Source organism: Neophocaena asiaeorientalis, unplaced genomic scaffold, assembly GCF_003031525.2.
Source record: "Neophocaena asiaeorientalis asiaeorientalis breed wild unplaced genomic scaffold, Neophocaena_asiaeorientalis_V1.1 scaffold943, whole genome shotgun sequence".
NCBI lineage: Eukaryota > Metazoa > Chordata > Mammalia > Artiodactyla > Phocoenidae > Neophocaena > Neophocaena asiaeorientalis.
The window spans coordinates 819237-891325 of record NW_020173401.1 but is presented as its reverse complement, the minus strand read 5'-3'; the positions used below and the strand labels follow the sequence as shown (position 1 = coordinate 891325).

Genomic DNA, 72089 nt, shown 5'->3' with positions numbered 1-72089 from the left:
TCATCTCTCGTCCCCTTTGGGTTCCAAACTTTCTCTCCCGTTCCTGAAAATAAAATTCCCTTATCTTCATTATGCAAATAAGATTCTCTACCTTGATGAATGAATGGAAGAATTAGAAGCAATGTACATATAATGTCTAAGACAATCCTTGTCTCCTGGATGTTTGATAGAGAATGTATTATACTGCTAAGAGTGAATCTTCTGAAGTCACTGGCAGTACAAAATGCCAAATACCTCCTCACCTCACCCCGGCCCCAACTTAACACTGTTCAAGAAATATGTGCTTTATAGAGCAGCCTTGGTTTGCTTAAGGAACAAGACCTGAGTAAATATTATTGTGATAAAATATAAAATTTGGGATTAACAGTTACACACTACTATATATAAAACAGAAAAACCATGAGGACCTACTGTATAGCAAGGGAACTATACTCAATATCTTGTAATAACCTATAATGAAAAAGAATCTGAAAAAGTCTATGTGTGTGTGTGTGTGTGTGTGTGTGTGTGTGTGTGTGTATATATATATAACTGAATTAGTTTGAGTACAACTGAATCATTATAAATCAACTAAGCTTCAAAAAACCTTTTTTTAATTTAAGCAACTTTTAAAAATAGAAAAAAAGATTAAATTACATTAGAGTGGTTTAAATTAATGGTCCACTTCTCCTAAATAACATCCAGCCTTTCACATATTACATGTACTCTAAGAGAGATTCCTAGAATCAAAATTTGGGTCAAACGGGGTGCACATTTTAAATTTTGAAAGACTATGCTAAATTTCCAAGCAAAAGTTATAGTCTCACCAAAACCAGATGAAAGGACTAGTTTGCCCACACCCCCCAGCAGCATTTTCATAATCAACATTTTATTTTTTGCCAATCTGTTTAGTAAAATGTGATATCTCATTGTTAATTAATTAATTTATTTTTTATAAATGTATGTATTTATTTATGGCTGCGTTAGGCCTTCGTTGCTGCTTGCGGACTTTCTTTAGTTGCAGCGAGCAGGGGCTACTCTTCGTTGTGGTGCGCAGGCTTCTCATTGTGGCGGCTTCTCTCGTCGTAGAGCACGGGCTCTAGGCACACGGGCTTCTAGTAGTTGTGACGTGGGCTCAGAAGTTGTGGCTTGCAGGCTCTAGAGCACAGGCTCAGTAGTTGTGGCGCATGGGCTTAGTTGCTCTGCAGCATGTGGGATCTTCCCGGACCAGGGCTTGAATCTGTGTCCCCTGCATTGGCAGGTGGATTCTTAACCACTGCACCACCAAGTAAGTCCTGTTATTTTAAAATACATTACTTTAATTATGACTGCATTAAAATTATTTTTTTTAATTTATCCTTTATTTACTTTACTTTCTGTGAAGTATCTTTTCACATCTTTTCCCCATTTTGTTTTCCTGGATGAATTTTTTTTCCTTATTAATGTCAAGGAATATGTATGATTATAAATACAAAGCTATAATTAACCTTCTGTAAGGCATATGTGTTGAAAACTCCTTTCCCATTTGTCTATTGACTTTATGTTTATTGCTTTATATTTGAAAAACAATGTGGTCATCTTTCACTTTCTCACTCTGTTATGCCTTCACACATTTTCTTTTATTATTTTCATGCTTTCATAAAACATTGTTTATAAAATTTTATGTTGGAACAAGAAGTAAGGTAAACTGGCTTTAATTGTTATTTGGTTTTTATACCTCAGTTTGTTAATTAATCCATTTCCTTTCATTTGATTTGAATTGCAAATCTCATTTTATGTTCATATTTACTTGAGTCTATTTCTGTGCTTTCTTTTTTGCTTTAATGAGTGTATTCCTGAAATATTAACACATTCTTTTAACTGCAACTTGATAATACATTTTATTACCTGGTAGGATATACCTTGCTTCTTGACATTCTTATTATATTTTCGTATTTAACTTACAATTAGTTTTAATCGTTAAAACCAAATTTATTATTTTAGACACTAAATTGTCTAGGTATTGTCTAGCTCCAAAAATCAGGCCTTTTATACCATTTATTCAAACATTCTTTATCTGTCTTAAGAGAATCTTAAACTAGACTTCACATAAATCCTAAATGCTTTTTGTTAATTATTTATATCTTTGTAACCGGCCAACATATTGAATTCCCCTCTTAGATCTAACTGCCTTTTAGTTGCTTCTCTGGGGTATTTGCATTAATGATCATAATAATTTGAAAATATAGATAATTTGTGCGTTTTTCTTTTCAACTTATGTACTGTGGTTAATTAATTCAGTAAATATATACTGAATTGGAGACAAACTGTGACCTTCATGGAGCTTAAATTCTAGCAAGGGCTTGCATTTTTCTCTTACACAATTGCATTGGAGACTACTCCTAGACCCTTTTTAGTATCAATGGTGATAAAATGCTTACTTGTCATGTTCTGTATTTAACAAGAATGGTTCCATGCTTCCATTCTGTGATCATTAAGTGTGATGCTGACTCTCCTCACCTTGGCATACGTGGTTTTCATGTTAAAATAGTAACTATTATTTTTAAATTAAGAGTTTTCATCAGTAATAGATGTTGAATGTAACCAAACACCTTTTCTACATCTATGGAGATAACTGCATTTTTTTCCTCCTTAACCCTTAAAATAATGTAGTATCTTAATAGATTTCTCAAAATTGAATGGTTAGTGGTCTCCTGAAAAGAAAATACAATCTCTGTTTATGGGTAATTTAACTAGCCATATGTTGTTTAAATCCTTTGTATCTTAAATTGACTGAAATAGCTGAGTTTTGTTAATCATGCTAGCAATTCTTAAGAAGGAATTCAAATACTGTACAATAGAAAGCTCTGCATATTCTAGGTCCAATTTTTACAATACAATCTTATCCAGAATTGCACTAATTCTCACCCCAAATAACAATGTAAATATCACTTTTTACTCACATATATTGTGTATGATCTATTTTCCATTTTTTTCTCCTTTAAAGCAAAGTCTTAGTTGATTTTTCTTTGAAAGTACCTACTAAATAGCCTGCTATAAAAGAAAAGGAAAGAAAGACCTTATTATCTCCTCCACCTCCTCCACCTCTTCTCCCCCTTCTAATTATTAGAAATATGGTATTTTACATTGACAAGGTTTATAGCCTATACATTCTTGTCTGTTAAATAAAATGAGTTATTTATGCTTTGCCTATATTTTGATTTGCAAAATAAAAACAATTATATAATTCATAATATAATGACTATGTCCATGTATATTCCATTTGTAGAACAATGAAATCGTGTAGGTGAAATCATGTAGAAAAAAATGAAGCCTTATACTCTATACATTTTTGTTTTTAATTGTTTTGGCTATGTTGGGTCTTCATTGTGGTGCACGGGCTTCTCACTGTCGTGGCTCCTCTTGTTGCGGAGCATGGGCTCTAGGTGCACAGGCTTCAGTAGTTGTGGCACGTGGGCTCAGTAGTTGTGGCTCATGGGCTCTAGAGCGCAGGCTTAGTAGTTGCGGCACACGGGCTTAGTTGCTCGGTGGCATGTGGGATCTTCCTGGGTCAGGGCTCGAACTCATGTCCCTTGCATTGGCAGGCAGATTCTTAACCACTGCGCCAGCAGGGAAGCCCCCTTATACATTTTTGAAGTTAATCCACATGAATCATACTTGCAATTTAGTGTGTTAGACTACATTTTATTTTTTTCTAGCTTTCCTATTCTGTATCCTGCTCAACTGTCATTGTTTATTTTAGTTCATGTCACTCCCTATGTTAAATTTCTTTTAATTTTGCTGAAGTGACATCTTGATCAATATGTTGATAAAATACACTTTGATAATGAAAGCTCTAATGTCATTTTTTTTGGTAAAGCATCTTTATTTTGTCCTCACATCTGACTGGGGACAGAATTCTAGGTTTATATGCGATTTCCCCACAGAATTTGGAGACTTTTTTTTCTGTATCCACTGTTGTTGAGAAAAATGGATGGTAGTCTGTAATATTCTTTCCTTTGTAAATAACGTTCTATTGAGCTTCGGGAGCTCTTGGAATTTTCCCTTTGTTTCTGAGGTTATGGAATTTCAATGTGTTTACATGCGGACAATACTTCATCAATCCTGCTTTCCATTCAAGATGTCACCTCAGTGAAATAATTGCTTCTTCATTTCGGAACACTTTTCTTCTAATTCATTTTACTATTTCTTCTTTTCATTTGTTTCTGGTATTCCCCTGTTTACAATTTGTACTAGATGGTTGATGCATTATTTAGATATTTTTGCCAAATCTCTAAATTCCTCTCTCAAGTTATCTACCTCCTAGTGGCAGATACAAGGCCATGTAGTCACTAAACCATTTCATTTCCCATCACCACACAGTAAAACATCATTTCCCAGCTTCCCTTTGATGCAGTTAGGGTTTACACAACTAGTTCTGGCCAACAGGAAGTTGATGAAGTTATGCATGTTCCTTTGGGTACACCTGGATGTGAGTGTCCAGTGGTCTATCTCATGTTCTCTCTTTCCTTCATTTGAAGGCTGACTGATGTCAATGCAACTTAGAAGCCAAAACCGATGGTGAGCCAAAGATGCGACAAATTTGGCTTTCTGAGGCCCTAGTTAGAGAAGGGTTTCCTGGAAGCGTTGACTTACTTTTATTAAGGAGCTGAGTTTTAGGCAAAGTTCTTCTATATAGCAGCTCATGTGAATTACTCTGACAAGGACCCCTTGCTTTTTTTCATTTGGGTTCTGGGAATATGACTGAATTTACCTTCCAGATAAATAATTTAAATGTTAGCTCTAAAAATGCATTTATTCCACCCATGTGTTAAATATCTTAAATGATCTGGGCAATTATAATGATAATTTTTAAGATATTTTTCTTGTTTTCTGTTTGCTACTTTCCATTGTACTCTGTTCTTATTTTTATTTATGCAGTAACTCCTAGAGTCTATCAAATTAAGATTTTTCTCCTTGGATTATTCTCTTGTTTTTGTAGAATTGCTTGTTCTATTTATTTACCCTGGTACTTCTCTCTCATCACTTATCTTTTCTTTTGAAGTTTTCATCATATGCCTTTTCTATTATTTGAATTATTAACTATGAAAATACCCTACTTCTATAAAACAGAGTGAAATAAAAATTAATTTACGTTAGTTTAAAATAATTTAGGAAAAACAATCCCCAAATGTTAGGCATAAACTCCTCTATGTCAGATTTCTCTTGCTCTTTACATTTGTTGACTTCTGTTTTTTCACATTAGTTGAAATATCTTTGACTTTACATTTGTTGACTCAGCTTTGAGTATTTCTGGGACTCTACTCATAAATCTTCTAGTCTCATAGGCTATAATCTAATGTCATTTTTCTTTAAAATTGATCTCATCCACTCTCTACCTTCCAGTTATCTGCACTCCCTCCTGTCTTATATTTGTTTTAGTTTTACACTTGAAATAAACTTTTGCCGTTACAATGCAGTTTGGGGAAAACAAGAAGACAGATGTTTGTGCTGCTGGTCAAGGATTAGGGTAAAGCAAGTGAGGCAGCATTGTGGAGGGCAGGGTTGGAGCATATCTTGACAATCTTAAAATTGTGATACTTTGTTTATTATGGATTTTTGCATTGTTTTTGGTAATCTAAAATGCACTACAGTATTGCATGAAGATATTGGTTATCTTGATTACTGAGATTTTGCTACCCTTTAACATTTTACACCTGATATGAATGCCTTATTTGCCTCAGCCTAGTCCTGGCCCTGATAAGCTATTGTAAATCAAAAACTAGGAGATACTTCAATGGAGAAGGAGATACTGCAGAATGGATATTTAGGTGCGGTGTAAAAAAAATCTGTTTGGCAGCTTTAATGTAACCCTCTTTTTGCCTGTGGAATATGTAGCCTGGAGAAAAGAGGTCACCTTTATATTCCTATGAATGTAATTTCTATAAACAGTAATAAGCAAATCAGACAAAATTTACATTTATGACTATAACGTGAAAGATGCATACCAGCCACATCTGAGATTATGAGCCAGCATAGTCCTTGAGCCTGGGTATTATTCCCTGCTTGCCATACAAAATCTACTTATTCTTCTTTCCTTTTTTCTTTCTTTCCAGTTTTGTTGAGATGTAAATGACACATAATACACACGATACATTTAAGGTGCATGGCATAATGTCTTGACATAAGTATGTCTTGCAAAATGATTGCAATAAGTTTATTTAGCACCCATCACCTCATATAGTTACATTTCTTTTTCTTGTGATGAAAACTTTTAGAATTTACTCTCTTAGTAATTTTCAATTACCTGCTCTATCGTTCCTATGTCCCCAGTCTTTTCTATGACCTGGGAGTCTGACCCAATACTTACTTCCTTGTTGTCTGATTTCAGGTTGTGTCCAGTCAGTGGGAGGTACAAGCAGACGATCAGAACAAGGAAGAGGAAATGTTTTGGGCATCCACTCCCCTGGATCTCTTCCTTCCAGGTCATGGATTGGCCGCGGGTGTATTTCCTTCCTATTGGTCACATGTTGTACCAGGAGCCTTGCCTTGCAGCTTTCTGTGTTGTAGCAAATCCCTCTCCCTACTGGTCCCATCAGACCTAGGTTTGACAACTGCTCTCCTCTGTTGTTCATCCCAAGATGCTCCACCATTAGCTGACCTTAGTGACTCATCTTGAGTGTGCCAGGAAAATAATTGATGGTGTCATGGGTCCAAAATGCTCATTAGTTATTTGAATCAAGTTTTTGGAAAATGGAATTCAAAGTCTGTGGAACTAGATTTAGAAGAAGGTTCATCATGTAGTTCAGCGTGATATGTGATGGTCAGTTCTTCCACATTCCGTGATGAAACTTAATAGCCATAATATTTCTTTCAAAGTTCAATTTCACTTTTGTCCATCTCCTACTGAATGAGGACACATGGTATGTTAAGCTTCAAATAGAAACTTTAATTTATGTCACTGTCACTTGAGTTTATGTCACTTAATTATTTGGTAGTAGGATAATGATAGTAATGTGATTATATGCTGTGGCTGCACTACCCACAGCATATTTAAAATATGAAATTTAAAACTTACTTCAACTTAACTGTTAACAAAACCTCTTAAATTCCATATATGCAAAAACTAACCACATGTATTTATAGCTGTATCTGACTTGGGGCATACAAATATCCAATGGTTTAACACAATGACACTGCGTGAGAAGATGAATTTAATATCCCCAAATCAGTCTAATATTCCCCAACTTTTCCTAAGGGGAAACATATGTGTTAGTTAATGCCTCAAAGATTTAAAGCCTAGAGTGTTCAAGAGTCTGAGAAAATCCCCAAGTGTTAAGTCAGATTCAAGGGGAAGCTGAGTTGAGTTATTCAGGACACCTGGATACCAGCTTATGCACAATTTTATCCAAGCATCTTTAAAATTTTTCACTTAATAAGGCATATTATAAGGAGAAATATGACCAGAGAATGTATGATATATTTGGTAAAGATAGCAATCCAATTGATAAATTCCAATCTCCCAACCATCTGGAGGGGCCAGATTGGCAGGATTTCTCGTCAGCATTCTGTATATTATCCATGCTTCACAAGGCAAGAAAGGGTATCACTCAGCACTCTCCAATGCTTAAAATGATGGATTCCTTTAACATGTTGCTAACCAGTCTGCAATATTTCTTTAAAAATATCTCTTTGGTATTATGCATCATTTAAAAAAGAAGAATTAGGGATTAACAGTGTAAGTTGCATTTGTTATAGATAATAGCAAAGATTTAAGATTGAAGGCTCCCCACCCATTCAACTGGAGGGTGCATCTTCTCTCTCTCTTCAACCCTCTTGCCACCTGGGGCTCAGGTTAAATATAGTGGTGCTGTGTCAGACTAAAGAAATCCACAGATTTGGGAACTGCACATAGTATGATGGGTCCATTATTTCTATGTTAAAGCATGAGCAACAGTGTGAAACATACAGGTAAGACAGAGTGGGAGAAGTGGAATAACAGTAAATTTTAAGCATCTATTCTACCCTTTAGTAGTTTTCTTGAAATAGACAGTTTTTTTCTCTGCTATTGTTGTGTAGTTTGAAAGACTTAGATTCCTAGATTCTATTCAAGCCAAATGTGAACTATAGCCTTCTGTTAAATATTCTTCTGTTTATATCAGAGGTCACAGTATGTCTGAAGCCAATAGCTATGATACAACCAATAGAAACACTGAAAAGTAGTTTCAACTTATTCCAAATTGAAAAAGTTAACTACAACACAACATATGAATAAAAAAGTAGTTTCTCAAAGTGAAATACTATCTGAGGATTGTCTAAGCCTAAAAGTTTCAAGATATAGCTAAACGTTCACTAATAGAAACATTTAATTCTGAGATTTTCTATATCCTTTCAATTTTGGGTTTAACAACAAAAAAACCAACTTATTGAGTTATTACTCTAATGGAAGTAAAACTGAATTTGCTTGTGGGAAAGGAATAAGAATCTCAAAAAATGGGCAGAAGATTTAAATAGAAACTTCTCCAAAGAAGACATATAGATGGACAAAAGGCACATGAAAAATGCTCAACATCACTAATTATTAGAGAAATGCAAATCAAAACTACAATAAGGTATCACCTCACTCAGGTCAGAATGACCATCATCAAAAAATCAACAAATAATAGGGCTTCCCTGGTGGCACAGTGGTTAAGAATCCACCTGCCAATGCAGGGGACACGGGTTCGAGCCCTGGTCTGGGAAGATCCCACATGCCTCAGAGCGGCTAAGCCCGTGCGCCACAACTACTGAGCCTGCGCTCTAGAGCCTGTGAGCCACAACTACTGAAGCCCGCGTGCCTAGAGCCTGTGCTCCACAAGAGAAGCCACCGCAATGAGAAGTCTGCACACCACAACGAAGAGTAGCCCCCGCTTGCCGCAACTAGAGAAAGCCCACGCAGGGCAACAAAGACCCAACACAGCTAAAAATAAATAAGTTTATTTTTTAAAAAAGTATACAAGTAATAAATGCAGGAGAGGACGTGGAGCAAAGGGAAGCCTCCTACACTGGTGGTGGGAATGTAAATTGGTAATAGATACTATGGAGAACAGTGTGGAGGTTCCTAAAAAACTAAAACAAGGGCTACCATATGATCCAGCAATCCCACTCCTGGGCATATTTTCAGAGGAAACTCTAGTTTGAAAAGATACATGCACCCCAGTGTTCCTAGCAGCACTATTTACAATAGCCAAGACATGGAAGCAACCTAAATGTCTATCGACAGATAAATGGATAAAGAAGATGTGGTATATATATATGTATAAACACACACACACACATACCGTCCCCATGAATATGGTATGTGTGTGTGTGTGTATACACACATATATATGTATGGTATGTATACACACACACACACACACACACACACACAGAGAGAAATATTACTCAGCCATATAAAAGAATTAAATAGAGCCATTTGCAGCAACATGGCTGGACCTAGAGAGTATCATACTAACTGAAGTAAGCCAGACAGAGAAAGGCAAATATCATATGATATCACTTATATGTGGAATCTTAAAAAAAAAGATATAAATAAACTTATTTACAAAACAGACATAGAAAACGAACTTATGGTTACCAAAGTGGAAAGTGGAGGAGGGATAAATTAGGAAGTTAGAATTAACATATATACACTACTATACATAAAATAGATAACCAACAAAGACCTACTGTACAGCACAGGAAACTATACTCAATATTTTGTAATAACCTATAAGGGAAAAAAATCTGAAAAAGAATATACCTATCTACCTATACATATGTATGCATACATATGTATATATAGATATATATAACTGAACTACTGTGCTGTACACCTGAAACTAATACGACATTGTAAATCAACTATACTTCAATAAAATTTTTTTAAAAAATAAAAAAAAAAGAATCTCAAGACTGAAGATGTAATACTTAAGTGACAGGAATTGAGAATTCCTGTTTCTTGGAAAAGATACCCTCTTGACACCTTTAGGATTCAGCTAGACAATGAAGCTGAACTAAAGGACTATGATTTAAAGACAAGAAAAAAAATCAAACGAGATCTGTTTTGTGTGTCAAAAAACGTAACAACAAGAAGAAAATAGGGTCTTGATTTCTAAGAAGCAGACTGTATGTCATTTTAAAAATACTAAACTGATAAGAGAGAAAACCAACAGCAATGAAAAGATGGTTTCTGCCTTTAACATTCAAATGTCATTTTGTTTTGTCTTGTTTTTCATGTGGAAAGACTCAGTTTATGTTTACTAGAAATTTCAGTTGAGAACAGTCCTCAGATATTACTGTATATATTGAGGAAATGGCTTAGACCAATATTAGATTTTAATATTTCCAAAGCACGGAGCTGACAACGGACTCTGAAACATGAAAGTAAAGCTGTGAAACTCTTCTTTACAGGTGTTCTGGTGGATGATCCCCAAACAGATGGAGGAATGAGCTATTCGGGAAATGAGCTGAACTGAAGCCTGGCTTCAGTTTTGAATTACCCAAGTTCAAATAACATTTAGGTTGAGCTCAAAGAAAATCCAGGTGAACTGAAGCAACAAAGAGCATAGAAGTTCAGCATGAAGTAAAGAATTCTAAAGCAGGAAGTGAAGTATAGATTTACATAGTTTTTGCCATGAGCATACAGATATTACTATTCTTTTGGGAATATTCTTTACAGTATCTGGTCAAGGAAATGCAGTTGCCTGTACAAAGGAAGACATATGAAAGATTATGGCAAAAAAAGAAAAGTGCCTTTCTCTCTCCACTCTCTAAAACATACTACCTATTCTGTCACTTTTCTTTTTAGTAAGCATCTCATGCCATGTGACTTTCACTTTCCTTCCTGGAGGTCATGATATCTTCAGGACATATCTGCCTGGGGCTAAGAATTATACATCCTTTACTATCATGTACTGTGCATGGGATCAGGAGTCAGAGATTTTAATATTGGAACACAGGCATCTTGTTTTACCAAGGAACATCTTTTAGAATACTTGTAACAGCTTGCTGTGTGTGTGTGTGTGTGTGTGTGTGTTTGTGTGTGTGTGTGTGATTTATGTTTTGTCTGGTTCCCTTGTGATAGTAAGATCCTGAAGAACATATGCATATCCTATTTGCCTTTTAATCACCGGCATCATTGACCAAAGGACTTTTCACATTATTGTCATTAATAAATGTATATTGGACTGAAAAAAGATGAGTGTTTATTAATAAGATAAAAGGAGAGAAGGTTTTTATTTGGAATCAAATTCCAAACATTTTAAAGGGATATATGGTAAGCATAGGAGAGGAAAGACTCCATATTCATCATTAAAAATCTAAATTCATATTCTAGATGATCAAGTCCCCTGAGCTGGACAGTCCAAGAAAATTTGTAAAACTCCCATTCTTCATTATGTTTAAGCAAAAAGGGACACCTAACAATGGAAAGCCAAATAATATCAATTACCAAGATATAAAAGCATGAAAAAGTAGTAAGAAAATTAGAAAGAAAAATAGGGAGAAAGCAGAACAGGTTACAGTGTTTCTACAGAGACATAAAAAACATTAAGAGATCTGCAACTGTCTTCAGCAGTTAATCATGTGACAAGATATTTTTAGTTCATAGTTTTATTGAACAAATTTGTACTGAATGCCTACAACCTGACAGACTAATTTCCAGGGATTGTTCTAGCAGAGCTCACATCCAGCAGAGGTAGGGAAACAATAAACGGCAAATCTAATGCCATGTCATCAGCACCATGAACTCGGTGAGGTAAAAGCACAGAGCAGAACAGCTGACTTATCGGGGCGGGAGTTCAATGTGAGATGTGAAGAGGGTACATGTTATCCAGGTGAGGAAGGCAGGGACCAAGGATAACAGGGAGAGGAGAGATGCTGACTTGTGGTACAAATTTTTGAATTAATTCCTTACTAAATTGTGGGTTTAGATGGTCACACATTTTCCAAAAGGATTAGTTTTCACAAACCGGTGATAATATCTACAGTCTCTCTGGAAGGAGTCCCATGTCTTGTTGTTGGTAAGATATATATTAAGCTTTTGTGTTACAACTAAGAAAATTAAAATACGTATACCAAATCATTAAAGGTATTAAATTGTTACAATATAAGATAGCCACAAATACAAAGAAAGCAGTACAGGAGAAACAGAGGAATAAATAAAATATAGAGAAAGAAAAAAAAATATATAGAGAGAAAGAAAACAAGAAGCAAAATGGCAGAGCCAAATACAACCAAATCAATCATAATATTAAATGTGAATGGATTATTATTCAGCAGTAAAAAGTGCTGATACATGCTGCAGCATGGTGAACCTTGAAAACACTATGCTTAGTGAAAGAAACCGGTCACACAAGATCACATAATTGCATGATTTCGTTTATATAAAATAACCAGAATAGGGAAATTCATAGAGACAAAAAGTAAATTTGTAGTTGCCTAGGACTATGGGGTTGAAGGGAGGGATGGGAGGAATGAGTAGTTATTGTTAATAGATATGGTGTTGCTTTGGGGGGAAAATTCAACATAGGTTGAATAGTTGTACAACTTAGGTGATCGTTGTACAACCTTTTAAATATACTAAAAAAGCATTAAATTGTACACATTATATGAGTGAATTTAACTGGTATTTGAATTATTTCTTAACAAATATGTTGGGAAAAAAATACCATCAAGATGCCAAGCTGAAGAGCCCAAGAGTAGAGGTGTGCTGCTTCATCAGCATCAGTAATCTCCATCCCATCTCTCCAAGGTAAGCAGACACTTTGATCAAGCTTGTCTCTTTAGCATAAATATTCTTTCCCTGTTGTCTGTCTTGTAAATCTAAAGTCCTGTTCAAAAAGTCACTTCTCTTCTTCCTCCAACAATTGGAATTAATTACTGTGTTACTTTATTATCTCTGTTCTGTTAGTACTTTTATAAAATATCAATGGTAGCATTTTCCCTTCATTTTTGAGAGGTTCTTTGTGCATCCATTCCTTCTGCTAGTCTGTGGGTTCCTTCAGAGTAAGGGTGATTGATACCTTGTAAATTTTTATCTCTTGTTTTCTCTCAGTGCCTAATGCAGTATTCAGCCATTGGTATACTTAAATAATGTTCGCTGAACAAAAGAAAAGTATAAGAATGTTGGATTATCTGGTTGGAAAGTAGCCTGACATTATCATGGGTGACTATAACACAAGCCTTAAGTTTTTGGTAAGCAGTTTGAACAGTAAACTGAAAATAATGTTGCTGAAAACAATGAAGAGGCTAGAAGTACTAATGACATCTTCTATTTAGCTCCTGCTTTCTTAAAAATTATTCAATAGACTAACACTGTCCAGGTGGCGAAACAGTTCTTCACTGATGTGGCTCCCCTTAACAGTCACCAGTTCTCATGGAGGGTAAACCACAAAAAGGAAACTGTGAACCTCTTTGAGGTGTGGGGCAGGGTCGGGTGAGGTCGGTTTACAGATCAAATTTAGGCAGGAGAGGAGCACAACCCAGGTGTCACAAAGACTGACACTGAAACATCTGCCCGCAACCACAGAAAGAGACTGTCACGGACTGTGGCAGCACCAGCTGTGGAACACTGGCTGGCTAGGGGTGCTCACTGTCAGGGGAGCCTTGATCAGACCACCCCTGGTGATGCAGAAGCAGCATTTAAACAGGGCAGAAAGGGAAGAGACAGCATCTGCCATATTGCGGGAATGGTGAGGTGGACAATGGAATTGTACTAAATATGCCAGTGATATTTTAGGTCATCTTAGGCTTAAGGAGTTTTCTCAAGATGATTGTATGAAACGCGCGTCAGCATTTTGTATGATGAAATGCTTTCCTTGATACTGAGAATGGTGGCTCTCAATTGTGGGTGATTTTGTTCCCCAGAAAATATCTGGCAATATCTGGAGACATTTTTTGATGTCTGTGAAGGGGTGCTGTGTGCTACTAGCCTGTACTGTGTAGAGGTCAAGGCTGTTGCTAAATGTCCTATTATGCATAGGTCATCCCCGAACAAGAAAGAGTGATCCAGCCCAAAATGTCAACAGTGCGGTGGTTGAGAAACCCTGGTTTAAAGTCATGTGACAGAGGCTTGAGATCATCTTGTCTTAGTAGACACAAGAGTAAACAGAGTCAAAGAGGGTACTTGATGAATGCAAGAAATCACAACTAGTTATCGGCAACATTGTGATTAAAGACTAAACCCCTACATCCTCTAGGATTAGCAGGTGATAGTTCCCAGATGAAATGAGTCACAGAATGGCTCATTTTGATGGCAATGAAGATCCTAGGATCAAAAGAACCAAAACATGAGGACTTTAGTATAATGGGAGCTGGGGGAGGAACCCACTGGATTAGGAATCAAAATTCCCAGTATTACTTGAAAAATAAAATAGCCATGGGACTGCTCTAAGCTGTATAGTAAGATCTCATCACCATTTATGGCAGACCCTGCCCAGTGAGATCTAGCCTGAGTAGAAATTTAAGCGACTCCCAGAAACGTGAAAAGAGAAGCACAGGTCTCAAGAGCAACTGAGGACCTGTTCAAAGTGATGCTGAAGACAAACTAGCTCATTTCACAATTCTGCTTTTGGTTTATCCTTTAAAAAAGATCAAATAAACCACTGCCTTTTTCTAGGGAAATGCCAATTATTTATTGATTCTGAAGAAAACATGGTCTTGCTTTTTTTCAGAAAGAGAACTTATTCTTTTTCTTCCCACCTTTGGATCAAATTTCTTTGCCAGAAGAAAAAAATACCGACGTGTGCTTCTCTGGGTTAAAAAACAATCACAAATTACATTGAATTACTTCTCTCTTATTTCAGGTTAAATAAAAATAGACATCTGGCTTGACAGCGTTTACAGAGCAGTTCTAGTAGTTTAGTTTCCAGGATCTTACTTGGTCTTGTCGTGTCTCCCCTGATGCAACTTTTGTATCTCCTCCTTCAGTAAGTTTAAATTCTACTAAATTTTATCTTTTCAATTAGTTCCACTTGTACACTCACAGAAGCATTCCCCCAGGAAACTACGAAATGAAAAGTTCACGGTAGGTGAGGGAAAAAAGAAAAGGCAAGTGGAAAAGAATTTGGCACCTTAAAAAAAACAAAAAAACAACCAATAATATTTTTGTGATGATTTTCTCCCATGAATGTTTGAACTCAGGTAAGATATGACTGTCTATTTAATATGGGGAGTGGGGGGAAGAGTGACATCAGAAAATATACGTTAGTCTTTGGAGACCACCTAAATAATAAAATGGAGTAAAGATGGAAAAATCTAGGCTTTTTCATGTTAGTCTGAAAGATTCCAAATAAGAGAACTTTGATCATTTTCTGGTATCCAGATACTTTTCATTTCATTTTCAGTGGTCTTATTTCCTTTTGTTTCAACTGAAATAATTCTTCTCCATCTTTGCTGTTTACCCCTTTGAAATATATCTCTGCAGCCCTGACCCTCCATTAAGTACTGCCTAACAGAATGAGGAACTACGTGTTCTGCTTTAATCTTGCCCTGTAGATCAGTCCCTTCAGCCTTTGAATTATTTTTTTTTAATCTTCTGAGGAGTCAATTGAAAAAGCTACCTTTCTACAGAAATGTGCTCCAGGTGGCCTGGAAAATACAAACGTCAAGCATTGTGCTAGATCTGGAAGGGTTCACATAGGCAATACTACTTCAAATTCATATGATATTGGATGATTAAAATTCCCTTATTACATATTTTTTTCATTTGATACAATAATCAACCCTGCAAGACAGGCAGGCCAAGAATTAATACCCTATTTTTTAATACCAGAGCAAGGCCTTCAGGAGTCTGTGACTTGTCCAAGACACACAGCTAGTAAGCTACTCAAGCCATTTTGAGTCCAAGTCCAGAGAATTCTGTCCCTTTAAGTTGAGTCTGGGATCTTGAATATACCCATTTTTTTTTCGCACCGACGTGCAGTTGGTAGACGTTCAACCGAAGAGTAAGTAGTTATTGCCTAGTGGATATTTCCAAGTGCCAAGATCAGAGATCTTTTCATAATACTACCCCAAGTCTCAATAGGATTGGCTCATACATGGGCCCATGTAGACTCAAGACTAGAAATTGTCTTTTTCTGGTAGAAATGAATAGACATATATACGTTGATATCCCAAGAATTCTACCTTACCTCATATAGTTTCCTAATATTTCTATTTTCACTCTTTTTTCCTTTGTCAGTTTGTATATTCAAAGAGAACACCCCTATGGATTTTATTACCACAGCCTCTTGAGTCTGTGGATATTTATTTAAAATATGCCTCAAAAATGTGAACATCAAAGATTTTAAAGACCAGTATTCTTATGCTCAACAATATAGGTTAACTGATTTTGTACTACTGTTAGGTTACTGGAGTCCTAAAGAGTTATCATGGGGACTAGATAAAGCCTATGCCTCTTCATGTTCTCACTTTGCCTGTAACAGGTTTTGGAAGACATTCCTTGGGCTCTTTCCTTCAACCTTATTTATTTATTTATTTATTTATTATCTATTTATTTTGCGGTACGCGGGCCTCTCACTGTTGTGGCCTCTCCCGTTGTGGAGCACAGGCTCCGGACGCGCAGGCTCAGCAGCCATGGCTCACGGGCCCAGCCGCTCCGCGGCATGTGAGATCCTCCCGGACCGGGGCACGAACCTGTGTCCCCTGCATCGGCAGGCGGACTCTCAACCACTGCACCACCAGGGAAGCCCTCCTTCAACCTTAGAGATTACTTTAACTTAAAGCACATTAATCTTGGCCACATTAGCTCCACTGGTTTATTCACACATCCATCTGTTGATTAGATACTATGAATCCCTTTTATGGGACTAAAGTCAAGTGCTAAATATGTAGAAATTAATCAGCCACAGTAAATGAGGACAGAAAGCCTTGAGGCTGCCCTGAAAGCTAGGTCAGGATTGGAAAGGGTCTTTTCATATGCTTGCCCATATGTGCCCTCTTTTAGTCTGGGCTTCTCAGAAAACACAGACAAAAAGGTGTGTGCTGGTAGTTTATTTTAGGAAGCAATCCAAGGGAATAGGGATGGTGAAAAGGCAAGTATGAAAGAGGCAAACAGAAAGCAAATGCAAGGGTGCGTTGTTCAGCTTGTCACCGCTCTGGCAACTGGCACTCAATCCTCCTGGATTCCTCTCAACAGTCATGAATTTTCTGCTCAAGGAATAGAGCTTGTATCTGCTAGCTCCCATGCCCCATTGGTCAGTTGCCACAAGAGGTGCTAAATCCCTCACATTTCCATGTTTGTATATGAATGAGTGTCAGGGGTGTCCTGGAGATCTACGGCTATGGTCTTTGAGAATGTCTATGGAAGGAATATATACAATGGGCAGCTGAGACAAAATGTTGTCATTTTACCCCTGCATCAAGTTGTCTGTTGTAGCAACGGATGGAATAAAGACAGGGGGCTGGGGTTGAGAGGAGGTGAGATGTGGTATAAGAGGTAACAGTTATGGTGTCAAATAATACAGAAGCCTGAAGTAGAGGCATTTATTCAGCGAGATGACAGCTTAGTGGACCTTATGGAGGGAACTGAAGTTTTAAATGTGTAACTGAACTATATTGCTTGTATGATCTTTCAAATCCCTGAGTGTGTGACTACAAACACAAATCACCATCTAATGCCAACTCCCAAACTCACTCATTGCTTCATCCTCCTGAGTAGTTCCCTCCTCACTGTCTCAGTAATTCCTGCCTCTTTAGGGTCAGCTTTCATCCTACTCACTTTTCCATGTGCATCGTTCTCACGTCCTTCAGCAGCACTTGGCAGATTAGCATCCCAGGAATTGTCCAGATCTAAGGGAGCACTTCCTCTACCATTAATTACAGTTTGGTCATGAACAGGTATGTAACTGCTCTGAGATTCAGATTCCATACCTGAAAGTGTACATTTATATTGCAATATTTTAAACAGGTAAAAGGGCTGAACATGCAATCGGAACATAATAAATACCCATTCCTTTATCTCTTTACATTGAGATTATCAATTTTGAGGACAACTTGTGGTAGCACTCCCTCACATTAATCTTCAGAGTTAAGTAACCCAGAGTTACATGAGGAATGACCAATATGACATGTATCTGAGCTTTTCTCCCAGATAACCAGGGAGCTACAAACCTGGAAAGGGATGCAGAGATGCCCTCCTTGTCTCTTTCACCCTCCCCTACCTTCTCTCTTCCCTGCCACCATTATAATGCAAATAAGACTGGACAAAACCTAATCGTTATCATTTACTAACCATCTGTATGAAATATGCCATTCTTGTTGCCTTTGTCTGATAGTTTTTATTCTAGGAAAATGTGTTAGCGGCAGCGAGACAATCTGGGCAGATCATGTCAGTGACATTTTCAGCCACTGGGTGAAATAGTTTCCAATTGTATTAGGCCATAAGGCTATGTTGAGGCCATGCCAAAATGCCTGGATGAATCAGTAAACAAGGTGAACAATGCAGATAAATGACATCATGGGGACAACATTTCCAGATAATTTACTGAATCAAGTGATGTGATTAATTTTTTTGGTTTTCTATAGACATTTTGTCTTGTTTTGTATCTTTACCACCGCAATAATAAGGGACAGATTCATTATTACTTAAATGCTAAAGTCATTCACCTGACTTCTTGTCCTGCAAAATCCTAACCATGGTCCAGTAAATAAACCTCTCTAGGACTCTGTTTCCTCATTTGTATCACAAGATAGGGCTGATAAATCTAATATCACTAAACTGCTATCTCATACCATTAGTATAAGGGTCAAGTGGAACAAAGTAGGAAAAAGTGTTTTGTAAACAGACAAATGTCTTTAACAAAGCCTTTAGTTTTCCCATACTTAATTGTCAATGTGTGTGTTTTTATTCTTAATTGGAATTTTGAGGAGTTATACTGTGTCTTACTTATCTTTGAATATCTTTGAATTGCCTAAGTATAATGCCTGGCACATAGGAGATGTCTATTTTCAATTTTTAAAAAATGCTAAGTAATTAAACTGCTTCTTAATTATATATATATATTTTAAAGCTCTTGATGTCACACAGGATTATGGTAAGTGCACTGATTTCCACTTCTTTTTTCACACTTGTAGAAAAAGATGCCATTGAGGAGAAACGGACCATCCACAATCACAACCTGCAAGGGCTGCAGCCTGGATTTAACCACCTGTGTCTACTTTTTCTAAGTAATATTTCGCTTTCCTTATTCACCACAAATGTCATAGTTGACTTCCTTTAGGGCATGATTTTCAAATGAATCAATCAATTATTTTATTTTCTGATTATCGCAATAGGTTTAGTAAACATCCATCACCTCATATAGATACAAAATTAAAGACATAGGAAAAAAACATTTTTTCCCTGTGATGAGAACTTTTAGGATTTAACAACTTTCACACGTAATATACATCAGTGTCCGTTACATTTATCATGAATTTTTAAAGGTAATAAGCAATTTCTCACAGGTCGCAATTCATAACATTAGAACTGCATATGTTTATGTCATAAATATTTCCTCCTCACCGCTAGGTACCAGTAGGAATGCAGGCTTTTTCCTGGTTCTTCAAATGCAATATTCTGTGTTAAAATTAGCTAAAAATAAACTTACGTCTCTTTCTCTCATCATACCCTTAGCACCCATGACTGTTCTGGTACCTTCAGCTTGCCCATAAACGCCAATCCCTTATCTCCTGCTACAGGAAATCTGCTGCTTTGCCTGATCGGTTCTCGTTATGTGGCTGAGAAATCTCACTATCATGTTTTGTTTCTTCTTACCCATCACCTGTTTCACCAAGTGGAAGTTATTAGTGTATTTTATTATTTGTTGACATATCTTTTTCCACTCTAGTCTGTGGCTTGTTGAAATACAGATAACAGTTTTTTGTTTTTGTTTTTTTCCCATCTCTTTGACATCTCACTGCAAACAGTCTTGCTATAGGAGGTATTTCACTTTGGCTGGATGAATAAACCAATTCATCAAACTCCTAATGTCTCTTACCCTGGTCCTTTTGTCTCTCTACTCTCAACGTAGCATGCATTTTGAAACGCTGTTAGTCTTCTCACTGGTTTCCTTCTCTGTGATATTCCTGTCTCTGACCTAAGTGGCAAAACACTATCAGCTTAATATTTTCCTGAAACTTGCTCTAAGAAAGAGCAAGTTCAAATTTTTTGGAGTGACGAACTTCATCACTCTTGGGGCAATAGGATTTTAATGTACTCCCTCCTTTTTTTCCAGTTAGTTTCATAGTTAAATATGTTCCTGGGCCCTCCGCTGAGGCCTAAGCCAAACCCCCTCCTGGAGCCTTCGACAGAAATGGGCTCCCTGTCAGCACACTCCGCAGCTAGGTCAACATGACCACCGAGAATGGGAACAGATGCCTTCAATGAGCTTGGCAATCCGTGGGTCATACTCCACTAGCATCAGATGTGCCATTTCATGTGCTTTGGACACGGGCACTGCTTGTTGAGATGAACAGCAGCAAACTGTAATGGCGCTACTTGACTTTATGGTTTAGTTTGTGGTCATTTTGAGGTCAGCCCAGATACTCCACTGACACTGACCCCTGTGTAAGAAAACCAAAAATGAGGCCACGAGATTGATAAATATGACATTTATAGCCTTGACTTCTTCTTAGACCCTACCTTTGATATCTGCTTTCCAAGAAAGGAAAATTTATTTATAGAATGTGGGGAATACCACTTCAGCTCTCACATAATCACAAACATCTTTTGAGTATCTACTGTGTGTAAATGACTGTGTTAGAAACTTTCATATGGTATAGTGTTTTACTTTTCCAAACAATCTGTAAGTCTCTATATAGAATTGCATCAAAATTATGTTCTCTAATCTACTTTATATTATTATTTTAACCAAATCGTTTATCTTTCTACTTCTGTCTCTCTTTGTTTGTATACTGTCCATTTAATGCTTTAATGTTCATCAAGCCCAGCAAATAACAAGTGCCAATATTAATTACTGAAAATCTGCAAGCTGGACTCTTGATGGCACCTAGAGCTCGCAAGCTTTTGTCGATCACAAATTATCTTTCAGTTACGTGGACACAGTGCTATCTAAATAGGTCTACGCGCCTAGAGGATGCCAAAATACCTGCTTTGAGCTGGGACTGGGTGATATATCATGAAGACTGCAATGGGCCTGTATTCAGAAGGGCTGGATTTAAGACCTAGCGTTGGCATTTATCAGCAGAGTGAATTTGAGCAAGTTCCTAGTCTCTGTGAGTCTCGGTTTCCACTGCCAGACTGGGGCAATATCTTAACAGTCTCAGAACGATATTGTGCCAAAGAAGTCTAATGCATTTGAAAATGTGTGGTGACATGGATTGTTTATCTTCTCTTGAGATTCTATAGGAACCACAAATCACGGTGTCTCCCTAAATCCCTGTTCCCTGGTCTCAGAGGTAGGTAGATGGACCAAGTTTTTAGCCAATTAGGCTGTCCAGTTTGTTTGCTTCTCTGTGATTGGTTCAGGCTGGGGAAACTAACTGGGGCATTTCTTCCAGAACTGCTTGTGAAGTCTGAAACGTTCTATTTCTGCCTTGTCCAGCATGATAACCTTTAGCCAAATGGGACTATTAAGCAATTGAAATGTGACCTGTGACTACTGCAACTGAGAAACTGAATTTAAATTAAATTTAAATAGTCCCATGGGGCTAGTGGCAACCATATGGGACAGTACAGGTCTACAGTTTCCCATTCATTATTCTGCATGTTTCCTCATCTGTTCTTTGTTGCCTTTCTAGGAATATCTTTTAAAGCTTTCTTTCTCTATGCCCTATTTAGATAACCCTTAAAATACTTGTTCCTTGCAGATTTTAAGTAATTCAACTGAAAAAAACACCTTTGCTGGGCACTGTTTCTTAACTTATTTAATATATTATGCAATTATTGATCTGGTTATATTTTCTTTTTCTTCTTGAGTAATTTTCTTTGTCATTGATGTTTTCTGAGAAACCATTTATTTCATACAGATTTTCAAATTTATTTGTATGACTGGGAAGAATGCTTCCCACTACTTCTTTCTTTATTTGGTCACTGCTAGTTTCCTATCTTTGATTATTTCTGCATTCTCAGTTCTCATTCTATAAGCTGTTTTATCCTTCTTTTTATTTAAAAATAAATTATTTATAAAAATAAAAATTTTAATTTATCTTGTTTTGCTTTGTCTTCCTAAGAATTAACTGTGTTTTTAAAATCATTTTGCTGTAATTAACTTGTTTATAAATAAATCAATATTTGTTTTTATGTTTACTAATTCCTTCCTCCTAGATTCTTCCCCTGCCACCCCCCTCCCTTCCTCCCTCCTTCTCCTCTCCTCTTTCCTTCCTTCCTTCCTTCTTTCTTTTTCTTTCTTTCTCCTTCACTCTTTCTTTGCATTTTAAACAAGCTGAATTTACTATTTTACAAATTTTCATCAGTTATGTAAATGTTTGAGGTAAAAGTTTTCCCCTTTAGACTGACTTTAGGTTTACTCTATGAGTTTGGATACTTATCACTTAACATTAAAAATTGTGGGGGGAGGGGAGAGATGAATATGCTGAGCACAGAGGAATTTTTAGGTAGTGAAAATACTCTGTATGACATTGTAATGATGGATAGATGTTACTATACAGTTGTTGAACATGCAACACCAAGAGTGAACCCTAAAGTAAACTATGGACTTTGGTGATTCTGATGAATTAACATAGGTTCATCCTTGGTAAAAAAAAAAGTACCATTCTGGTGAGTGAAGTTGATAAAGGGGGAGCTTATACATATGTAGGGATAGCTGCACATTTCTCTCAATTTTATTATAAACCTGAAATTGCTCTAAAGATTGTCTTTTAAAAATTAATACATATATTATGAAATTCCAGTTCTTTTTGAACTCAAGAATTCTTCAAAAAAGATATTTTTAAGCTGCATTAAATTGTTTTACTTAACTTGTTATGACTTTTTCTCACTATTTTTCAAAAAGATTGTACTATATTACTTACAGTTTTTGAAATTTGTTGTGACTTTTGGTGGCTTAATATATAGCCATTTTAAATTATTTTAAGTATGTTTTAAAAGAGAAGGTGTTTTATTCAAAGAATTACTAATCAAAGCCTCAACAGCCTTACCTGTTGTCATTTTTTATAGCTAGTATTGGCTGAAAGAATTATTATGCTGTTAGCTCTCCTTGAATTTCATCCAGTTTTGTATCTATATTTTTGATGCCAAGTTTCTCGGTGTATGAAAAGCTTCCTAACTGTTATATATATCTGTAGACTGCATATGTTATAAGGCACACCACATTTGTCTCATATAATGCATCTGGCCTTTAGTTAAACTCTCACGTGATGGTAATGTTAGGACCCCTGCTTAATATTTGTTTGCATCTGCCCATGTGTCTTTGCCAACGCTTATTATTTTCAATAATAGTGTTACTTTCTTTTACGTGTATCTCTTTTACAAAGCCAAAATAACTTTCCATAACAATATTTTTCCCATTTACTTTACCAGTTCCCCCAGTTTACATTTATTTTTGTTGGAGTTAACTTCATTTCCTTTGTATACACATTTTGTCAGACTCGTTGCATTTGCAATATTGCTTATACTTTCTTTCCTTTTTGCTTCTTCTTTTAGTTATTTGAAATGTACAAAATCTAATTTTAGTTTATTACTAGTTGCTTTTACATTTTAAATAGCAGACTTAAATCTCTATTTATTAGTTTATTAATTTTTAAATGTAATAATTTCCTGCTATGAAAGATAATAAGCATATTTAAATTTATTTAACATATTTTCTTATATCCATATTATTGGCACTCTGCACCTTCTCTTACACACACACATTTCCTTAATTTTAGTATGTTGTGTAGCTTCTCTTTAAATATTTATAATGTTTACTTTATGTTCCTTCATCATAATTCAATAAATTTCACCCTCAATTTAAAAAAAAAAAAAAAGATCATAAGTTTATCCCCCTTCATTCAGGCATCTATCCATTCACGACACATTTATTGTGTACTCCTTCTTTGTCAGACTGCTCCAGACACTGGGGCACAACACAGAGCAGCAAGGCAGAAAAGACTGCAGTCATGGAACTTATATTTGGGGAGGGGAGAAACTAGCAATGACAAAATAAACAAAGAACATGTCTGCTGCGAATAAATCTTTTAGAATGGGAAAATACTAGTCAGTCATGACTCCTTTACATGGGTTGTTGAGGGAGGCTGTGTAGTATTAGACAACGTGCTAAGATTCAACTGATGAAAGAAAAAAGCGTTTTTAGTCAATCTTGCAAAATAAGAGGAATGAGCATTTTAGACAGGGAATGCTGGTGTCGTGGTATTTTATTGGTTCTATCAACAACTGAGTTAGGGATTGTGCATTTGCCTATTTTTCCTTTTAGCTCTGTCACTATATGCCCCATGTATTCTGAATGTTGTCAAGAGTGTACACATTTGGGTAGATATGTCTTCTTGACAAACTGACTCTTTTAATGTCATAAATTTTCCTTTTTTTTTAACCTCTGGTAATACTAGTTATCTAGGATTTTGCCTTGACTAATTGTATGAATGCCAAACTAGTTTTAAAATAAATGGTACAGAGGCTTCCCTGGTGGTGCAGTGGTTAAGAATCCGTCTGCCAATGCAGGGGACATGGGTTCCAGCCCTGGTCCAGGAAGATCCCACGTGCCACCAAGCAACAAAGCCCATGTGCCACAACTACTGAGCCTGCGCTCCACAGCCCGTGAGCTACAACTACTGAAGCCCACGCGTCTAGAGCCCGTGCACCACAAGAGAAGCCACCACAATAAGAAGCCCGCGCACCGCAACAAAGAGTAGCCGCCGCTCGCTGCAACTAGAGAAAGCCCACATGCAGCAACGAAGACCCAACGCAGCCATAAATAAATAGATAGATAACTAATTAATTAAATAATTAAATTAAATAAATGGTATATACTTTTCCACCTTTTTACTTTCCAACTGTGTAAGTCATTAAGTGTATGTTCTATACAAACTGTATTGGGTTTTGCATTTTATCCAGTCTAACAATCTCTACATCTCATCGGAGTATCTAGTCAATTTATATTTAATGTAAATGTTGGTGTTTTTCTGATTTAATATATCATCTTGGATTTTTTTTTCACCTGCCCAGTATATTTCTTGTTCCTTGCTTATTTCATACCTTCTTCTGGCTTAAAAAGTACTTTCAATGTTTTGTTTTAATGACTCTATTGGCTTTTATTTTATTATTATTTTTTTGGTTATTGCATTCTGTGTGTGTGTGTGTGTGTGTGTGTGTGTGTATTTTGTGTCATAACTGGGACTACAATATGCATCCTAACTTATCTCAGTCTGCCTAGAATTACTATTGTATCATTCTGTGTAAAGTGTAAGAAATGGTCCAATGTTGTAATTCTATCCCCCACCCATGTTCTTTGTGGTACTGTTGCTATGAACTTTTCATTTACATATGTTATACATAACAACTTACAAAGTTATTAATTTTGATTGAAATTTTCAGTTGTCATACAAAGAAATCAAAACAAAGAACAAATATACTTATTTACGTATTTGTCACATTCTTTGTTTCTCATGGCTTTCCACAGATTCAAATTTCTATATGGTGAATTTCCCCTGACAGAAAAAATTTCTTTAGCATTTATTCTGGTGTAGGTCGACTGCCAACAAATTCTCTCACCATTTATTTATCTGAAAAATATGCCTTTACTTAATCTTACTTTTTAAAGGATATTTTCACTGCATATAGAATTCTGGGTTGATTATCTTTTCTAAATTTTGGAGTTGGAGTTTTTAACAGTTAGTCTACTGTGTTCTTGCTCTATTGTTTCTGATGAAAAGTCAACCATTAATCATATTTTTGTTCCTTTCTATGTAGTGTGTCTTTTTCTTGGTTTGTTTTCAAGACTTCTTATTTGAGTTTGGCATTTTTGTGCCTGGATATGGTTTTAATTGCCTAAGTTTATATTCTTCAGAAAATTTGGAAATTCTCCATTAGTTCTTTTTTTTTTTTCTCCCTGCCTCATTAACTCTCTTCTCTTTCTGGGACTCTGGTTACATTTACATTAGATCACTTCATATTGTACACTGATCACCAGTGTTCCATTTATTTTGTTTTCAATATTTTCTCTCTGTGTTCTTTAGGTGGTCTTCTAACTTACTGTCTCTTTTTTCTGACCTTTACAAACTCCTGTTAAGCAAATTAAGTGAATTTTACATTTTAATTCTTGTACTTTCATTTCCAGAGTTTTTATTTCACCTTAAAATTTCTCCTGTAAGTTTCCCCTCTGATCACCAATTACAACCTTCTTTTCCTTTAAAATGCTAAACATATGTTTATCAGCTGCTTTAAAGCTACTGAAGTTATTTCCAACATTTGTGTTATATTGGAGTCAATTCTAATGACTTTTAAAAAATTAAGTACTGGCCATTTTTCCTATTCTTTTCATATATAATACTTTCAGTTGTATGTTGAAAATTATGAATGCTACATTGTAAAGAGTTTGGAGTATCCATTTTTCTTTACAGGGTGATAGTTTTTCTTCTGGTGAACAGATAAATTATTGGCAGATTCTTTTAGTTTTGTAAAATTTGTTTTATTATTTTTATGGTGAATGTATTTTGGGTTTTTAATTATTCCTAGAAGCAACATTATGCAATATTTGATATCTCTGTTCAGTTCTCAGCCCACAGAAGACCCATTCCAATAGGCCTGTTAGAGTTAGGGGATTAACTTGTGTATTTCTTTTATCTCAATTACGACAGATCTGAGTTACCTACTGTCTAAAGTCTGCAAACAATTGTCTCAAATCGTTTTTCCAGTTTTACAATTATTTGCAGTTTTGAGTGCAAATGCAAGTCTAGTATCATTTACTCCTTCATGACTTTCTAAATATCTGGCTAATTCTAATTCTTCACAACTTCACCTTTGCATTAATGACACCTCCTTCAAAACATCTTCCATGGTAGCCTTACAAAATTTCTCTCTTTATCTTTAACTTTTACCATTTTAATTATATTGTGTCTTGTTGTGGCTCCCTTTGGGTTCATCTTAATTGCAACTACTGAACCTGAATGCCTATTTCCTTCTTCAGATTAGTGACGTTTTCAGCCATTATTTCTTCTCTCTCTGGGGCCCCTATAACACAAAAGTTGTTTCACTTGACTTTGTCCCAAGGTCCTTTAAGGTATCTTCACTTTTTAAAACTTCTTTTTGCTATTTGTTGCACTGCCTTGACGAGTTCCATTGTTTTGTCTTCCAGCTTGTTGTTCTGCCTCATCCAGTCTGCTGTTGAAACTTTCTAGTGTATTTTTCAGTTCATTTATTGTATTCTTTAGCTCTGTGACTTCTGCTTGGTACTTCCTTATGCTTTCTATTTCTTTGCTGATGTTCTCACTGTGTTTATCCATTCTTCTCCAGTGTTTGGTGAGCCCCACTGACCATTACTTTAAACCCTTTATCGGGTAGATTTCTTATCTCTGTTTCATTAAGATCTTTTTCTGAGGTGTTGTTCTTGTGTTTGGAACAAATTCCTCTGTCTCCTCATTTTGCTTGACTCTCTGTGTTTCTTTCTATGTGTTAGGCAAATTAGCTACCCCTCCCAGTCTTAAAGGAGTGGGCTTGTGTAGGAGGTGTCCCATGGGGCCCAGAAATGCAATCCCCTCTGGTCACCAGATGGGGCACTGAAGGGACATCCCCTGTGTGGTGTACATGGGCCCAGGTGCTGTGGTGTGTGCAGGTGGGTGGGGCTCTTGTCCAGCTCACTGCTGTGGCTCATGGGTGTGGGCAGGACTCTCAGTGGGGCATGCCTCCCCACTCTAGCAGGGGAGAGGGAGAGTCCAAAAATAGCACCTGCCAGCACCAGCACTGGCAATGCAGAATAAGATCCTGCCTACCTTTTATATAAAATAATTTAACTTTAAAAAAAATCATTAAGTCACTTTTAGTTGGGTGTTTCTGTTACTTGTCATGAAAATAAAATAACTAAAGTGCTTTATGGAAATGAATCAACTAGAATATACCAGAAATCTCTGGTATAGTTAGGTTTTAAATAGATTTTTAGTAACCCCACTTAAAAGAAATAGGTGGAAACCCAAAAAGAATTATTATTCACTCTATATCTGTTTTTATGGCCTGCACCCTAGGATAAAACTATCTCTTTTTGCCTTTCTATTTCTTGTCTCCTTAATTCAGTTCTTAACTATCATGAGCGTTAAGTATACTGACATCTGAGCTATATGCTATCAACCTTAGAAAGGGACAGAGTGGGAAGAGAAATTTAATTGGCCAAACTGAGGCCCATAAGTAATTAGTAGAGAGCAAAGCAAAGAATACCTGGCTAAAGAAACAAATGTATTATAATTAGGCCAATTATCCTAGATGTAGTTCATCAGCTTGTAGTGATAAAGGCTGTTAATGGGCTCTGTTACTGACAGCATTACTTTCTAATCTTAATCCTTTCTAGGGTTATTAGCTTTAAAGCTACTTGCACAGAGATAAGTTAATTTATACTGAAATTAAATTGAAAAATAACAAGTAATGATTGTTGCATTTGAGCAGAATCTTATAAAGTTTCTTTCATGCTGACAAAACTCACTAAAGGCAGTGAAAAATGTCCAAGACTTTTTGAGCAGGTGAAGGAGAACTAGAGAAACACTTGTTAAAGGAAACAGTTATAGATATTCTTAAGGACAGTTATTAAATTTATAGTTAATATAATTTAATGAAGTGGTCAATAGCTATTTTATTCATTTTAGGTGTCAGCACACTATGTTCTGTCTGCCATTAAGAAAATTCTTCAAAAGGTCAACCTATGAAGATCACTAAACATAACAACTGCTCTATACCCAGACATATAGTACTAAGACATCTGCACATATTTAACAGAATCTTGAACTATGGCCTCTATTGGTCTCGCTCAGCCAGAATTCTTTATCTGAACCTTAGAACAAAAAATGATTTGAGTGACAGATTTTTAAGTTCTCCTAAGAATGGTGCAAAACTAGTGCCTGTCTAGATGCATAGAAGTTCATTCATTAACATAATGGATGATTTAGGACATTAAAGCATAGTCCTCTCAAGAGTCATAGTTCAGAAAGTTTGCTAGAGATTGGAAGTATTCTTAGAAATACATTTGTCTGACCCTTTACTTAGGTACTTTTATATTTATCTGTCAATACGTACTGAACCACTAGTTTGTGTATAGATTTAACTGAATCTAGGTTAAAAAGTACTGTGTTTAATATATGTAGAAATAGAAGGTGACCTTAACTCATTCTCATTCCACTGAGGAAGTTTTTGAATATTTCACCATGGAATATCATAATTTCCATAGTTTGTGTGTGTGTATGTACACTATTTTCTACAATATATTAAGAAATGTTCTATCAAGTTCTAATAGACTAATACCTTTTTTTTAAACATCTTTACTGGAGTATAATTGCGTTACAGTGTTGTGTTATTTTCTGCTGTATAACAAAGTGAATCAGCTATACGTATACAAATATCCCCATATCCCCTCCCTCTTGTGTCTCCCTCCCTCCCACCCTCCCTATCCCACCCCTCTAGGTGGTCACGAAGCACTGAGCTGATCTCCCTGTGCTATGCAGCTGCTTCCCACTAGCTATCTATTTTACGTTTGGTAGTGTATGTACGTCCATGCCACTCTCTCATTTTGTCACAGCTTACCCTTCCCCCTCCCCGTGTCCTCAAGTCCATTCTCTACGTCTGCATCTTTATTTCTGTCCTGCCCCTAGAGTCTTCAGAACCATATATATATTTTTTTTTTTTTTTTAGATTTCATATATGTGTGTTAGCATATGGTATTTGTTTTTCTTCTCTTTCTGACTTCACTCCGCTAATACACTAATACCTTCTTTCAAGAATGAATTTCATCAAATGATTTTCTGTATCTTTTGAGATGATACTATGCTTTTTCTCACTTACTTTGTTAAGTGGTGAAATATAATGGCTCATTCTAAGACCTTAACTGAGATATAGTGTACATATAAGAAATTTGGCATATTAAAAAATATACCATTTGATAAGTTTTAACCTATGTATACACAATTGAGACCATCACTACAATCACAACGATGAACATATCTATCATTCCTGAAAGTTTCATTGTACTTCTTTGCATTTCTCCATCCGACCATAGTAAATAATTTTAATATACATCTGTTAGTAACTCAAAAAATGCAAAAAAAGTCATGTGCTGGAGCTGAGCAACATGAATAAATGTAATTGATGGGCTCAGCACACCTCAAAACTGCAGAATACATTTATTTCAAGCACACATAAAACATTTACAAAAATTAAGAATATGTTGAGCCACAAAGCAAGTTTCAACAAATTTCAAATGACTGAAATTCTGTTGAGATGTTCCCTTATGAAAACAGAATGAAGGCTTTATGTCCACTCTACCACAAAAGCATAGACTTAAATATTCACCTCTAAGCCATCAGAGATAATCAAATGCTCCAGGAAATATGCCATAATCAATTCTCAGTACTTTTCTAAATTTGCTTTTTCTTTCAGTCTCTAGCCTCTGAAGGTTGTCTTATTTTACTCTAGATCATACATTTCATCTAGGACTTTTTAGGCGTCCTGTATCAATACCGTTTCTCCGGTCATCTCAGCCACCATGTTACTAGAACTGAAAATCCAGTTTTGTTACTTTAAAAGTCACAGCTGTCAAACTAGAATCTAACATATAATTTAAAAATACAGGAAAAAAAAACCCACAACAACTTCTATTTCTGAGTTCCACACTCTCCCTTCACACAAACATAAACTATAGTTTAAGTGAATACTTAATTATACACTGGTAAAGTTGCTAGAGAACTTAGCAGACGTTTTACTTTTAGAAGCCCTCCACATAGATTTGTATATCATGTTTTACATAATGAAGACTACTTCCCCACCTCCTACCAAAGCAAAGTAATAATAATGATGATAATATGCCTCTTAAAAGAAAGATGGGGATACATCAGGAGGGTTTAGTGAGCTGATACAAGGAACAAGTTAAGGGTGTTGCGAGTCAAAGGGAGGGTGGTGGATACACTCTAGATAGAAGGTAAAAGACTTAAGATTTTGCAGCCCCAATTAGATTATGAGTATACTGTTGCTTAAAAAGATCACAGATTCTCTGCATTGTTGAGGGAAAGGCACAAAATCTAAACATATGACTGAATAGTCTTTCCCCTGATTGCATCCATGTGGAGTTTCACGGATGGCTGTGCTCAACTTTGCAATCTCCAAATTAAGCTGTAATTTTAGAACACTGTTTGAGAAACTGTCTGGGCACACGGGCAATGTAACTTATTTTTCCTATTGTTTGAAATGAAATTATCAGAAAAGCAGAACTTCATGCTTCCAAGCTTTAGTTTCTATTTGGTTTCTGTTTCTGAAAATGCTGACTTGCTCAAGAATGCCTCATTAATCTTTTTATCAACATACGCTAATCTGATTAATTCTACCTGCATGCTTAGGTATGTGGCAAGGTGCCTCATTTACAAAAGCACCTCCCATGCAAGACACAGGAAATAATCTTTCCTTTGTAATGATTTTGGCAGAAGTGACTCTATGCTGTTTCTGAGTCTAAACTTTAAGACCACTGGTAGCTTCTCTCTTGGTCTCTTGGGACCTGAGCACCAGTAAAATGTCCCATTATCCTGCTGGGGAAATAACATGAAGAATCCCTATGACTCCATCACAGGGAGAAATTTCGTCTGAGATCAGCCTTGAAGACAACAGCCATATGACTGAAACCATCTTGGACCTTCCAGACAAACCCAACTGTCAGTTAAACAGCACTGAGTTTAACTGATACCTCAATACCACAAGGAGCAGAAGAATTGCTCCTCTGAGCCATGCCCAAATTCCCAGCCCACAAAATCGTGTGACTTAATCAAATTGTTATTATTTGAAAGTAGTTTGTTTAACAGCAATAAATAAATGGAACACCTGTTAAGCAGAACCTATCTACTTTGTCAATACTTGGAAAATATAATTATCTTGGATATGGAACTTTCCCCAGCAACTACATTGTTCAGGAGTGAAGTAGAAATTGGACATTTGGACAAAACTAGCTCCTGAGATGAGCAGAATTCAAGTCAAACAGCAGAAGATGTTACCTTGAATGAGATGATGAGTAATCGTACATTTTAGCTTTTCCAAGCCAACTGTCATCTCTGGGAAAAGCAATGCAAGAGCCTCTTTCTAGTATAACCACAGTCCTAATCATGTTACCAATTAGAGATCTGGACTCATGGAATTTCATTTGAGAAGTCATTGATTTTTTTTAATTGCAATGCCCTGTGCAATAATGTTAGTCACTATTATTAGTTCTCAGTTACCAGAACTGGGGCAAAATACAAGGATATCCATAAAAGTAATAGACCAGAAAGCATTGTGCCACTTATTAAAACTACTGTTGTTCAGTTCAAAACCCACCCATCCTCTAGAGTCCTCTCTGATGCTGGGGCTGGGAATCAACAATTATAGTTTTCCTTTTAAGGTGGCTTCCTGCTGTTGTGTGCCAGTAAGGGCGCTAGGCAGAAGAAGTAGAGATTAGCTCCTTGGTTGCCTTACGGTTCCTGTAAGCAACACATCAGCAACAGCTCTGCAACGTGGCAGCAGCAGTTGGTTTAAGCAGCAGGTGGATCCAGGTTTTAGCTTCTTTCAGCCCTCTGAAATCCATCGTCTCGGAGATACCAGCACAAGCCAGAGATATCGGGTTTGTGGATTTTTCTATTTCTCCCTGTGAGGCTGATAAGTTTTTGCCGTATGTATATTGAGGCTCTCTTACTAGGTATGTTCACATTTAATATTAGTATATCTTTCTGGTAAACTGCTCTTTTTATCACCATAGAATGTCTCACCTTATTTCTGGGTAACAACTCTTGTCCTAAAGTCTTCTTTGTCTAATATGTTTCTTACTGCTATAGTGCGCGTGTCGTGTCTTTTTCTATCCTTTTGTTTTCAACTTACCACATTGACAGCATAGGGTTCAGTCTCTATTTCTTTAATCCTGTCTGAAGTTCTCTGCCTTTTAATTGGAAGGTTTGGTCCATTTACACTTAATAAGATTACATAAATCTGAATTTATGCTTCCCATCTTAGTCTTGATATATGTTACCGCCATTTGTTCTTTGTTTTACTCTTCCTCCTTTCTTATCTTCTTTTTTGTTATCTTTTTTTTTTAATGAAGACCTAGACTTATTTGTTTTTTGAAAATTCTCCTGGTAAGATAAGGTTTAACCTTTCACTTCACCTCATCATGAATATTCTCTCATTCAGCATATTTCCTCCAGTTTGTTTTAAAAAGCATCAATTTACACTTAATAATTTACACTTAATAAGATTACATAAATCTGAATTTATGCTTCCCATCTTAGTCTTGATATATGTTACCGCCATTTGTTCTTTGTTTTACTCTTCCTCCTTTCTTATCTTCTTTTTTGTTATCTTTTTTTTTTTAATGAAGACCTAGACTTATTTGTTTTTTGAAAATTCTCCTGGTAAGATAAGGTTTAACCTTTCACTTCACCTCATCATGAATATTCTCTCATTCAGCATATTTCCTCCAGTTTGTTTTAAAAAGCATCAATTTATCCATCCTGGCATATCTATATCAATGGGATGAAGATGAGGGAAGAGACTGCTCGTACACCATTAGTCATCCTCCACTTGCTCTGCTCTTGTGTCAGCATCTTTTATCTACCTTCCTGAAACCAGGTATTAATGCCATACATTGTCAAAGTGAGTCGTTCATTTTATCCAATATAATATCAGGAAATATACTGTCAAATGCCATGCCTAATCAAGTGCAGCTGTAAGACTACTAGTCTAGTACTTCTGTTAAAGAAAATGCAGTTAGCCTGGCATAGTTTATAATTCCTAAGACTTTCTCTCTTCTTGTTCTACACATTCCCTAAGGACTATTTCATCTTCTTCTGTGGGTTCAGTGACCATTCATTTGCTGATTGCTACCAAAAGTATATTGTGTGGTGCCAGATTTCATTCCTGAGCTTCACCCATATTTCCAAAAGCCTCCTAGGCATCTCCACATGGATGATATAGGTACCACAAACACAGAATATTAAAAGAGGAACTTATGATCTTTCCTTCAAACCTACTATTCAAATTCCTTATTTCAAGTAATACATTAATCATTTACCTAGTTTCCCCAGCTAACAATGTTATAGTCATATGGTTCCTATTTTTCCCTTATCTGTATACACAATTGATCTTTAATCCCTACTTATTCTACTCTTCTGCATAATTCCCTTTCATTTGTGCCCTGATGATTCCCACAGCCCCTACCATCATGCAGGCCTTAATGTCTCACCTAAATCATCTCAACCACTTATTAACACACATCTCCTCTCCACTTTCCAGCCCCTATCCCACCAGCATCAGCATTACCTAGCACTAAACAGAAACACAAATGCTCAGCCACCACCCCAGACTGACTATATCAGTAACTCTGTGAGTGCAGTGCAGCAATCACTGCTGATTCTAATGATGTACACTCAAGTGTGAGGACCACTGCCGGACACTGAAGATGATTTCAAACATTTCCTTCCACCAACATGTTATCTTTAACGCCAGTATTCCTCTTAATGTTTATTTAAATTATTGTCTATATTTTTAAAGTAAATCCAATTTTATCTTTGGCTCTTTATGATTACTAATAATTCTTTTGGCAAACACTAACATCTGAATCAACATCTAAGTATGCTCTGACACCAGAGTTGTCAACAAATGACCTACTCCAGCAGTCAGCACACTTTGATACAGAGGCCAAATCCAGCTCATCCTCTGTTTCCACAAATAAAATAGCATTGCAACATAATCATGCTTATTTATTTGTGTATTGCCTATGACTGCTTTTGTACTATTGTGGCAGAGCTGAGCAGTTACAACAGAGTCCATATGGCCCGCAAAGCCTGAAATATTTACTATCTGGCCTTTTACAGAAAAAAAGAAAAGTTTGTTGACTGACACTGTCACCGTGTACTCATTCAACATATATTTATTCAACATACGCTATTAATCAGGCACTGTTTCAGGCACTGAGAAACAGGCCATGGCAATTATAGGACATATATTTGAATGGGTGGTGGCGGTGGTGGGTAACAATAAATAAGCGAACATGTAAGTAATTAATAAGTCCAGAAAGTGATTTGTGCTGTGAAGAAAATAAAGTGGATGCAGTGGTAGAAACGGAGTGTCAGAAGGCAGCACCATCGAGTTAGGTATCAAGAAGGTCCCTCCGAGGAGATGGCATTAAGCTAAGACCTCAGTGAAAAGGATGAAATGATGACAAGGAACAAGGTGGGCTAAGTTCTTGGGATGGAAAGGACTTGATTTGTCCTAAAACCATAAAGGCCAGTGTGGAGGAAAGTAAACGCTGGGAAGAGGTCCTGGCTAAATGTCTGTGACACGTCTGATTGATGATAAATTGTATTCTTTCATTCCTACTGAGCTTCATAGAAGGAAGTGATACTGACCACGGTTGCTTAGTATTCTTTCCTGTTCATGATTTATGTTGCTTGCAGTGTAAGCATAAATGATTTTTACATCAGTGTTGAAAAAATTAAGAACTTCTGATTAAAATGAAAAAAGAACAAGATTTATGTTCCCTTTAGATGCCAGGTTGAAATATTGCTCCCTACTCATCTCCACCTTGATCAGGCTGTTTAAGGTGATGGGAGTTAAGCTAGACCTTAAAATTTTCCTCTCCCCAAACCTAGTGACACGAACAAGTACAAAACAAAACAAAAAAACAACTTGAAGACTACCAGTGGAATAAAGAAGAGTTCTGATGACTTGAACATGAGCAAGAAATAAGTTTTAAGAATATACACAAATTTTCTTCTACATTTTCATGGAGAAAATGTTGGGAGTAGGTGAATAATGGAGGGGATGGTGGTTTGTTGAGAAGAGGAAAATACGTTAATGAAACACTGAAAATTCTCATTAAGAATCAACAACTTAGGTGCCTGCTTTGGCAGCAGATGTATTAAAATTGGAAAAATAAAAAGAAGAGTAGCATAGATGATGAGTGAGAATGACATGAAAATTCATGAAGTAGTCCATATTTTTTTAAATGGGCAAAGGGCTTGAATAGACATTTCTCCACAGATGATGTACAAATGACCAAAAATCATGAAAAGATGCTCAACATCACTAATCATTAGGGAAATACAAATTAAAACAAAAATGAGATATTACTTCACACCTATTAGAATAGCTACATTAAAAAAAAAACAACAGGAAATAACCAGTGTTGGTGAGGATGCAGAAAAACTGGAACTCTTATATACTGTTGATGGGAATAAAAAATTGTGCAACCACTATGGAAAACAGTATGGAGGTTCGTCAAAAATTTAAAAAGAGAACTATCATATGATTCAGCAATTTCACTTCTATATCCAAAAGAATTGAAAGCAAAATCTCTAAGAGATATTTGCACACTCATGTCCAGAGCATCACTATTTGCAGTAGCAAAGAAGCTGAAGCTACCCAAGTGTCAATCAATGGATAAATGGATAAACAAAATGCTGTATATACATACAATGGAATATTTGTATGTCTTAAAAACTGAAGGGAATTCTGATGCATGCTATAATATGGATGAATCTTGAGGACATGATGCTAAGTGAAACAAGCCAGACACAAAAAGACAAGTACTGTATAATTCCACTTTACACGAGGTTCTTAGAGTAGTCCAATTCAAAGAGACGGAAAGCAGAATAATGGTAGCCAGGGGGCGGTGGGAGGGGAGAATGGGGTGTTATTGTTTAATAGGTAGTGTCCGTTTTACAGAATAAAAAGAGTTATGGGGATGGATGGTGGTGACAGTTGCACAACAATGTAAATGTACTGAACACACTATTGAACTGTAAACTTAGAAGTGGTTAAGATGATAAATTTTAGGCTGTGCATTTTTTTACCACAGTAAAGAAAAAGTATCAACAATGTGTTGAGAGGAAGGAGACATGGTGTCAACAGATCAGAACAGAGCCTGTGATAGTGTAGATTAGGTATAAGAGCTAGGAACTGTTGACTTGTTAAGACCACATGAAAATATTATACAGACTTAAAGGATTTATTACTTCTCAGGTGGGGTGAAGAGATGAAGAGCACAGAAAATCTTGCCCTCTGCAACTGCTCAGATTGAAAAGACTAATTAAAAACTGCTTTCCCTGGCTTTTTAGAAAGGGCAAATGCTAACTACTCATACATAGATTCTTGTCTTCTCCTTTTCAAGTATGTTGTGAGCCAGCATCCTGAAATTAGCAAAAGGTAACCACACAGCAATTAATGATTTGACTCTGTTTTGTGGTTAAAGGTAATTTCAGTCATGTGTTTATCTGATATAGCATTATCAGCACTACTTTAAAAATAAACAGAGGGTCAAGGAATTGAAGAAATATACATGGTAGGAATTACCAGTGGAAGAGATGAATAACTGCTTATTTCTCTCACGTTCTAAATCTCGAGTACATGGTACTACAACATTATGTTTCTTTTCTATAACTTCTATTAGAACCAATCTTCTTCATGCATCTATGTGTGCTTTGGAAATGCAGAAAATAAAACATACCAATTCATGGGAAGCAGCTATTTATAAACTCACTTAAACTCCTTTCCATATGACTCACCCAGGCAGTTCATTCTTTTAATTTTATTTTCCTTTGAACATTTAATTAAATTAATTAATTAATTTATTAGAGTAAGTCCTTGTTGGTTATCTATTTTTAATTTTTTTTTTTTTTTTTTTTTTTAGATTCCACATATAAGCGATATCATATGATATTAGACAGTTAACTCTTTACTGCTTTCCTCAACACTGGCTGTAGTCAAAAACTTCATAAATAGCTATGCTGCAGTAGACAAAACCTTGCCTCGGAATACAAAAAGATGTGGATTCATTCATTACCTGGTTCTGCCAAATGTGAAGTACATTAGTGTGGGCAAGATGTAATCACTGCAATTAAGTTTCCTCATCTGTAAATGAGTCCATGTACCTCATAAAGTTGCTCCAACAGTTAAATGAGATAACATATGTGCAAGCACTCAAACAGTAAAATGCCATGCAAATGTAGGCTATAATTGTCATCAAAGTCCCCAGAAATCTGGGAGCAAGTAGCTTAATCAAGAGTCAGAGTACACAAAGAATACTTTTAAAAAATCCTAAAAATAGCATCTTTCAATGTATTCTATATTGAAATAAACATTCAGAGATTAAAATATGAGGCTATTTCCTTAGTAATTTATTTTGAGAATAGTAGAGAAATAAGAGAGCTTTTCTGCTCTCAGAATACTTTTTTTAATATTCTGAATATTTTTCAGAATATTCAGTGTTCTAGGCCTTAAATTCTTATCAAGGAAATATTTCTTTCCTTCTTTTATGCATAAGAATTGTAACTTAGAATCACAGAATTTCAAGTTGAGTCTATAAATATTTTATTTATCTATAACTGTGAAATAATGAAAACCTTGATTTTGAGAGATTCGGTTCCGCTTAATGCTGGAAGATCAGAGGCCAATCTGGATTCTAATCATTTCTGTAGATGATTTTGTTCAAATTCTTAAATTTTTATAACCTCATTTTTCTACCTGTTAAAGCCTGGGGCAATTTGTTCCTGTCTTAGTTTAGATTCTCCACAAACAATGCCTGAGGCATAGATTTGGGTGCAGATATCCTATTAGGGAGGTAACTGCAGAAAGAAGAGTGAGGAAGATAGGATAATGAAACAGTAAGGATGAAGACAAGGAAAGGGGCATCTGTGACCCTAAACTAAAGCTCCATGACCCTCGGAATTGTCCAAGGAACCATGTGGAATGCTTCTGCAAAAAGATCCCTCTAGAGGGAGGAAAGCTGAGGGGTTACTCCCAAGTGGCATCTGCATCCTGGTTGAGTGGCTAATAAGGCTTTAGGGATAATCTGAAAGATAGAAAAGCAGAAAGCCACCAGAGCATGCATTCGTGGGGAGGTGCTGGCAGAATGCAGTGAAAACAAGTGGGCTGGGTAGATGTGGGGCAGGCACAAAAATGTCTCCTACCTCATTGGTTGCTATGAGGATTAAGTAACTTGATACGTATGTACTTAGAAAGGTGCCCTGCACATTGTAAGAGCTGTAAGTGGTAGCTGAAGTTTTTCCTAGACTAAGAGATTTGTTTATAGATACTACTAATTGGTAAGGGTCTTGCTCTTTTCTATGCCTTCTTTCCTGTACTCTATTGCTCAGTATATCTTTCCATGCTTTACATGATCACTCTTCCCTTACCATTAGCATTTTATAAAATGTATTATCTCATCTATGTTGTCTTATTTAAATGGCAATCCATTTGAAAAACATGATCAAGTGCTTCATTCAATTTTGCATAATTGTGAGGACCTAGAACAATTTTATGTATAAAAAGATGTTTAATAAATGTTATGTGTTTCATCATGGTTATAAAATGAATGTCTTTCAATTGCCCTCACCACTGAGTTTTACCATGTGTTTAAAACACATGGCCTTATTACTTCAATGAATATTCAAATTCATAGCTCCCATTAGCATTGCAGACAACTGCTGGCCTAGTTTTCCTGGATATTAATGGAAGTTCAGATCTTTTAACGAGCTTAATACAGGAAGAATTTTGGTATTCACATAAACTATTGCCCCTCTCTTAGCCTAAGGCTAGAGAGAAAATAGTCTATTACAAACTAGACAGATAACCTCAAAGATACTTAACTGTCAGAAAAGTCATTATGACACAATCAACAAATGCAGTCATTTTTGGTGTATTTCATGCACCAGTTCTTGGACACCACTTTCTCTTGGTCTCCTCCTATCTCACTGGTAGATCCATCTAATTCATCTAATTCTATTTTTCCTTGTTGCTTTGATTTTTAATTTTTGGACAACATCAGGGCTCAATCTTTGGAATGATTCTCTATTCCATCAATCTACATTCATTCTCCAGCCCAGGCTTCTCTCCTAAACTTTAGGTGCATATAAGTTAACATGTTCTCAATATCTCCACTACAATGATGGGGTAGATTTTTTTTTTTTTTTAAGCCACCATTTCTTCCCTGTGTAGAGGGTTTTAGTTTGAATTGATGAAAATGTTTGGAATTAGATGTGGTGGTTGTGCAAAATTGTAATACACTAAGTGCCACTGAATTGTTCACTTTAAAATGGATAATTTTAAGTATGAGAGTTTCACGTCAATTAAAAAAAAATGCTTCAATGGGTCCTCATGTCACTCAGAGCAATTATCAAAATCCTCACAAAGACCTCATGTTCCTAGAGGCTGTAGCCTCCGCTTCCTCTCATCCTCTGCTCTCTCCTCTCTCCACCATAAGTTTCTTCACTATTTGTCAAATATTCCTGGTACTCGCTCATCTTAAGAGTCATGCGTTCTTGATTTCTTTGGTCTGGATTGCCTTTTCCCTAGATATTAACATAGCTCACTTTCCACTGCCTTTCAGTTATACAGATGAATATACAATATTTTTTCTTTAATTTTGGGGTTTTGTTCTGGTCTATTTAGTCTGTATAGAAGGGAAGGAAGTAACATGCATGATGTCAAAATGTTGGGAATACCTAGCTGCATCTGGATAATTTTCCCTGATCCTAAGTAGGTACGTGATGATCTAATCTGCCAAAACCTCTCAAGAAAAAGAATATGAGACCTCCAAAGACAAACATGTACACATTGAAAGTAAAGATCACAAAGGAAGGCTCATTTTCTCGTACATGCTGATGATATCCTAGGTGCCCGGGATATGTGTTGTTATGGTGATGAGGGGGAGATGAACTAGGACAGGATTATAATATTGTATGGGCACATTTTAGTTTTGTCTTACTCAATTCTACTCTTGAGAAAGGCTATAAACACTCTAGACCCTGACTGCATTGTACTACCAGACATCATGGCATCTTTAAAATTTTCTTGATCCACACGGGATTTAGTGTGCTACATGTCACTTTAGAAACTCAGAAGAGCTATTGAAATTAAGCATGATCCCCAGAGGAGGCAACAAAATGTTTTTCATGAAATTAGCCAAAGACAATTAAAGGTTTAATACGTGCAACCCAGCCCATAGTAAGAGGCGTCTTACTGGAAGACATACATGGAAACAAAAGCTGGAAATTAATTCTAGTTGGAGTGGAGAATACCATCTAATTTATAAGTAGTGATAATCCAAATCTACCTCAGGCTATAGATCTCAACACCTATATTCATAATTTTACAAGTATTCTTTCTCTCTATTTTTGTTCCTCTTTCTTTTTGTCCCTGTATGGATAAAGGCATTCTATAAGTTCCCCTAGATATTTACATGTTTCCGTGGATGAAAACTGCTTGTTTCCATACCTTGGTAAGTATAGCAAGTGTTATCAGTGAATCACCTGTGGACTGGTAGTGAATCGACTCCAAATTCAGGGAGAGTGATGGCCCTGGTACCAATAAGGCATGGAATTTATGAGAAATGGAGTCCAGTATATTCAGGGATCCTCTTTCCATCTAGAAACTCTTTTCCACCTTCAAGACTATTTATTTTGTTTGATTAGATATCCAGAAACTCAGCTCTGATTTTAAAATGTAAAATGTGTTGCTCTTTCCATGTGTCCAGTTTCCCCTTGACTTTTTAAAAATATCTTGACTAAAACAGAATATTTCAACTCTTAGAGCTCTCAGTGTATGATGGAGCTTATATAACATCCTGTGTAGGCAGAGTTTTACCTCAAGCCCAGGTCTGTAGCTGATCTGAATGCTGATCACCACACTACCAGTGAGATCTACACACAGAACAGCAGCAAATTTCCCTATTCAAGTGTAATCACTTATTTTGTATATGCATATGCAGGTTAATTTTTCAGAAAAAGTGCATGTTGGGCCTAGCTGAACAATTATTCCCTTGTTTTAAAATTCTTTTGAAAGAAAAGAAAATAAATAGTTTTCAAGCTTTTGAACATATGTCCTATATCTACAACCAGCGGTTTTAAGGGTTTAGCTCATTATTCGCTTCTAAAATGTATGACAAACCACAATTAAATTACTGGAACAAAGAAGCAAGGATACTCTGTTATACAGGTTGTAGGCATCCAATAAGTGTTTGAATATATGTTTGAAAATTATGGGTCACTTTTGACACAGCTAGGCATTTAGTAAATATTTGAATGAATGCAAGAATAGAGAGAGTATGACTTTAGTATGTTTCTCTCAATCAGAGACTGAGTTCTCTTGACTTCATTCTTTTCACACACAATAACTTTCTCTGTGGTATGACTCACACTCAAAAGCCAGAAACAAATATCTATATATCCATCAGTTCACTTATTTATCCATTCAATCATTTGTTTGTTCAACTAACTGAGTCATTCAACAAATATTTATGAGAACTGATGATGCCAAGCACTGTTCCAGGTGTTGGTAATCAAGGATCACGGAACAAATGAGGACAGTATAGCATGACATGAACTAAAACGAGGGAAAGTACGAATTGTATGTGACCTCATAGTAGGGGCAAATAATCTCCAGTTGGTGAATCAGGTCAGGCTGTCAGAAATAGGTAACATCTTAGTAGGTCTACAAGTGAGTAGGGGTTAGACAAGTGAGTAAAAATCTTGGATGGCCAAGGACATTTCAGACAAAATGGAAGGAATAACACACATTTCAGCACATTGGGGAATTGGTGGGAATTCCCTATAACTATAGCACAAAATCCAATACTATGAGGGTTCAGTGTTCAAACGGCACCTCTTTAGAAGCAAACCAGGGGTTTTGCAAACCATTTTTTCCCCCTGTGTTCGCATAACATTTTATTTATAGTTCACTTAGCAGATTTTATAGTGTATTAATAGTTTTTTCCCTTTGTCTGTCAAGATAAACCTTCCTAAGTACTGACTTCATACAGAAGTCTTGGGATCGTGGAAAAGAAGAGCAGTAATGACTACCGATTAGGGCGATTAGGATCCATGTGTGTGTACTATGATTGCTCTTACAGAATATCTGATTTCTTCATTTCTGGAGCCTCTCTGTCTGCGTAGGCCTTCCTAAACAGACTGTTCCCCACTGGCTTCCCTGATTTTCTCACCTGGGCTAAATGTAACCTGCTTAAAAATCCAGAACCCGCTCCTGTGTACTTTAGAGACCCGGGCCATGACAAAATGCCCAGGCTTCCTCTAAGGTAGGTTAGATGTGCAGCTTGGGAAAGTAACTGAGTAAAAGCCCTATTTCAATTAATGAAAATACACTCAGAGAAGGAGTTAAGAACCTATGAGAACTTTCTAATGAAGGAGCTGAAGCCTCAGGGCTACAGAAGAGTATATGAGAGCTGGAGAGGACATCAAAGGCTTTGGGTGGGGCAGAGCATCTAGAGTGGTTTCAGCTGATGGTGCTGAGGATGCTAGAAGGCGGGGGAGTTTATACTTCAAGCAGTGAATGATGGACATGGTGGCAAATTAGACTCAACAGTGCCAGATGTAGAGCCAATCTAAGGTCTGGGACTTACAATGCCCAGACTTGAGAGCTGACTCCCAGAGAACCCAGAAGCCGCTCTGCCCAGATGACCTAGCTTATAATTGCAGATTAAAAACAAGTCTTGTGAAAATGATGATATCTTGAGCTTTCCTATGGTTGTATGTGGCCTTGACAATGACTATACCACGCAGTCCAAATATGCTTAACATGATCTTAAGTGTCCTCAGACACCCGTCCCAGCTTGGTGTATTCCAGGGCTTTACTCACAAACGTTGTGTTCCATTCAGACAAAACCACTGCTTATACCCGTAACACCAATCCATTTCCCTGCCCGAGGCTACTGAACTGGTAGGGTTTGCTGTTCTGATTCCCTTTTCACAAACTGTTTCCAATTCTACCTTCTGTGGTAAACTTTGTGCAATGTGCTCTGTGCTCCAATAGTGCTTTGTATAACAGATCGCTGTGGTTGCATTGTCATCCATATACATGTTTGTTTCCAATAACCAGTCTTTTTCAACTTTACTATTTTTCTGTTTTAACCACAAAGTTCACTTATGCAACATACGCCCCAGGGAGTATTCAACATTGCAAGCTATTTCTAGTTCTATCTCAATAATGCGATTACTTCCACATTTAAGACAGTGTATTAGAATCATGGGAGTGAAAATTACATTATTAAAAGGAAAACCTTGAATTTACTTTATATAATAGGTAAGTCACCAGTGAACTTTAATGTTTTGACAGATAATGGGAAGGTGTGGTGAAATGCCTTATAACTCACCAGTTAGAGGATGAGGATGCCTAGGGACAGCTGCCTTTGTGCTGTGTCCCAGGCTGGATATAGCTCCTGATATACTGTCAGAGCTCAGCACATGTATGCAGAATGATTTTAGGAAAAAATGAGTGAATTAACTACTTGGTTTGTTAACATTATATTCTCACTTGAAGCTATGCTCAAGAGGACACAACTTCTAGGGAACCTGATGACACCATCGAAGTCCTGAATGTTCTGAATAATTAGATACCTGGTTCAAACCCCCAAAACCTCGAATTAAGAATTTGAAATCACAGGCTGTGAAGATGAGGTGCCTGTGTATTATAATGTGTATATAGACCTGCGGTGCAAAGGATACAAACAAAAACTCCCCTATCTCTCTTGCTGAGTTTCATTCAGGGAAAACATAGCTGTTTCGCACAGAAACTTCAACCATCATGCCATGGGAGATGCAGACAGTGGCTGTGTGTACAGAACTACTGAAAATGCCTTGAACCAAGGGCAGGTCATCAAAGGCCAGGGTGAGAATTATGACCACTGGACCAGTATGACATAGACCTTTCAGGAGAATGAAATGTCTTCATTATGAGCAATCCCTCTGGGCTCTTCCAATTGAGATCACTGACTCTGACAAGAACCCATTTCAGTTCCTTTCAATTGAGGACAATGTCAGAATGATGAAACCACAGATTTTATAGAGAGTGAGAGGAACAGAATATTCTGCACTTTGTCAGTCTTGGTGTGGAGCAGTGGGTGGAGCAGGAGAAAGGCTTGCGGAGCCTATTACCTGGGTTTGTTGTCGAGCTGCACCATCTCCATGCAGAGCAACACCAGGAATGCTACTTAAAGGGGCTGTCACTCTCCTTATTTGTGATGCCTAGATAACAATGCCTGCCCTGGAGGGGTGATGTAAGTGGCAGTGATAATGGTCAGTGTGTCAGACACTGCAAGTGTTTGACAGCACAGAGCTCTCATTAACACTGAAGAAGTGCTTCGATTATATATAAAAGAAGGAAAATATATAGTGCATCCTCTTTGAGAAGTAGTGAGTTTTCATCAGTAGCAGAGACATGAACTGGGCAGCCAGAATACCCTTTTATCTCATGAGTGAACTAGAAGAGGCTCACCAAGCCACTCTGTTGGGTTAAGTCATTGCAGCCCCATCCTAGTATTCCCATGCAGCAGCAAGTGTTCACGATATGCCTGATGAGGTACTCCTCTGCCATATTAAATCATCAGTGCTTGTTCTATGCTTTTTCAAATTTTTTCAAATTTTCTGATTTTACATTTTTCTGTTAATCCGTATTTATTTGTACCAACTCAATCAAAAGATTTTTCATCGCCTTTTCCTAATCTTACCACTTCCTAACGTGGGCATTTCCCTTAAATTTCCTCAAAAATGCCTAGAACCCAGAGCTAACTTAGGTTCTCAGGGTCGTTTGATTTTTGAGGGCCTTCTCACTCATCTTCAGGCGCTTTTGTGTTCATTGCTGCTTTTTCTTTCCCACGGCATGGCTGTAAATCTACGGTTTTCAGAATGCAATGTTTTTCATGCTGGTTATTGATTAGATGAGAAAAGACACCAACTAGTCTTTCCAGCATTGAGAAAATTTTAGGATAGCTAAGAGCAGTGATCTCTTTCATCAGGACTGCTATCACACTGTCGGACTTCTCTCTCATTTGAACTGCAAGATGTGTATAAGTTCTCGGGTTAAGGCCCTTGAGTTCTTTCTCTTTTTTTGAATACTGTCTGTCGATGGGCATTTAGGTTGCTTCCATGATCTGGCTATTGTAAATAGTGCTGCAATGAACATTGGGGTGTATGTATCTTTTTGAATTATGGTTTTCTTTTTGAATCCCAGTAGTGGGATTTCTGGGTAATATGGTAGTTTATTTTTAGTTTTTTAAGGAACCTCCATACTGTTCTCCATAGTGGCTGTATCAATTTACATTCCCACCAACAGTGCAAGAGGGTTCCCTTTTCTCCACAGCCTCTCCAGCATTTGTTGTTTGTAGATTTTCTGATGATGCCCATTCTAACCGCTGTGAGGTGATACCTCATTGTAGTTTTGATTTGCATTTCTCTAATAATTAGTGCTGTTGAGCAACTTTCCATGTGCTTCTTGGTCATCTGTATGTCTTCTTTGGGGAAATGTCTACTTAGGTTAAGAACTCTTATCTCACTCCACCCACTGCCCTTTTGAGCAGACTCTCCCCTTCGATATTCATAGTCCTGTTTTGATACTTTTGCCTCTTTGTGGTTTTTATACATTTTCCCTGACTTTAAGAGAATAACATCATTTTAAAATCTTTTAAACAACTCATTAATAATTTTGCTAATCATAAATAATAAATCCTTTAAACAAAACAGAACCAATATTAACCCATACTGAGCCCCATTAGTCATTTATATAATCACCCACTCATGATGAACTTTAACCTATTTCCAAAACCATGATTTAATAACTTTCTTTGAGTGATTAATTTTTCATGCACAAATGGGTGACTCATCAAATTAGAAATGAACCTAATGTCCAAATGTTTGACTTTTGCTATTTGCCGTCCAATTTCTTTTGTGGGTGTGTGATGGCAAAACTATGAATTCATACGGCCTGCTTTATTCATATTGAAGGCACTCTGCCAGTTTCCCATTCTTAATATTTTTCGAGGGTATTCAGTACTACATTTTACTGATGGTTACCTTCCTGGGCAGAAGTTTCTAGTACCCTCAAGAGTCTGTTTTCTCCATATTCTCCAATATGCTAACATTCTTTCATTTTCTAAGAATAAATATGCATGGCTCAGTAAATATGCTGGTCAATCCCCTAAATAACTCAGGGTGATATGGATCTTCCAACGACTGCCAAGTAAGGAATTCCCTTATCTTCATGTTGGTTAGAGCAATTTCTGCAATGTCTTCATTACTCCCTAATTGTCTATATTTCTTTGCTTCATTTCTCTTGTTAAAGGCAGATTTTAAAAAATGAGTTCAATAACTCAGCAGTTTTAGAGTCATCATTAATTTCATGCCCTTCCTCATTAATTAGTGGACCTATTTTCTTGTGGCTTTCTTCTCCCTCTGGGTTTAAAAAAAAATTCTTCTCGTTTATTTTAACCCTTTAATCACACTCCACCATGACCTTTATGTCTTCCTTAGCAACACAAATAACATCTCAGTGAAAAATGCTTTTTGTTCTCTAGTTCCTCATCATTCCTGAAATAAGTGCTCTTTTTTTTTTTTGCTCTCAAAAGTTGCACCATTACTGATCAAATTTTAAAAGGCTTCTTATTCAGAGGAAATTTATAGGTAATTTCTTTAAAGAAATGCTAAAAAATGCTGTGTCTTCTACAGTAAGGCAGCATTTATATCTTTGAATTAAAATGTTGAAAAAAGGCCTAAAAACAAGCTTTTTTTGGTAAAATTGTTTTCACTTCATCATACATTAAATTTCTGCAGCTCAACAACCCTCTCACCTTCAAAGTGGTCTTAGTGTCGTATTAACAGTCCATACTTCTCCAGAATTCAATAAAAGCCATGGCACCATTTTTTTTCTTCTCCTATGACATGTGTAGTTTCCCAAATATTAAGATAGTTTTTATAATACATGAAAGTATATTAAAAATGAAAATTAAAAATATGCTCTTATAATTTGAATGTTGGAATACAAATTAGATGCTCAGCTCAATATTTTAACCATAATTTCGACTTTCTGAAAATATATCCTAAGTTAAATGGTTTTCCATTTACCATGGTCTTACCTGAGGGGTCAGTAGTGTGAGTGCCTACATGCAAGTTCTCTTTAGCATTTTTCATTCTTTCAAAATGTCAGTCTTCCATTTCCTTCCTCTCATTCAACTTAAAATCTGTTGTTTCTATGCTAATATCAGCATAATAACATGAAAAAGAAATGAAACTGAAATTCCCCTGACCTGGATTTATATCCCAATTGTTCCATTTCTAGGTGTAAGCTATAGAGCAGCTTACATAAAGTTCTTGAGATTCAGTCTCATCTGTAATATGGGAATTATTGGTAACTAGCCACAATAAGGGGTACTGTAAAGCTTAAGTAAAATAATCAACAAATGTTCTCCTGTTGTGGTTGTTTTGTCAGTGGTTTTATGTGTTCCGTCTTCTTTAATCTATGGTATTTTTTTTGAGCTAGTTGGATACTGAAATAATAATGAAGGAAGTAAAGCACATAGAAAGTGTGACTTTTCTTCATCATTAATCTGTCAGTCACAGAGTTAGGTCACTAAGACATCAAGTTTCAAGCTCCAAAAGATCTTAGAAATAGTTCAGTTCAACTCCCTCATATTTTTAGAAGAGGAAAAATTTCTAGAACCCCAAACTCATCCAGCCTCACCATCATCTCTAACTTCCTACTGACTCTCAGAAAGAACCATTAGGGGACTAGAATAGGAGACAGGTTTCAATACCAGAAAATGCCTTAAATCGGTGAGAAAGTAACTGCAGACTTTTCAAATCATTATTATAAAAATCTATTCCAATGACACATTAACAATTTCCATGGATAGTTGGATGAATCACAAATATTCTGTAAGCATAATCTAAAACAGCTTTCCCCCATAGTTTGTTTCAGGGAACAATATTTCTACAAGAAGTTACACACAGAGAGATTGCCTTGAAACTTCAGAGATGCTGAACTGAGCTAAACCAAACAAGTCTGCTACTTCCTGAAAACTCTAAACATCTTAAAAGAATTGTGCTGCTTGTGTGTGTGTGTGTGTGTGTGTGTGTGTGAGAGAGAGAGAGAGAGAGAGAGGGAGAGAGGGAGAGAGAGTGGGAGAGAGAGGGGATGGGTGTGCTTGGGGTATTACAGTACTGTGTTGTACAGAAAGTTAATTCACCATAAACTGTTTGAGAAACACAAAAATTGTCTTTTTGTCTGCACAACTCAGAACATTTGCTTAGCCTGTCAGTAGATGATCACAGTAAAAGAAAAAATAAAAAATCAATGAAACAGGGTATTTGACATGAATATAAATAAGAGCAAATAGAATTTTTTGAATAGGTTTCTAGACTTTTCTACTAGACATTTTGGTATCAGGAAGAAACTGTCACTGTCATCTTAAAATAATCTGACCACACTGAACTTCTAAAAATCCATCTACAAAAAATGTGAAACTAAAGCTTCCACCTTTAATCTCTTGACATTTATGGAACAAGATGATGCAGCTGTAATGAACCTCACCACTGACCATTTCAGTAATGTGGGGAGGCATCACTAGTTTATGATAACAAGGGGCAGGGTTGTCAGGCTTTCCCCGAACTGAGAAGGTGAAGTCTAATTAGTCATATAACTGTTTTATTTTCCTTGGTAATGAGCATATGCCAAGGAGCTGATTGCAAAAAGGTACATTTTTTAGAAATCTAAAAAATACATCAAATGTGAAACACAGTTGTTTCAAAATCTCTTCTCCAAGACCCACGTTGATTTTCACACCATATTAATTAGAAGAGCTTTAAACTCTGCAGCTTTTTTTTTTTTGGAGGTTTAAAAAACTCTCATAATCTAACCTATATTACCTTGTACCTGCCTTTTCCTTTTCAGTCAGGGATATTCATAAATATAATATGAACTGCTATGACTTTCTAATAATACCCAGCAAATGCTGTGTATGCAATAGGATCTTTAAAATACCCAATAATTGGATTTCTCATGAGTTGGTAGGCGGGAATACAGGCAGTAGGTATTACCGGTTTCAAATTGTCTGCATTCCTGTAAGTGGCTAATATTCTGCCTCCATAAATAAAGGGATATATTATAACATTCCTCTCTGGCAGTTCTTAGGATGAGTCTGAATCTTTCACCCCTTTTTGACAGGATCTAATTTCTGTTCTTTTCAGCAGCTCCACTGACCTCCTATACTCTCTCCTGTGCTGCAGAGTTTCACGTGGCTGCCGCTCTCCCAATCTCCATACATTAAAGATGCATTTATACTTTTTTTTTTTTATAGTGCTCTGAACATAATTACAAAAGCTCTGAACCTAGAATCAAAAACGAGTGGTTTGATCACATAAAAGCTAATTTCTGAAAACCACTACACACAGAGATTCAAAGTCAAAGGGAGGACAAACTTAGAACTCTTCAGGTGCAGCCAGGGGAAAAAAAATATTTTCTAAACCGACCCACAGAAAAGTTTTTTATGTGCAGCAATTCAAGACTCTGGCCACATCTACCTATTGTTGTCTAAGCCTGTTGAAGTCCCATTATTCAGTCTGCTGAGTTTTTTCATTATAGGTAACTAATGTGCCATTTCTATTTAATAACATTCTCCTTCAATTTCCTTTTGTAATTGGAGTACATGATCAACCATTTAATCGAAAAAAATTTAAAATGTAATATAGCAGCCACTTTTAAGAAATAAAAGATAAGTCTAGAGTCAAAAAGCAAGTACAGAGCTCTCTTACTGTTATCCACAAATGCTTCCAATGTACTCAGTGTGATAATCTTATCATTTGGGTGCAAATTCAACTCCAGTAACTGCAAGGAGGGTAACAGCTGGCTGCATTTGCTCCCTCCCTTTAAACTCTAAACAACAAACTTTTGTATCCTATTGCAGGTAAGAGAAACTCTGCTCGAAATGCTCTTCCCTTCCAACCCTTTACTTGATGACTTACACTGCTCTTTCAAGACTTCTCATGCTATCACCTTTCATGGAAATGTTTCCCTCACCTTTTGGTAAGGTCAGAGATACTACTTCTGTTTTTCAAGATAGTCCCTGGGCTGCCCATTACCAAATCAACCCTAATAACATTAGTTTCAATTATTTCCTTGTCTGTTTCCCTACTAATCTCTGAATTTCTCATAAACATATATAAATCCTTTAAGGCACAAAGCTTTTTGTGGCTGAGGGCAGAAGATGTCAGAGATTCAAGGTGAAAGAAGGACTCAACTCACTGTTTCTAGTTTAAAGATGGAGAAGCTGTGTGAGATGGAATACAGATGGCCTATATTACTGAGAGAATCCCCCAGCTGAGAAACAAGAACCTCTGTCCTAAAACCACAAAGAACTGAATTCAGCCAACAATCTGAGTGAGAACACGGAAGTAAATTATTCACCAAATCATTCTGATAAGAGACCAGCCCAGATGAAACCTTAATTTCAGTCCTGTGAAACCCTATGCAGACGGTCCAGTCAAGCCCATCTGGATTCTGGTCTACAGGACTGTGACCTAATAAATGGGTATTGTTTTTATTCCACTAGGTTTTGGTAATCTGTTATCAAGCGTTAAACAGTTATATAGATTTATTGCTTATTATCCTAAAATTTTTATCATTTGAGAATATATTAAATGTTCAAAAGCTGTTGATTAGGCTAACCAAGAAAAAATAGAGAGAACAACATATTACTAATATCAGAAATGAAAGGGGGAACATCACTACAGACCCCATGGACATTAGAAGGATAATAAAGGAATATGAACAACTCTATGTCCACATATTTGATAACCTGGATGAAAGGGAACAATTCCTTGAAAGACACAAGCTGCCAAAACTCACACAAGAAAAACTATAAAATCTGAATAAGCCTTTATCTATTACAGAAATTGAATCAATAATTAATAACCACCCAAAAGAGGAAGCACGAGGCCCATTTGAGTTTACTGGTGAATTCTGCTAAACATTTAAGGAAAAAATTATACTCTTTCAGAGGACAGAGGCAGAGGGAATACATTCTAACTTACTCTGTGATGCCAGCATTACCCTAATACCAAAATCGGGCAAAGATATAACAAGAAAACTACAGACCAATATCTCTCATAAAGATACATTAAAAAATCCTTAACAAATTATTAAACTGTATCCAAGAATGTACAAAAATAATTACACACCACACCAAGTGTGATTTATCCCAGGTATGAAAGGCCAATTCAACAGTCAAAAATCAATTATTGTAATACATCACATCGACAAGCCAAAAAGATAAATCACATAATTACATCAATAGATGTAGAAACAGCATCTGAAAAAAACCAACACCCACTAACGATAAAAACTCTCAGTAAACTAGGAATCAAAGTGAATTTCCTCAACTTAATAGAGAATATACAAAAACCTAGAGACAGCATAATACTTAATAGTAAGAAATGCTGTACTTTTCCACTAAAATCAGATACAGGGCAAGAATGTCCCCTCTCATTATTCCTTTTGAGCACTGTACTAGAAGTTCTAGCTAATGCAGTAAGACAAGGAAAGGGAATAAAAAGTATACAGATTAGAAAGGAATAAATAAAACTGTCTTTATTCACAGATGACATGACATGATCACCTTTTATAGAATCCAAAAGAATTGGCCAAAAACCCCCCCTAGAACTAATGAGTGATTATTACAAGGTTGCAGGATACAAGTTAATATACAAAAATCAATCACTTCACTTTATACCAGAAATGAACAAGTGGAAGTTGAAATTAAAAGCACAATACCGTTTACATCAGCATCCCCAAAATGAAATACTTACGTATAAATCTAACAAAATGTGTACAATATCTATATGAGAAAAACTACAAAACTGTGATGAATGAAATCAAAGAATAACTAAATGAAGAGGTAGTTCAGGCTCATGAATAAGAAGATTTAATTTTGTCAAGATGTCAGTTTTCCCAAAATGATCTATAGAGTCAATGCTATCCCAGCAAGTTATTTTGTGGTAATTGGCAAACTGATTCTCAAGTTTATAGGTAAGGCAAAAGACCCAGAATAGCCAACATAATATTAAAGGAGAAGAACAAAGTTGGATGACTGACACTACCAGATTTCAAGATTTACTATAAAGTACAGTGATCAAGACAGTGTGGTATTGGTAAACAGACAAACAGCTCAATGGAATAGAATTTAAAGCCCCCAAACAGACCTCCATAAATATAGTCAGCAGATCTTTGACAAAGGAACAAGGCATTATAGTGGAGAAAAGATAAAGATAAACTTTTCAACAAATGGTGCTGGAACAACTGGACAGCCACATGCAGAAAAAAAGAATCTAGACATATATCTTACACCCTTCATAAAAACTAACTCAAAATGGATCTTAGACCTAAATGTAAAATGAAAACTATAAAACTAAATGATAACATAGAGGAAAAACTAGATGACCCTGTGTAGGGTGATGCCTCTTTAGATACAACAAACATTAAAGGCATGATTCATTACAGAAATAATTGATAAGCTGGAATTCATTAAAATAAAAAAAAATGTCTCTTCTGTGAAAGCCAATATCAATAGAATGACAATACCACCATAGACAGGAAGAAAATATTTGCCAAGACACATCTTAACATATCCACATATATATTCAAAGAATTTTTACAACTCACCATTAAGAAAACAAAAAACCCTTAAAAACTAAGATATACAGATGTCAAATAAACACATCAAAAGATGCTCCAAGGCTTCCCTGGTGGCGCAGTGGTTGAGAGTCTGCCTGCCGACGCAGGGGACACGGGTTCGTGCCCTGGTCCGGGAAGATCCCACATGCTGCAGAGCAGCTGGGCCCGTGAGCCATGGCTGCTTAGCCTGTGCACCTGGAACCTGTGCTCCGCAACGGGAGAGGCCACAACAGTGAGAAGCCCGCACACCGCAAAAAATAAATAAATAAACAAATAAATAAATAAATAAATAAAAAGATGCTCCACATCATAGGTCATCATGGAAAGGCAAGTTAAAACAATTAGCTACCACTACATACCAATTAGAATGGCCAAAATCCAAAACAATGACAACACTAAATGCTGATGGGATGTGAAGCAATAGGAATACATTGCTGGGAGGAATGCAGAATGGACAGTCACTCTGAAAGACAGTTTGGTGTTTTCTTACAAAACTAAACCTACTCTTATCATATAATCCAGCAATTGTACTCCTTGATACTTTACCCAAAGTAGTTGAAAACTTATGTACCCACAAAAACCTGCATATGGATGTTTATAACAATTTTATACATAATTACCAAAACTTGGAAGTAAGCTTTCAGTAGGTGAATTAATAAATAAACTGTGGTACATTTATACAATGAAATATTATTTAGCACTGAAAATAAATGACTATTAAGCCACCAAAAGACACAGAGAAATCTGAAATGCATATTATTAGGTGAAAGAAGCTAAGGTGAAAAGGCTACTTACTATATGATTTCAATTATGTGACATTATGGAAAAGGAAAAAATATGGAGACAGTAAAAAGATCTCCAAAGTTTTCCAAAAGTGGTTGCCAGGGATTGGTGTCAGGGTAGAGCACAGAGGATTTCAGAGCAGTGTAAATTGTCCGTATGATACCATACTGACACGTACAGGTCATTATACATTTGTCCAAACCCATCAAGTGAACCATAGGGACTTCTCTGGTGGTGCAGTGGTTAAGAATCCACCTGCCAATGCAGGGGACACAGGTTCAAGCCCTGGTCCAGGAAGGTCCCACATGCCATGGAGCAACTAAGCCCATGTGCCACAACTACTGAGCCTGCGCTCTAGAGCCTGCATGCCACAACTACTGAAGCCCGTGTGCCTGGAGCCCGTGCTCCATAACATGAGAAGCCACCACAATGAGAAGCCCACGCCCCGTAACAAAGAGTAGCCCTAGCTCTCCGCAACTAGAGGAAGCCCGCGTGCAGCAACAAACACCCAACACAGCCAAAAATAAATAAATTAATTAATTTTAAAAAATCTTTAAAAATGCAACATGCAAAAAGATAAATGACTCTTAAAAAAAAAAAAGTGAACCATAACATAAACTATGGACTTTGGGTGATTATGATGTGTCCTTGTAGGTTCATCTATTGTAACAAAGGTACCACCCTGGTAGGGGATGTTCATAATGGCAGAGGCTATGCATGTGTCGGGGCACGGCTATATGGAAAGTCTCAATTTTCTGTGAACTAAATCTGCTCTAAAAAATGAAATCTTTAAAAAAAATTTTAATAGGAAAAAATATGTTCAAGAGAGTTGAGGGAACATAGTAGATACTCTCGTTGCCTAACCTGACATCCATGCCTCTTCTCCCTTGGTAAAATAACCAAATCTGTTTAGCCTGGCAATACGCTCATCCATAAGACTATTCTACCAAGTCCTTCTTGCAGCCAAATGTGGCCAAGTTTTAGCCAGCTATTTTTAAAAAGGAATGTTATTCTGGAAAGTCTTCCTAAAGGTAGGGGCCGTGTACTTTTTTGTCCTTTTCTCCTTTCTCCTGCCTGCATGGTTTCCTGCAACACGATATGATGCCTTCAGCTCATCCTGCATCATAAGATAAAACTGTAGTCTACTGGTATGTTATAAAATAAAATACCCTAAAACTTAGCAGCTTAAAAGACAAACATTTAGATTATATATTCTAATTCCGTGGATGATTCTTCCGTTCCACAGAGGATCAACTGAGGTCTCTCACTGAAATTCAGCTGAGCAGCAGGCCTGGTCTGCAAGAACAAGAACCATGGCAACATATTCTCACTTCTGGCATTTTGATAAGAGTGGCTGAAAGGCTGAACCCAGCTGGACCCCTCTCCTTCTCCATGTAGTCTCAGAGCCTGTCTGGATGATCTCTGCAATAGGGTAGTTGGATTTGTTACATGACAGCTCAGGGCTCTAAGAGCAAATGGTTCAAGAAGGAGGAAGTAGAAACTGACAGTACCTTGAGGCATGGCCTAGAAATTGTCACAGTGTCACTTCTGCCATATTCTATTATTCAAAGTAGTCACATATTCTGTTCAGATTCAAGGAGTGGGGTCACAGACCTCACCTCCCAATGGGGGAAGGGCAAAGAATTTGTGCTATCTTCAATCTGCCATAAATGACCTAAGGATGGCAAAGAGGAACTGAAGGAGCCTGGGTCCCTGACATAAAGTTTCTAAACCACCCCAGTACTGCTTACATCTGAACTTATTTTATGTTACAGTGAAACAAATGTCCATCTACTTTAATTTCTGTTTTATGCAGCAGAAACTGATTCTGAGAACTTCAATAAGAATGTTTCAGAAATAGAGAGACCAAAATCATGGTGATTTACTTAGTATTTGCAACTCTTGTCTTCCAGGGCTTCCCTCAGCCTTCTATCATAACGTATCCAGTGATAACAAATATTCCATTTTATCTTGGAATATCTTACCTGTAACTTTTTTCTGGTTGATATGTAAGAGTTACATAATTTTGGAATTCATTTGCTCTTCATGTTAAATATCCTTAGAGACAAAGTATCAAGAGTCACTATATTAAGATCTAAAAAAATCAAATTTTCACGGATAGTAAGTAAAATGAAAAGCAAAGATCTTGGAAAAAAAGAAGGTGTAAAATCTGATGAAATATATATTAAAATGGGAGGAAATGTCTGCATTGGTGGCTTGTACTTCCCATCTTTCCTGATAATATCCTGGCTGGTATTTTAATGTATTGTAGGTTGTCACGGTGATAGGCAGAGGATCTGAAATCAATTCAGTAATGGGAGACTTGGGTTTATTTGTTGCTTTATTTACCTTATCAATGTTTTACTTGATCACAACGCATTCCAAAGCAACATTCTACCACACTCAGTATCGTTTGCACATTCATACCCTTACTCATTCAAATTCTTACGCATTCCCGCTCTCAGGCACACCCAGACTTATTCTCAAATTTTCCCAATCATGTCCTAAGGCCTTCACAAAGTATTCTGAGTGCATGCACACAAACTCTTATTCTCTTTTACATTCTCATATTTTTAACACTTTTGTTTATTCAATTCTTAGCTAACTTACTCTCAGAAATTCATGCTCTTACCTAATGACACATTCACTTATACACCTGTCGGTTGCACATACACTTTTTGATGCATTTCTGACAAGATAAATGAGTTTTCTTAAATTGCTCCAAGCCAAACTAACCTCTAACTTTTCTGTTTCAGACTAAAAGGTCATATCACATGAAAGGGGAGGAACCAGAGGCAGATGATTTGTGATGACAGTAAAGAACTCATGCCTCCCCTGTGGAAAACAGTATGGATTTTCTCAAAAAATTGAAAGGAGAACTACCATATGATCCAGCTATTTCACTTCTGGGTACATATTTGAAGAATATAAAAGCACTCATCTGAAAAGATATACGCACCCTCTACGTTCATCACAGCATTATCTGCAATAGCCAAACTATGGAAACAACCTAAGTGCCCACTGACAGATAAATGGATAAAGAAGATGAAAAAAGCCATTAAAAAATGATAAAATCTTGCCATCTGAAACAACATGGATGGACCTTGAGGGTATTATGCTAAGTGAAATAAGTCAGATGGAGAAAGAAAAATACTGTGTGATTTCACTCATATATGGAATCTAAAAATCAAAAACACAGATACAGAAAACAGAGTAGTGGTTACCAAAGGGAATGGGGGGAGGGGAGGGCAAAATGGTAAAGGGGGTCAACTCAGTGGTGGTTGCTGGAAACTAAACTTTGGTGGTGGGCACACTGCAGTGTATACAGAAGTTGAAATATAATATTGTACACAGAAAACTTATATAATGTCATTAAACAATAAAAAACAACATTTTCTTAAAAAGGAAAAAATAAAAAAAGAACTCATGCTTGCAGACCCCCTGCTTGCATAAATCCCTTTTACGGCTCTGGTAGGAGCCCTAGAAATATGGTCACATGTGTGTTCACAGGCTTTTGTAAACATTTCTATATTAAGGTATTTTACTTGAATTGGTTTAGATCACTATTTTCACACTTTGCCACGTGTAGGATATTGTTGGAGCAGCACTGGACATCGTAGGGATCCATTTCAGAAGAAGCTTATTTGGAATTACACTATTTTAACTGCAATACGGAAAGAAAATGAACATTCCAATAAAAAAAACCTGAGAAATTACAGACTCTGATCTGGACTTATGAACGGTAGCTTCTTTTCTCATGTTTAATTAATAAACAGAAGAGAAGATTCAGATAAAATGGATTATAAAGTGAAGGCACCAAAGCAATGAAATTATAAATACTTTTATATAGAGAAGCAAACGTGACCCCCCAATGATTAGATCACATAAAAGTTGCAGTTCATTAAGAGGAAAATCTCCCTTTAAAATGAAAGTAATGAATAGACTCTTAAATTGTTTGAGAATTCTCCTTAATGAAGAGGCATGAAACATGAGAAGACATTGAAAAAAATTAAATTTCTTGCTGATCCGATGCAAATATTGACGTCAATGTAAATAACATAAAATTTTCATGTGTCACTGAATAGAGGACATTGGCAACAAATTGGTTATGTATGTAGTTATTTCAAAACATATTTAAGTCATTGCATGAGAAAACTTGAAATGCTCAGTAATCTTGCAACATATGTATAAAAGAAGTTTGATAAAGTTTTTTGAGATCACTTATAAAACATGGTATTATCTGCAATGAGCTGTAAAGCAGAAGGAAAATTCCCTGAACTTCTACATCTACTATATTGTTACTACTAATAACAATAGATTTTAAGCAACCGTACTAGAGAAAGTACTGAATTATCTTTCTAGTCTCTTTATAGAAGACAGCACAAAAAATTCCTATGTGAAGAGGCATTTTAAGGAATCAATATACAGCCAAAAATGCATGGAAAAGCATTATAGAGGTGTAACAGACAGCTAATTAATAACAATACTATTTTGCATTTATAATGTTTGTGTTGCCAACGTTTAAAGTATATATTTGCCATGATACATTTTCTCATTTAAATAAAGGCTTCATTTCATATTTAATATTTTATTCACAATTTTGTATTCTTTCTCCTAAGGAGCCCACCTCCAAATCACATCAACTGGCACCATTAAAGCTGAATCTTATATGCACCCCAATGTTCACTGCAGCACTATTTACAATAGCCAAGACATGGAAGCAACCTACATGTCCATCAACAGATGAATGGATAAAGGAGATGTGGTACATATATATTCAATGGAATATTACTCAGCCATGAAAAAGAATAAAATAATGCCATTTGCAGCAACATGGATGGACCTAGAGACTATCATACTAACTGAAGTAAGCCAGACAAAGGCAAATACCATATGACATCACTTATATATGGAATCTAAAAAAAAGATACAAATGAACTTATTTACAAAACAGAAATAGACCCACAGATATAGAAAACAAACTTATGGCTACCAAAGGAGAAAGGGAAGGGAGGGATAAATTAGGAATTTGGGATTAACATATACACACTAATATATATAAGATAGATAAGCAACAAGGACGTACTGTATAGCACAGGGAACTATACTCAATACTCTGTAATAAGCTATAAGGGAAAAGAATCTGAAAAAGAATAGATATACATATATATGTATAACTGAATCACTTTGCTGTACACCTGAAACCAACACATTTTAAATCAACTATACTTCAATGAAAAACTTAAAAATTAAAAAGAAACAAAACTGAATCTATTTCAGGGAGAGACTCACATCAACCACAGTGAGAACAAATGGATTGAAGTGTCACCAGATTTCTAAGGACTATAAGAATGGGGAGCTCAGATGAGGAACACAAGAAAGGAATTCACAAAAATGGGAATGGTGGTTTTTCAGTGCCATGTGAAAGAGAACAAAGGAGATAATACTAAGGACATAATGATAAAGTTGAATCTTTGAATAGTAAGACTTTAAAAAAAATTTCAATCAAATATTTTTCTCATTCATACAGATCACTAAACTAAATGATCACCAGAGAAACCAAACATTGGCCATCTTTATCTTTAGACACCTGGAAAGAGCCCACAGCATTTTTTTTCCAGCATCAGCAGACATCCAATGCCATTACATTAATTGATTCCTGCTGTAAACAGATGAAAACAACACAGGGACCATTTGCTGCAGATCCAAACTAAGCTCCACATCACCAGCTCACTGAGCCCAGTTGGCTCATTATAAACTCTTTATTTAGATTAAGAATATACAAAACATTTAGGGACATCCAAGGACTTTAAGAACAATCCATTAGCAAACCGGCCACTAGAATCCCCATATATTGCATTAAAATGAGAAAATGAAAAAAAATTCAGTATAGAAGCCCCAAATTTCAAAACATATCTTGAAATTTCCCAAGGAAGGATGACAAAAAATAATTTAGTTTTTCCACTGAAAGCCTATTCAAGACAGTACTTAGCCACTCAAATTCTGTTCTCCATTCTCAATTTCTCAGACCCCCCACAGGTATCTTGGTGAAGATACCTATGGGAAAATCCAAATTGCTAATACTGGAAGGATTGTACATACTCCTAATAGTGAATATATTTTAGAACAGCTTTTACATCATGCCCCGTTAGGTTTTGGGCTTTTTTTTTACACTAGTCTGACATGACAGTGTAATTCCCTGTTAAATGTTATAATAGCATGGATGAGTAATAATTCAACATGATGCTAATGTAGCACAAGTTTAAACTGCTAATGCAATGAAGCTCTCATTTTGTTTTACATTGCTCTAATCATTGTAATTCTTGAAGAAAAATATTAGAATCATGTAAAGACGAAAAGAATCATGGCAAGAGTTCCTACCTGTTTCTTGTTCTTGCCTAAATGTACGTCTTCAGAAGGAAGTGGTTCTCTGGCTTCAGGATCACCACTTATCAAAGGAGAAACTCAGGAATAGTCCAGAAAGCTTTTCAGAAAACTTTGCTCCAGGTATGAATAGTGTTGATTTCTCCCTCACTCTTCTGATTCCTTTAATATGAGAAAAATAAATGATCAAGTCTGTTCTCATGCTGTAAAACCCCTTTCAGACTTTCTCTCTCTTCCCTTCCCAAATTTTATTATAGTACTACAGGGTATATGCCTAGCTCCGAGCATTTCTCCTCACCTACAGTTTGTAATACATCAAATCCTTATCGTGTTCTCCCACCATTGTAACCATCACACACACACACACACACACACACACACACACACACACACACCCCTTAACCCTGTCACTCATCTACTCAAAAAACTTAGAAGCTTCCCATTGCTTCTGGCTTTTAAGGGACTACAGAATTTCAGATGGTTACATCTATAAACAGCTTATATATACAGATACATATATATATATATATGTATATATATATATATATATATATATAAAAAACAGAACATAACGTATAAGTGTGTATATATGTGTGTATATAAATTTAAAACAGCTGCTACTTAATCCAAGTAGCTGTGCAACATTTGAGAAATATTTTTCTCTTCTAAGTGTTTGCATGTGGAAATCAGGATACCAAGAGTTTCCTACTTCGTAATACTAGTGCACGTGTTGGAAAAGGTGATGTTTGTAACGTGTTCCTCACAGTGAGTGGAGGTTGTGTGGAACATAATGTTCAATTTTTGGAGTTTTAATAAAGTTGACTAATTTTTCTTGTAAGTGCTATTGATATTGGCCCTGTGAATTGTCTAAAATACAATTTCCTCAAATGTTATATTGGTAAATTCAGACTAATTTTATGATTTGTAAGGATTATTGGATATTAAGACATTGCTCAATGCCTATTATATGTGTTTGAATTTTTTTTTTCAATTTGTATTTGATTTTGCTTATGATGTTACTTTTGCTGGGAAGATGATTTTATCATGTATATTTCGATGGAGCTATATACTCTTATATCTTCTAGGTTTCCTACCATGCTCAAAGTGGGTGAAACTTGTATAATATTGAAGATTAAGTAATTATTCAATGATTACTGCTCATTTCATATTTATTTAATTAAAATTTTGGAGCCATCTGTACCTGATTTTAGTCAAAGTATCCCACCTCATAATCTTCCTCTAAAGTGCTAGCTTCTTGTCCCAAAATTATTAATTGGACAGATTTCTTCACCATAGTGATTGTGAAGTACATATTTTAAGTTCCCAAGTATTTATTATTAGACTCTCTAGTTCAATTCATTAATCTGCTTTAATTGTGTTTAATACCAACTTTTAAATGTCATACAACTAGATTTCTTCCATTACTCACATTTTATAGGATTTTATATACTTTTGGATAATCTTTAGTAGTGTTTTTCAGTCTCTTCCCTCAATATCTCCTCTCACCTTGTGGTTATCATAATTCTTATTATATAGTAGATGCAATAATATTATAGATGTTTTTATTTTAGAAAAAAACCAGACATGTTTGTAACAGTCTTCTTTGTCTAAAATAAAATATGTTTTAATTTTCCCATTGTTCCTTTTCTTTCGCTCAAATATATTAGTTAATTTTTATATGGGTCCTGCATATTTCTTTTTTTTGTTTTTTTTGTTTTTTGTTTTTTTTTTTTTTTTTGCGGTACGCGGGCCTCTCACTGTTGTGGCCTCTCCCGTTGTGCAGCACAGGCTCCGGACACGCAGGCTCAGCGGCCATGGCTCACGGGCCCAGTCGCTCCGCGGCATGTGGGATCTTCCCGGACTGGGGCACGAACCCGTGTCCCCTGCATTGGCAGGCGGACTCTCAACCACTGCGCCACCAGGGAAGCCCCTGCATATTTCTTTTTAATATTTTTACTGGATGATTTATATTTTTGATGTTAGGTCAAAGGGACTCTTTCATTTGATGATATGCTTAAAATGACTCATATACAGGAAATTAATTTTTTAAACTTTAATATCATTAGACTTGTCACTGAATTATCATATTTCAACTATTTTATCAAGCTGACACCACTATATAATATCACCATATTCAACTGTTTTCTGAAATTAATCATTATTCTCAAATATGATATTTGCATCTCTTATTGTACTCATTTGTTTATTAAGCATTTCCAACATGAAAACATAAGTTCTAACTGTTCTGCAGTTATTTATGGTATTTTTGATGTATCAAATATTCAATTTTTACATTGTCAGATCTATCATTTTTTTCCTGTTTGTTTTATGATGAAAGGAATCTCTTAAACATGATGATCTGACAATTTTTTCCAATTTTTCAAACAGTTAAATGATTGTACCAACATGATTTATTGAATAATTTACCCTTAACTCACTGACTTGCAAAGCCATGCTTTATATACATTAATTAATCCTATACTAATTTCAATGTGCTACATATTGATTTAAAGATACTGGGCCAGACTCATGCTATATTTTATTCTTATTTTCCAAAAGCTATTAAAATAAATTAATTCATTACCATTTTTGCTGGAAAGCAAAACGCAGACTTCTGTGTTTCATAAATTGTGCAAAATTCCTAAAAGATGGAAAGAAGATAGGAGTTCATTGATTAATACATAAAAATGTTTGCCTCCTACTTAAAAATGTAGGGAGTAGGAGGGGACACAGAAGTCATTTGTTTGGGTTCCCCTAGAGGTGAACTATCCCCTGCATATTCTCCCTCTTGCCTCGTGGGTACTGACAGTAGAGTTAAGATGTCTTCAATGAAAGACTTCAATTTATTGATCAGAAAGATCAATAAATGGGAGCATTTGTGTCAGTGTCCCAATGTTTGATAAACTGGACGTGCATGTATGCAAATAAGATCCGTCAAGGATTCCCACGTATCAGCATAACTTTCCCTTTTCCAGAACCATGGGAAACAGATCAGTAGCAAAACCTACTGCTCCCCAAAGGCTGATGGTATGAGCAGCAATTGTTGGCACTGACTGACAATCCAAAGCACATACTGAATCAACAACCATTCAAGGAGAGTTATTCCAGGAAAGGAAGAGATAACAAACTTAATGAAATAAAGTATTTATAGCTAAGACCACAGCATTGAGGTGACAAGGAGAAAAAGACTTTTGAATACGTATGGGGATTGTTGATAATACTGCACTATCCAAATTTTTTTACAGTAGGATATGAAAGTTAAATATTAGGTATTTTAATATATATAGCATTAAATATAGAGAAGCTATTTAAAATATATAAGATATGCTTAGCTAAAGAACAAATTAGTAAATTAAAAAATTGAACTTTGATATTTTCCTAAAAAGAAAAACAGAAATAAATGAAAATATGATATATGTAATTATAAAAGGGTTAGAAGACATGGAATACCAGTTCAGTAGTCATGATATTTATTTTAATAAAAATTTTTAAGGAATCTGCTTTTAAAAGACTAAAGAGGAGGAAAGATTAAAGGATATAACTATTTTTTCTGATAATATAGCAGGTTAAGTTACTCGCACCAACATTCCATTACAAAAAGAGTAAAATAAAATTAAAACAAAAGAATAGAATACTTTACAAGCATCAATAAGCCAACAAGAGGGAAGGCTGAAGGAAAATGAGGAGTGATTATTAATGGCTACAGAGTTTCTTTTATGGGGAGGAGTTTGATGAAAAGTTTCTAAAATCGATTGTGGTAAAGTTTGCAAAACTCTGTAAATGTACTAAAAGCCACTGAATTACAGACTTTAAATTAGCAAACTGTAAGGCATATAAATTATATTTCAACAAAGTTGTTACATGATAAAGAAAAGAAAGTTAATAGGATAATATGCAGGGAGAGCAAGAAAAAATGAGTAAAGGACAATCATGATAGACAGCTGAGAATAACTCCAAATAGATTCCTAGTAAGAAAAAAGAAATAAATTGTGATTAAAGCAGTATTTTAAGAGGAAAGGCAAAGAATTTTCCAAAACAGATAAAAACACCAAAAGAAAGACTTCACAAGGCCAACGAATCCCAAATAAGATGTAATAAAAGGAAAATCATAACTAAACCCATCATAATGAAACTGCAGTTACCCATGACAAAGATAAATTTTTGAAAGACATTAGAGGAGGGAAGAATACAACTTCTTTTTTTCTTCCAGTTTTACTGAGATATAACTGACATAAAGCACTAAGTTTAAGGTGTGTACAGCATAATGAATGATTTACACGCATCATGAAACGACTGTCACCTCTCAATTTCACTCATCCCTCCACTGCCCTCCCCTCTGGCAATAACCTATTTATTGTCTCTATCTATGACTGTTTCTGTTTTGTTATGTTTGTTCATTTGTTTCATTTTTTTTAGACTCCATATATAAGTGAAATCATATGGCATTTTTCCTTCTCTGTCTGACTTATTTCACTTAGCATAATAGCCTTTAGGTCCACCCATGTTGTCGAAAATGGCAAGATTTAATTCTTTTTTTATGGCTGAGTAATATTCAGCCATAAAAAGACAACACAAAGAGGTTGTCTTTTCCCCACTGTATATTCTTGCCTCCTTTGTCATAGATTAGTTGACCATATAAGTGTGTGTTCACTTCTGGGCTGTCTGTTCTGTTCCATTGCTTTATGTGTCTGTTTTTGTGCCAGTACCATTCTGTTTTGATGACTGCAGCTTTGTAGTACAGCTTGAAATCAAGGTGCCTGATAGCTCCAGCCTTGTTTTTTCTCAAGACTCTTTTGGCTATTGATAATCTTTTGAAAATTTTAGAATTACTTGTTCTAGTTCCTGTGAAAAATATCATTGCTATTTTGATAGGGGTTGTGTTGAATCTGTAGATTGCCTTGGGCCATATAGCCTTGAGTAACATTTAACAGTATTCTTCTAATCCATGAACACAGTGTATCTTTCCATCTGTTTGTGCTGTCTTCAATTTCTTTCATCAGTGTCTTATAGTTTTCCAAGTACAGGTCTTTTACTTCCTTAGATTTATTCCTAGGTATTTCATTCTTTTTAATGCAACTGTAAATAGGAGTATTTTATTAATTTCTCTGACAGTTCTTTTTTAGTGTATTTATAGAAATGCAACACATTTCTGTATACTAATTTCATATCCTGCAACTTTACTTAAGTATATTATTTTGAAGTCACAATATTCAACTTTTAATTGTTTTAACTGTTTAATATTCAAGGTTTTAATTTTTGAGAAAACCTAGACCTAAAAAGCATGAATAATTTACCCAGTGTCTCAGAGTCATGAAATTCTTCAGGCATGGTTCAGAATTATATTATTTACATCCAATTATCTTTTTAATATAACTCATAGCCTAAAATTTTGAAGAAGAAAAAGTGAAACAAAAATTCCAAATATATGACTGATTTGTTCACACCCTGACTGTAGAATAGTACTGATTATAATGGTAGCTGTTTTCCTATTCTTCCATGAGAAATGGTATATTTTCAAGTATGGGCCCAGTTGTCCTTTCCATGTCTTTTATTCAAATATTGAACGCTCATGGTGGCACCAGGAATTTTCTGGGTGAAATTATTTATCTGACTTATCTCTACTTCCTTTTCTTTTAGCTGTAAAAGGAGAGAGGAATTCCCCAGTGTATTAGAGGTACAGATGTATAAGTAAGGTAAAAGTAGAAATTAGTTAAATATTGAGGTCCAAACAGTTATACTTATTATTTCCAAAGCACTCTCATCTACTTACCATATTCTTTCTGTGTGAGTGAGGGATCTTTACATTATTCCAAACCTAAATATACTGAAATCCATTATTTACTAAAATTCAGTGTCAAATGCAGATTAGTGTTTCATCTTATATAACTTCCTGAAGGGTTTTGGAATGTGAACAGAATGATTTCGAATGGACATGTTTTCTCAGGCTAATATATACAAACACTTCCGCTAGTGTACCCCACTCCAATTTTTATCTCTATTCTTTCATACTCATCCCAGTAAACCATAATTAGAGGAACAACAGACAGTTAATAGAGGCTGCTATTTCTATGAGGATACCAAGCAATGGGCCTTGTTTGACAATTACTAGAAAAACAAACACAAAAGACTGGTCTAGATAATTTCCCAAGTTGAAAAAGAAATCAAAAAGGAAAATGGACAAATTAACACTAATCACAATTCTCTAGAACACGCTAATTTTTTAGCCTTGGGTTTATTCTACTTGGCCCAACCTCTGCTGGGACAAAAACTGTCTTCTTTATGCTTTCAAATTATTTGGAACATTGGTGGCTAATAATAATAGCAGGTATGGTCATTATAGTATATATCAAGGCTGATTAGGGTTTCAACAGACTTTTATTTTTCTTAATGATAAAGCCTTTAAAATGTCATTTGAAAGTGAAACAGTTTCAATAATATCATGAATGTGGAAAAATTGTAATATAATATATATTCATCAATAACTAATTTTAAATCACATAAAATTCAGTCATAGTAAATCTTTTTACATACTCATTTTACTCTCCTGAAATTTGATGTGGCGTATTCGTTTACTCTATCTCTGCTTTGAACACATCTAAAAAGTGTTTTAATACACTTGACTTAAAACTGTCAAATGAGAAAAATGGAACTCTCAAAATGACATGAAATGGTATTTAGGCTATAGCTCAGGGCAGTAAAAGTTAGCAATCATCCACTGAAGATAAAAATACCATTAGAATAAAGAGGACACTTCAATAGTTTTTATATCAAAGTCACCTGGCTATTTAAGTCTCCCAATCTTTTTGGACTAATAAGCCTTTTTTTTTCAACAGAAATATTTCTTCAGACAATCAGGGGGGTACATGCCTGTGATTCTCACTGTAGACAGAAGTTCCCAGCTGCTGTAGATCTCAGATGTAACCAAGAAGGAATGGCTTCCTATTGACCTAGTTTATTTCTTTGGGGGGATGGGCATCTGCTAACTTTTTTTTTTTTTTTAATTTTTGGCTGTGTTGGGTCTTTGTTGCCACATGTGGGTTTTCTCTAGTTGTGACGAATGGGGGTTGCTCTTCATTGCGGTGCATGGGCTTCTCATTGCAGTGGCTTCTCTTGTTGCGGAGCACGGGCTCTAGGTGCACGGGTTTCAGTAGTTATGGCACATGGGCTTCAGTAGTTGTGGCTCACGGACTCTAGAACACAGGCTCAGTAGCTGTGGTGCATGGGCTTAATTGCTCCACGGCACGTGGTATCTTCCCAGACCAGGGATTGAACACGTGTCCCCTACATTGGCAGGCAGATTCTTAACCACTGCACCACCAGGAAAGCCCCTCCATCTGCTAACTTTTTACAATGAGGAAAAGGAATGGATTATTGGGGTGGGGGTGGGGGTCGGGGTGGAGGGAGAAAGAAAGAGAGAGAGGGAGGGAGAGAAACTCTAAATTTTAACCTATTTCAGTTCTTCAAGCCCCTGCCTACCTTCTATAAAATTTTTCCTTCTTGCTAGAATGTGTTTTGCTTCGCTTTCTACCTGGAGAACTCCTCAGCCCAGATTTCAACTTAAATATCACTTATTCAGAGATCACTTTCTCTAACTCCCACCTCAGTCATATTATATTAATCAATCATCCTCTTTAATATTAGTTATAATAGTTTATAAGTTTATATTTGCATATATGATTATTTATTTTGATATGTGACTTCTACATTTAAATGACTCTTTTGTTCACTGGTGTGTTCCCAGGATGTAACACAGTGCTTTGTACATAGACAATAGTTGTTCTCTCTTTCCTCGAATATTTTTGGGGACTTACTAGGAGCAAAGCCTCGTGGCTGTGCTGAGCCCGTGAAGGACATAAAGATGTATAATGCCACACTCTTGCCTTTAAGGATCATATAATTTAGAGGGTGCAATTATATAAATTGTCCTAGAACAAAGCAAAAATTGAAGTCGCAGCAGAGGGAGAGATCAAGAACTTGAAGTAAAACAAAGGTCACAGTTATCAGGATACTTTCTTTGAGGGATTTCTAAGACACTAATTAGCTAACTGCTCTTTGTTCTTAGGATGAGCAGGTAGTTCTTTCCGCAAAAGGCAAGTAATGATTCAGTAGACACATCTCTGTATCGGAGCAACTTCCTTCCCTCCCACAGGCTTCCTACACATCCAAACTATTTTTTTCTTATCTTCTTACATAGGTCTCTCCGCTTATTTTTTTGTTTTTTGGTTTTTTGTGCATAGCTGAAGTTCAAGCATGTTTAGTAGCAAATGTGGAAGTATCATGGAGAAAGCTATGAGGCAATTAGAAGATTCTAATCACGATGACGTCTAACCTTCACAATGACACAGCACTCATGAGACAGTGTTAGCTTCTACATTCTGAACTAGCTTCTTTAATAATTAAAACGTGTTCAACTACCAAACTAAGTTCATTCCAAACCTCCAAGTGCGTGCTTGTCACTATTTCATCTACTTATTGATCTCACTGTAAATCATTTGCAACATCTAAAAAATAAGAATGTTGAATACTGACATACAAAGATGTTTAAACACGAGTTCTGCTAAAGTACTGGAAAGTATAGGAAAAACAGATGCATAAACAATTAAACAACTAAATAAAATTGTATGTCTAGTAATATAGGGCTAATTTTCAAAATCTAAGTCCTGTACGTTTTTTTGTTAGATTTACACCTAAGGATTTCATTATTTGAGCTGTAATAAATGATATTGTACTTTTAATTTCTGTTTCTACATGTTCACTGCTAATACACAGAAATACAGTTGAGTTTTATATGTTGGTCTTGTATTCTGTTTCTTTGCTGAACTAAATTATTAGTTCTAAAAGTATTTTTGGAGATTTTTGGGAATTCTATGACGATTATCATGTTACCTGCAAACACAGAAACTTTTATTTCTTCCTTTCTGATCATTATACATTTTATTTCCTTGTCTTGTCTTTTTAAAAATTGAAGTATAGTTGACTCACAATGTTATATTAGTTTTAGGTATACAGCAGAGTGACTCAGCATTTTACAGTTTATACTCTATTAAAAGTTATTACAAGATAATGACTATAATTCCCTGTGGTATATAATATATCCTTGTTGCTTATCTATTTTATACATATTACTTTGTATCTCTTAATCTCATACTCTTAATGTGCCCCTCTCCGCTGCACTCTCCCCACTGGTAACCACCAGCTTCATTTCTTATATCTGTGAGTCTGTTTCTGTTTTGTTATATATATTCATTTGTATTATTTTTTAGATTCCACATGTAAGTGATGTCATACAGTATTTGTCTGACATTTCACTAAGCATACTATTCTCTAGTTCCAGAAACCACTATACATGTATACAAAAATGAACAATTAACTAAATGGATGGTGGAGAGTGGTAGCCAGGTTTCTTATCATTGGAATGGTAATTCTCATGTGAGAAAAGAGAAGAAGCTAGAATGATTCATATGTTAATGGTTTAAAGACATCAGTAAGAGCTTATGTTTAGTTTAATACAGTTATAAATTGTTAAGTATAGAAATATTTATTAATATTTGTATATACACAGGTTAGTCTAAACACATATATTTCTTTGCTTTGCCACCTGGGAGAGCCTAAAAGGAATGGGCACACAAGCCACTGCAAGAGATTCCAATGGCCAAAGCTCAAATGATTCAAGCAATAAAATAAAGTAGTACTGGATTATAATCCAAAGTAAAATCAATATTCATTTGGATATAAATAAATGATTGAATAGATAAATTGATTAGACAAATCTTACTTGCGGATGAATTCAAAATAACTTATGTGAATACCCTGTCCTCAAGCAGGCAACCATAAGTCTCCACTCTTTACGTCTGAGGTTTGCACACAGAATTTTTCCCAAAGACAAGAGTATGGCAATGGCGTAATAAAGGGTAACCTTACAATAGAGATACTAAACACATCTCAGCCAAATGATCAAGGTCAAAGCCAACAGCCATAAATCATGTAAGTAGTAGGTATTCTTGTGATGACATGATGAAAATGACACGACCTCTGCATTCTTCCTCTCAAAAACATAGCGTCGGTGTATCTCTGAGAAAAACAAGAGACAGATTCCAATAGGGGGGCATCCTACAAAATACTTGTCCAGAATTCCTTAAAACTGTCAAAGTCATCAAAGTAAATCTGAAAAACTCTCAGTGAAGAGGTGCCCAAAGAGACACAAAACCCAAATGTAATGTGGTATTCTAGAAAGGATACTAGAAAAGACAAAGACATTGGGTAAAGAATAAGAACATCAGATTAAAATATGGACTTTAGTTAATAATAATGTAACAGTAATGGTTCATTTATCATGGCAAATGCACCATACTAATGTAAGATGGTAATAATAGGGGAAACCGGGTGTGGTGTGTATTAGTATTCCCTATAGATTCAATTTTTCTGTAAATCAAAGGGTGCTCTAAAACATAAAGTCCTCTAAATAAAATCCTTGTCAGAGAATCCTAATATGCATATCACCTTTCTGTTGGTGTCTGCTAATCTTCTTTCCTCAGTCAAATTGTTTTCATAGTTCTTGGTATAACAGGTAACTGTTTTGGATTTAAACCTGGAAATTTGAGGTATTGCCTGAATCTTACGTACATCTTTCGTTTAAGCAGGACTCCTCTGACACTGCTCCATTGGGAAAAAAGCACTGCCACCTCATTACTGCCAGCTGCTGGTGGAAGTCCAGTTTCCCCATGCAGTCTCTGTTGATATCCAGGGAAACAGGCTTCTTACTTCTGCCCAGTAAGGTTACGAGTTCTGGGTTCCCAGGTGGTAGTGGGAGGTGACATCATGGGGTGAGTGTTCCAATTACTGCACAGAGGTTGTTAGACCCTAACTCTCCACTAGAACTCCTCTGATGTCAAGCCATGGGGAAAGGGAGGAAGCAACTCAATACCCATTACCACCCATTGGTGACAGAAGTCTCTACTGACGTGGAAGTGGGGAATGGAGAAGTGGAAGGGGTGGTGGGATGGTTAGCGGGGATCATCACTGCCCAGCAAGGATGGAAGTTCAGGCTTCCCACTTACCCTGAATCCAACATCACCCTGGCGGGAATGGAGGTGGGGATGCGGTGCCTTATTATAGCCTAATGATGGTGGCATTCTAGGCTCCCCATGAGGAACTTTCAGGGCGCTTTTGGACTACAATATGGAAGAAAAATATTATTGTATCTGAAATCCATAGTAAATATAAAACCATGTCATATTTGATTTAGATTTGAAGTCTTTCAAGGTTTCTGGGTAGAGAAAAATAAGGCAGCTCTTCCTTCTGAAATAAAATGAAAGGTGACTCCAAGTGATTA

The 72089-nt window shown here is 36.1% G+C and overlaps 1 non-coding gene across 1 annotated transcript; it reads left to right on the top strand.

The window, feature by feature from the left end:
* The first annotated feature begins 35982 nt into the window (after window positions 1–35982).
* Window positions 35983–36085, top strand: LOC112401086 (U6 spliceosomal RNA). Its single transcript, XR_003003524.1, has one exon. It is a non-coding gene; the product is annotated as a U6 spliceosomal RNA (small nuclear RNA).
* The last annotated feature ends 36004 nt before the right edge of the window (window positions 36086–72089 follow it).